The 72,089-nt window shown below is 36.1% G+C and overlaps 1 protein-coding gene across 2 annotated transcripts; it reads left to right on the forward strand.

Annotated features, from left to right (window-relative positions):
• The first annotated feature begins 13,568 nt into the window (after window positions 1-13,568).
• Window positions 13,569-45,191, forward strand: BET1 (Bet1 golgi vesicular membrane trafficking protein). 2 transcript variants are annotated; one of them, XM_077994765.1, is made up of 5 exons: window positions 13,580-13,740; window positions 18,258-18,382; window positions 21,084-21,140; window positions 22,987-23,020; window positions 45,028-45,191. In XM_077994765.1, the coding sequence occupies exons 1-5, from the start codon at window positions 13,722-13,724 to the stop codon at window positions 45,174-45,176; spliced, it is 384 nt and encodes a 127-aa protein (XP_077850891.1). In that variant the 5' UTR covers window positions 13,580-13,721; the 3' UTR covers window positions 45,177-45,191. The 2 variants fall into 2 exon arrangements, with proteins under 2 accessions (NP_001247657.1, XP_077850891.1); NM_001260728.1 differs by lacking the exon at window positions 45,028-45,191 and having other exon boundaries at window positions 13,569-13,740; window positions 22,987-23,377.
• Window positions 45,192-72,089: the final 26,898 nt, after the last annotated feature.

A 72,089-nucleotide genomic window follows, 5' to 3' on the forward strand; every position in this document is an offset into this window, starting at 1 on the left:
TCAGAATATAATAACATCGGGAAATTTTACATTCATTTTTAGGAAAATAATCATACAATAGGTTGTAGGTTGTAGTGCAAAGCAAACTGGTTTACAATCACTTTTAATCCATTTTTGCAAAGACTGTTGTTTCAGAAAATCATGCAATCTTAAATATGTACGATTAAAAACTAAATAGTCTTAGATATATTAACTGGATTGCTCAACCTAACTGCCATTTGCTGTAATATAGACGTAAGCTGGATTTCATAAAGGGCCATAATAATCTTGCTCTAAAAATAAATACAGACTTCTGGTTTAGGATGACACATAAACCACAAAGACCTATAAGCTGTGAGATTTTGTTGACCAAATTCCACTAGAAGTCCCCTGGCCTACACGTTGTTTAGGTCAGTTATTCTCCAAGTCAAGTCCCAGGAACAGCAACATCAGAATCACTTAGAATTTTTAGAAATGCAAATTCTTAGGCCCTACTCCACACTTAAGTCAGAAATGCTGTGTGTGGGGCCCAACAATCTGGACTAAAGCAATAATTCTCAAACTTCAGCGTGCATCATCAGATCACAGAAACAGCTTATTAAAATACAAATCCTAGGATCCACCCCTAATTTAGTAGTTCCCAGGTAATACTAATGCTTTGGTCAGGGGATTACACTCTGAGAATTAATGACCTAGGAAAGTTAAGCACTATGAGAATTAAATGGGTTACTATATGGAATCTGATGATCTTTGCCCTGTGAGGATTTTGTTTGGGCGATTTTCTCTGATTTCCTTTGGAAGCATATGTATGTAAGGAAGAGAAAGGGGAGAGCCAATCCCTGAATAAACATTTATTGACACTGTGGAAAGCACATTCAGACAAGAACTATACTCTTGGGGTTTACAGACTAGCAGGGAAAAACAGCCATAAACACCTAAGGTAAATTTTAGTTATGGCTATTTTACATACTTCAAAGTTTTTTTAAAATAAGTACTGTGCTAATAAAAGGTCTAACAGAGAAACATGGATATCTGGAGAAATTAATAAGTGATTTTTAACTTCCAATCTGAAGGATGATGTAATCGTTTTCTATTGTGACTGTGTGAAGAGCACAAACTTAGTGGTCGTGACAACACAAATGTTTTAGTTTACAATTCCATACTATCAAATTCTGAGGTCAAGATCACGCATTGAATTCCAACATTGGGGTCCCTGGACTAAAATCAAGGTGTCAGCAGGACTGCATTCCTTCCTGGAGGTTCTAGGTGAGAATCTGTTTCCCTGTCTTTTCCAGCTTCCAGGAGCTGCCCTCATTCCTTGGCTCATGGTCCCCTTCCTCCGTCTTCAACACCAGCAACATTATCTCTCTCTGTGCCTTGTTCCCATAGTCACACTATCCTGTGACTCTCGTCTTCTACCTCCCTCTTCTATTTGTAAGGACCCTTCTGATTAAATTGGGCCCAGCTGTATAATCCAGGCTACTTTCCCTATTTTAATGTGTTGATTGACAACTGTAATACTATCTGCAATTGTAATTATCCTTTACCATGTACACATTCACAGGCTCTGGAGACTAAGATGCGAACATCATTGGAGTATTCTGCCTACTACAGAGGTTATGAATTTAACAGAGTATAAAGAAGGGAAAGAATATTCCAAGCATGTGCTGTTCCATGAACAACATATGTAGAGACCCAGGGAATGACAAGAGCAAGGCAATTAAGAAGACTTACAGAGGCCAGTATTCCCTGAGGTCTGAGAAAAGATGAGGGTGGTGATTTGGAGATGGGGTCTCCAGAAGAAATGGGAGGGAGAGCATTAGGACAAATATGTAATGCATGCGGGCCCAAAACCCAGATGATGGGTTGATAGGTGCAGCAAACCACCATGGCATATGTATACCTATGTAACAAACCTGCATATTCAGCACATGTATCCCAGAACTTAAAATAAAAAATTCTGGAATCATCAAAGCAAATATACTCAAAACTTTTCATCCAAGTAATATGCAGACATATTCAACCCTCAATTTTAAAGTGACTATTTTGCTTTGTAATAACAATTCATGTATTTCTGGGGATGCTTAAAGTTATATTCAGGTTTCCTAGCTTTCTACCAGAACTGTCAATAGAAGGAAGGTCAGTGCTCCTGAAGGCTACAATAATAGATGGAAAGCTCTTAGTAGGAAACATAAAGGATTCCACATTATTTTTCTTACCCAGGCAAACTAGTTTTATCTATTTGATGTGATAATTCTTAAAGGATAACTTATCATTATCAGCAAATGTTACATGGAAATATTTTTTTCTTTCTGACATCTAAATGTCCTGAGAGACACCCATGAGCATCATTAGTACATAAGATAATCTATTTTGCCCTTGGAAAGTGTCTATGAGGGAGTACTGTTCTGAGTCTAAACACAATTCTCTGTGCTAGAGAAGGTGTTCCTAGGTAGCCTGAAACTCCTGATTCCATACTCACTTTTTTGGGGGAGGAAGGGGGACAATTGCTTTAATCAAAGAATTATCTGCCTCTAAAAAGCATACAAATGACCACCTTAGGGAAACCATCTCCATTTTCTCTCTCAACTCTTCCAATGGGGACTGATTGAACAAATATTCAATACAGCCATGAAAGTGAATTCAAAAATCTTTAAAGTTAAAATGACTAGAAGATGAAATATGCATTAAGTCCTATTTAACATTTTAAAATAGCTATAGAGACTAAAATGATTTGATAAAACTATCAATAGTAGTGGATGCTACAGAGAAGAGAAAACCACAGGTGAAAGTTCGGGATACTACACTGCTGATAGAAGTGGATTGAGGAGCACACATTTAGATTCCTTGCCACATATGACACTTTTTGAAGAATCCCCTAATTGTTCAAGAATATCCTCTGGGCACGCAAAAGCCCAGAAAGGCACTTCTAGCTGGAGAATATTATTGTAATCAATGAGCACATTGAATAAAAATATTAGGAAATATATTATTCCGTGTAGTTAATCCAAAAATAAATACATCTCTTTCCCAAGTTATACTGATTGTTTGCATTATGTATTTGACTAGGTTTGGGGCATGTGACATTTTTCTGTATGTATAATTCCTTTTGAAATGGAAATAATAATTTCTTTTGAAATAAAGAACCACAGTAAATAATTTTCTGTAAGAAGGAAAATGGTGGATTGTACACACAAAAAATTATTTTTTCTAGCATATTTTATCTTTCATCCTTTGTTCTAAAGAAATATTTCAAATGATGACTGCAAAAATGTTCTTCAAATTAATGAGTAGTGCATTGCATTACTTAAGCGTTTTTGTTTTAAATGTCAGAATTGATGCATTAGATATGGGAGCAGCCTTTTACTTCTCAAGAACCACTTTAAATTTCAGCCTATTACATCATTATTTTATATTAAACTATCCATGACCATTTATCCATCCATGTCATGGTTATTTATTCATGAACTACAAAAAAAAAGTGAATTTTTTTTTTTTTTTTTGCCAACAATCAGGAAATTACACTTAACTTAGGGTGGATAAACTCCTAGAAACAAGTACTATCAGCAAAATTTCCTCAGCCTGATTGAATATTGAGCACTCTTTTGGTTTTAAATGTTAAAAATCCAATTTAATGGCAATTGAAGCCAAAACAAAACTATAGGAGTTTACTGACACATAACTTAGTATAAATCTGAGGTTAGGCATGGCTGGATTCAGAGTCCAAACAATATCATTATAATCCTCTATCTCATTCCTCTATTTCCATCTCCATCTCCACCTCTGTTTTTATCTCCATCATAATCAGTTCTATGTGTCAAGGCTTCTCTGTGTTGGCTTCATCCTATCCTACTATGGAGACCTTTTCTTCTTGAGTTAGGAAAAATGTCTTCCAGCAGTCCTCAGATTTTACCTTAACAGCTTCTGAGATAAAAGGAAGAGATCAACTCTTTCAAAGTGTCCATACGGCACTCTTATGGAAGATGTCCGGACTTGCTTGTGTTATGTGCTCATGCTTTAGAGCAATCACTGTGCTAAGTGTATGGGTATCTCCTATAGATAGGACACAAATGGAGTGACTTGATCGACAATCCAATCAGGGGCACATGAAATAAGGAGAACAGTTCTGAAATTAAAGAGAGTGCTGAAGAAATTCAGATATCTAGTCCTTGGTTCCTTGAAAGTGTGACAAGTAAAGGTCATACTCATGTTTCCAAAATCGAAGGGAAAATTCCCAATGATCTCTCTGGCATAATAAAATAAGAATGGCATTAGATCTCCATTATCAGCAGGTTTACAATGTATGGAAATACCACATTTTATTTACCTATTCATCGGTTAATAGAAATTTGGTTTCGGGCCAGGTGCAGTGGCTCATGCCTGTAATCCCAGCGCTTTGGGAGGCAGAGGCGGGTGGATAACCTGATGTTAGGAGTTCAAGACCACCCTGGACAACATGGTGAAACTGCATCTCTACTAAAAACGCAAAATTAGCTGGGTGTGGTGGTGGGTGCCCGTAATCCCAGCTACTGGGGAGGCTGAGACAGTAGAATCGCTTGAACCCGGCAGGCAGAGGTTGCAGTGAGCCGAGATCGCACCATTGCACTCCAGCCTGGGTGACAAGAGCAAAACTCCATCTTAAAAAAGAAAGAAAGAAAGAAAGAAAACAAAAAAAGAAGGAAAGAAATTTGGTTTTGAAGTCACACACACAAAAAAGGAAGAATAATTTCGAAATTAGCTGATGAATAAAAGTTGTAGAACAAAGACAACTTAGAGCATGGTCCTTCTAGAACATTTCAGAATGGAGCACTTTGCTCCAATGTGAGAAGGTATGAAAAACAGGAATGGTGGAATGGCTGTTTAGGCTGTTCACTTAAGGTCTAGAGACTAGCAGTATCAATACTGAAAGAGTGGAGGAGGCAAGACCATTACAAGGGTCCAAATCAAGGTCTACAGTAACTCTGCTGTTTCAAATTTACTTTTCCCACAACTTAGCCTCACAGACATTCTCAAATTCTGGCAGAAACAAAGGATACTAAACAACTATAATGCACCATAAACCTTTAGAAGACCGAACACAATGGTCCTGTGACAGGAAACAAAATATTTTGATTTATTTAACAACTCTTATACCGCCAACCGTTCTTCCACACTTTCTTTCACTTTCTCCTAGATAAAGCCTTTCTATGTTTGTTTCCCTTCTTTTATTTCTTTTATCTGTACGCTTGTATTCATTATCTTTTGTTTTAATCCTTAAACTACTCAACTCTCTTTCCATTCCTATAGTTGCCTTTTTGTTACAAATCTACCTCCCTCTCTCTAAGAAAGCTCAATGATCCCAGATTTGCCTCTCTAAGCCCTAAGTAAATTCCATGTACTTACCTCATTAAAAATATATTAAAAGACAACCATGTGTTTACTCAAGGAGGAGTGACAATATCAACAACTCACAATGAGGAGACTTGATTTGTGAACAGTCAATCAGTAGATATTTATTGCATACTTTATCTGTTCTGTAGAAGTCAAAGAAGAAGAGAGGCCTTCAATGACTATAATTGGAAGAGCAAGATAAACTTCTTACTTAAAACAGTCAAATAAGGATATGTGAATTAAGAAATATTGAGAATGAAGAAAGGAGAAGTCATTCATAACATATTAGTATTTTTCAGGTCATTGCTATGGACAACATCTATGGAAAAGTCTAAAGAAATTTAAGACCACTGTGCAACGGTTTTATACTTTTTAATTGAAATGATCACATAGTAAAGACTTAAGGGTTTTTGTAGATTATGAGACATGGAGGGATGTGAGAAGAAGAGTGAGAAGAAAAAAGGAAGAAGTGAAGTATATAATTGCAGCAAGGGAAAGAATCATGATCGCTGAAAAAAAATAGAGGAAAGAAACTTTTGTGTCCTTCTGCACTGCTAACCTACTGGTACCCTCTCTGAAATGTGGGAGAAACAAGATGCAGATTAATGTGTCTAAATTGAAGAGTGTAGGATCCTAATAAGATAGAAACTGGAGAAAGCTTGTGGAAAAGAGTGGTTGACTGCACCCTATAGAACCGTGATCCTATCCAGAGGATCCTGATCAAAGGGAAAGTGATAGGCATGGGCTTCCAAGCCAATTGCTGTTGCCTTCTGTGCGTCCTTTGGCCTCTTAGGGGTCCCTAACAGGGAATCTGCAGGATGCCCTATAGGAGGCACTCCCTGGCCAACTTCAAGTCTACAGTCTGTACCCAACACAACCACCATTTCTGTGGTATCTTCAGGGAAACTGAAACATACCTCTTCACGCTTCCTCACACAGGTCATGGAGAATTCATTAAATGCCTTTAAATAGTAATCAGATGAGATTAGAGTTCCTGAAATTTTAATCTGGTGTGTTTGGGGAAAATGGACCTGAGAACAAGGAAGTCAAGAAGCTCTGGTAAGATTTAAGGTATTTGAAATTTGTATTAATATTGTTAGTTTTGGAATGGAAAGAAAGGACAAAAATGATATTTCAAATGAAGTGTCAATAGGGCTTTGCAGATGGGTTGTTGTAATAGGCAAAGTAGAAAAAAAAATCCAAAAAAACCCAGAGGCTTTGGGCCTTAATGGTATTTTTAACATGGATAAAAAGAAACCCATGAAGGCAAGCTGGTTTAGGAGTAAAAATTATTGAGTTTGAGATTATGGTGACATATCTAAACAGGAATGTCCAAAGAAAGGTAGAAATAAGTTATTGGAAGTGAAGAAAGGAGGCAGGCCTAGAGTGATAAACAGGATGTCAGTAGCATCTGCAGATAAATGACATGTGGCTACTCACTGTCTGTCTCATTTCTCCCACATCCATTCATTGCATTACAATCGTGGTGCCATCTTCTTAACAGGTCACTAAGCTGGCTTTGGAATGAAGAAGAAGGAACAAGTGTTGATATTAATAGAGACTGACAACTTCTGCTGAGGCATGGGTGTGAGTAACTCTTAAGTCAAACAGAATATTGAGCAAAATTGAACTAACCTTGTCTTAAGGACTTCTAGATAAAGAGATGTCTCAATATACTCTGACAAGCTACTCCGTTATTTCACTAGCATTAGAGTCTGTCAGGCTGTTTCTTTCATCAGTAAAGTTAACCCTCACCCATTAGAATACTAGAGTACTATGATGACATACTTGATGACCCATCTACTTAACTCTTTCACTTGGGATAAGGGAGGACATTCATGATCTGGTAGGGAAGAAAAGCCTCTTTGCAACTCGTTTTTTTGTTTTGTTTTGCTTTGTTTTTTTAAATTCTTTATAATACAGTGTTAAGGCACTAGATAAATATTCTGTGGGTGGCACTTGGAAGAAAAAAGAAAGGAAGGAAGGAAGGAAGGAAGGAAAGAAGGAAGGAAGGAAGGAAGGAAGGAAAGAAAGAAGGAAGGCAGGCCGGCAAGCAAGCAAGCCCAGATTTCATAAGATTGTATAAGCATGAATATTAATGTCACATATTATTATTTAAAAACATTTTTTTCTCTTTGCAAAGTTTTCTAACTGAGCCATAAAATTCGCACTGGCCTAGAATGAGGCATCCAAGCTAAGTGTCCAAAAGTGCCATATTAATACTTTAATAAAGTTTGAGCAGCCAGAGCAGTGGTGGCAAATTCTCTCCCCTCTGCTCCTATAAAACCAGTTTTCTAATTCTCCCTGTAACAATTCTTATTTCCACATAACTCCTTGCTAACAGTGATCAAACTGCCTTTTTGATCTTGGAGGAGGGGGCCTATTAATAGAGATTTTTAGTGAGGAAAGCACTTCAGCAAGAGAATAAATTAGATCCATAGTGTCTTCTATTTGGCAATAAACAGCTTTTACAGGTGAGTAAACCATAAAACAAAGATAGCATTTATTTTATAACTGCAAAGATTATACATTATGACTCAAGTTTTGTGCCATCAGAAACGGTTTCCCTGTGGAAAAGAAAAAAGCAAAACCTTGCTAGAGAAGAATTTTAAATTAATAAAATGCTCTAGTACATTAAAATCTGAAGCACATATCTGATTTCAGAATTCCTGCCCATGAGTGAGCAAAGTAATGCAATCTATATATCCTGATATAGATGTCCCATAAAGTAAATCAAGAAGAGGAAGTCAGTATAAATTAGTTACAGGAAGACTTTACTCAAGCACAAATGTATTTTAAAGGATATACCAGATTCTATCCTCCTGGAATGTGGATGTAAAATAATAACGATTCTTGATACAATAATTAAATCATTTTAATGCTGTCTGATATTCCGAAGCAGTTAAATTCAACCTATAAGAAAAAAAACAAAAATACTAAAGATATAAAAATTGGATCTTTTCAGCTGAGTGTGGGATTATGGTTAACACACAAGGTGAGAAAACTGGATCATTTGGGCTCCAAGGAGTGCTTGTGTGTCAACAGCCAAGGCAAATCGAAATGAGATGACTTGCATACATCTGTGACAGTGTCTTGGCCTGATTCTAGAAATCAAAAGTCATGAGACCACTACCTTTAGTAAAACAGGAAAATTAGGTGAAGCGAATGTCTACTACATAAAAATGGATAGCATATTTTAATATCTGAATAACATATTGAAGTGTTTTGTCTATGATATAAACTCAACTAATCACCAGTGGGAAAAAAAAAACAAGTCAGTAGTGGAGAAATAACATGTTTGTCTGTCAAAGTGTCTAACAGTGCTGTAGGAATAAAACTAAGTTGTATACTTCATTTTTCATTTTGTAGTTTAAATGTATCACTATAATTCGATATACTTACTGAATAATAAATGCTATTGAAATAAAATGACTATCAACTTGACTAAATTAGTCTTGAATGATAGATAATGCAGAGAATTTTAAAACATACAACACCGACATATTCTAGGCAATCAAAATTAAACCTATCTTCTTTAATCTAAAATAATGTTTTAGAAATGTCAAAGATGTCTTCAAAATTGGAATATTAAAAGGGCAACCTATGCAAAGTACTCATTTTAAAATTTAGCTTTACAGTACTGTTCTGCTGTGGGGCCGGATATTCAGACAAAAAAAAAAAATCACAGCTACTGATTAACTGATATTGAGGAAGGAATCATTTCCCAGAATGAGAACTTAGTAATACATTAGAATTGCTGGAAGAGTGAAACATCTTGCCATGAAACACAGAAAAAGCCTCATCCCTGAAGTCATGCCCCATCACTCAGTTTTGCTGGCATCATGCCCACCTTGAGGACAGTTTTTCTTACTGCATATACACACTAGAGTTTTACTCATCTATGGCTCATCAATCACAATAATAACTTACTTTAGACGGAAAGTGGCTTGGTCTGTGGTTTGAGAGAAGTGTGCAACTTACCACCTCTTCCCTTTCTTCTTTCCTTTCTCTTAGGGCAGTACCTGTATACTCTACTCTCTTGCTTCCCTGTGAATTTCACTGCCCAATTTAAATGTTTTACTTTAATTCTATCTGTGGATATATATGTCCTCTGTATTCACTCATTCACTCCTTTTTCTCTACCAGTTATGGCCCTATTTCCTTTGAAAATTTCTTTCTGAAGACCAGGGCAAGGTTCAGGGGCATGCAACTTTTGCAGTTGCATAAGGTTCCTTGATCAGAAGGCCCCCAAGCTTGGTTTAATGCTCTGTGGTCACTGTCTTGAAATTCTTAATAATTTTACCTTTGGCCTTAAGTTTTGTACATAAAGTCTTACGGAACAAGAGAGAATGCCCATGATTGCAGCAGATATGTACAATAGGCATTTTCATTGTTCTTTGCCACTTCATTTGAATATTACATTTGCAGTGACCCAGGAACACAGAATGCCAGTGGACCAATGATGCATGGCAGTTCAGAAACACTCGAAGAGAGTACAAGGTGTGTTAAGTTTATGTCAGAATAAGTATGGACACTGACAGTCCCAAAAGGCCACGTGTTCTACTTGAACCAGAACTTCTTCCACAGAAAGAAGAAAATGACCAAGGAACCCTATCACATGCTTTTTTATCTTATATTGTTGTATTAGCCAATTGTATTAAAAATGATGGCATAGAAGGAAAAGAATAGATAAGGCAACCCCTTGCTCTCTTTCTTTTAAGTCCCTCCTAACTCATCAGCAGGCTGAAGGTAGAATGTTTGTAGAATATGTGCCTATCAAGACATGAAATAAAAACAGTTGACTTAGTTTTGATGCAGTGTTTTGACTGCTCTGTCATGGTTAAGAATGAAATACGGATTCAGGTGTGAGGTATCTATTTAGGCCATTCTTGCATTTTTATAAAGACATACCTGAGACTGGGTAATTTATAAGGAAAAGAGGTTTAATTGACACATGGTTCTGCAGACGGTACAGGAAGCATAGTGCCAGCATCTGCTTAGCTTCTGGTAATGCCTCAGGGAGCTCTTACTCATAGCAGAAGGTGAAGTGGGAGAGGGCAGGTTATATGGTGAGAGTGGGACCAAGAGAGACAGGAGGTGGTGCCACATACTTTTAGACATCAGATCTCGTGTGAATTCACTCAAGGGGATGGTGCTAAGCTATTCATGTGGGATCTGCCTCCGTGATGCAAACATTTCCCATCAGGACTTACTTCCAACACTGGGGATTACATTTCAACATGAAGTTTAGTTGGGACAAATATCCAAACCATATCAAAGTACAAAATACAAAATGTGTAATTTTAGTGATTTCACGAGTAGCGTGCTCTTATGTTTGCATTTAAAACTGTCATTGCAAAATATAAAGATCAAGGGTAAAATTAATGCTAATAATTTATGTTTTTCTTTACTCAGAAGAATATTAAATAGCAAATAAAAACACCATGACAAGTTGGTGTGGGGAGGAGAGGAAGGATGGTAGGGAGATTACAGAAGAAAGAAAAGTTTTCTATCTTAATACCTTTAACTGAACTTTTCCTGTTTTCTGAACTAGAGGCACAACATTTTCATTTGCCCTGAGCCCCACAAATTATGTGTCTGGCTCTGCTGAAGACTTTAAGGTTGGAATTGTGTGCCTAATTTTTACTTACTATGACTGAGAAGCCTGCCATCAGTGCCAGTAATAATCCCAAATTATGGAAAAGAAAGATCAAATTGGTGACTTTTTGGAAACTCCTTGAAAATATTCTTTGCATTCTTAAAACTTTTAAGTAAAACTCATTCTTTCTCAAACATGAATAACCAAAATAATTTTTTAACACTCTATTTCTTCTTCAATGGCATGGCTTTATTTTATCACAAGTATTACAACATTATTTTTCTTCTATTGGTCTTGAAAATACGCAGTATTTCTGCTGTCCTATGGGTTACACAGATTTTGATTGGCCAGCATAGTAACTCTAATAGCCATGTGTTTTCTGGGCTGAGTTAGGAACCTGACCATCATTTCAGTCTTCAGGGAAAATGTGCTTTAAATACCAAGCAACCAACTTAGAAATCAACTTTATTCCATAGCTTGTTTGTAAATCAAGAGCTTTTTGTTTCTAGTTTACATTTTGTGACAGTTCAAATATGATGCCCAAGATACTGAATTTGCTTCATGATTGGAAATTTTGTTCATGTTTATTGAACCAGTTTTGAGAGCTTGGTATGCTCTTTTCCCCTTGGATTGGACTTGTCCTACAGGGAAAAGGTAGGACAAATGGGCAGGCAGGAAGCAGACAGATAGGAGAAAGAAAAGTTCCAATTTTGCACCTCAATTCAGACATTTCCTGCTTATATTCTTGCTTTTGTAGTTACTAGAAGGAATACTTAATATTATTTTAGGTAATTTTTAGTCCTTTGTCTCCTAGAGACCTACAAACATTAGATATTTTCTGTGAGACTATCCTACAAGAATAGAGAAGAGGTTCTAAATGCTATTCATCTCTATGAACTTTATTTGCCTTCAATCAGTAAGAAAAGTTAAGTATTTTAATTTAAAAAGGAAAAAGCACACGAGAAAAGTGAAAATTATTCCCCTGATCACTAATATCAACTATGGTCACATTGAATAATTCTTTTTCTGCACATTAAATTCATTTTTCCTGCCTCATCTTTTGAGTGCAAATTTTTTTTTCAGATGAGATTATCCAAATTCGATACTGGCAATGGTAACTGAAAACAATAATTTGGATTTTTTAGGTAACAACTTCAATATGAACTAGCTTTGCCTTACTTCAGTTATATTCTTAGCACATTATATGTTTTCCTTGTAACTACATTTCATTCTTATGTCTTCCTATCATTTAAAGGAAAGAGTATATTTTATGTATCTAAATGGTTAGTTCTGGTAAATATTAACATATTTTCAAAAATAACGGTTTCTACATTTCTATCAGCAAACTTTCAGTAAGACAATTTTTAAACATGTTTTAATTATATAATATGCAATTTTTTTAACCAGAGGACGTCACAGATTTTAACTCATAAAGGGATACCTAGCTATCATTTCTTTTATTGAATCTTCATCTTTTATTTGTAATAATTGTCCCTGATATTATGCTCAGTTAATTCCATTGCTTTTAGAAAATGGCGATTTTTTTCTATCAAAACACTATTGGATAAAGCTTCCTTCCCAGGTTAATAACTCTTATCAAAAATTGTTTTCGTGTGTTTTTTACCAAAGCAACTTAACGCAGAGACTTATGCCACTGTTATAGTCAATGTTAATAATGTCCTGGGAAACTATGAGGAAACGCTAAGTGATCAGAGATCACATATTCGGAAACTCTAGTGTGGAGACGATTCCACTGCCATATATACAGCAGCAACAACAAAACCGCAGACACCCAGTGGATTTTGATGGCCTCCTGTGTATCAGGTTTTTTTTTTTCCTTCAAAAACCATGATTTCATCGTATTCTCACGATAAATAATCCTGTGAGATAAAATGAAATTCTAGGATTAACCCCGATACCAGTAACACCTCCAACTCGCCAGCAAGCTTTTAAACCCCTAAACTGGCACACTGCCTTGTGTAAAAAGTTAAGTGGGAGGGAGTTTAGGGGTCCTTTGGTCCCTATAACAACTAAAAGTCTTGGTTCCTTCTAGAAGTACAACAGATGCAGTAACAGGGAACTAACTATTCACAAATTATTCAGTGCCTCCGACGAGACCCCGCGCCTTTCCTAGTTGGCTCTTATCCGAGCAGGAGTCCTACTCAAAGGCACCTGGTTTTCTCTCCTTTACCGGATACTACGAGGCACAAATCGGTTACTTTTGTGGGTGTCGGATTACTTGTTTGTAAACTGAGAAACCTGAACAAAGTTTTGTCTAACTTTCCCTCAACTGCCTCTGGAGGTGAGAGGGAGTACGAGGCTGAATCAGGAAAGATACCCCAACCACCCTCTTGTGGGTCGGGAGGAGCAGATCTGCTGGGTTAATCTTGGTGGTTAACAAACTGAAAGCAGCTACCTGGAGCTGCGAGCGGAGCAGCTAGAACGTTGTCGGAGCAGCAGTAGAAGCCGGCCCCTTTACCGGAAGCCCCGGCCGCCCCTAGAACCTGGCTCACACCACGCCCTCAACAACACTTTATGCGTCGGTGAACTACATTTCCCAGAATGCCATTCAACCTTCTTCCCAGGGCTCCAATGAGCGCCCTGGTGACGCCATCAGCAGGCGCGGTGTTTAGACTACACTGATGTCGTGGCGCTTTAGGGGAAGAAGTTGGTGTTTCGCCCGGCCCTGGTACTGAAGACGCGGTCGGGGTCACAGCTCTTTCCTACTCACCCAACCCCCCGCGCCCGCCTTTTCTCTCTCTCCTCTGGCAGGATGAGGCGTGCAGGCCTGGGTAAGAAGAGGGCTGAGGTTCGAAGTTCGGGGCCCTAGAACCGGCCATGCTGGGCGCTGAAAGAAATCGAACCTGTCTTCTGTTCCTGGCATTTGGTCCAAAAAACAGGCTGTCTAGAGGGGATCTTTGTGGGCCAAGTCGAATGGAAACACACCATTTGTCCCAGTTCCTTGGCGTTTCCTTAAGTCTGAGTCAGATTCAAGTTTGGATGGTAGGCTAGAGAAAGTAGTGGACTGGGGGTGGGTGTGTACAGGTGGCATCTCAGTGGTCGAGTGTCTTAGTGTTATTGCCTGAGCGTGGTTATGGACACTGCTATGTTTTCCAAAGCCCGACTCCGGTTTCTCTTCCTCTACTGGCCCTGGATCTTAGTTTCTTCAGAAGTGGAATTTGAAGAGTGGGTGGTTGCACGCAAAACACACTAGTAGTAGTGGTCGTTAGTCTGGTAACAGTGAGTTACAAAGGTAAATAAATGTACGTGTCATTATTGTTAAAGGTCCTGGAACTGTAACTTCTGGGTCAAAGGCGATTTCTTAATCTGAACCTTGTGCCACGGTTAAGGCAGTAGAACGTGATAAGGTTTGGCGACTTAACATTTGATCTTTACCTTTGGGGTTAGTAAAGTGGCTCATCAGCAAGAATAAGTTAGACCCAAGGAATTTTAATGGGCCCTTATAGTAACGCACAGCTACTAAAACAGCATTTTCTGATTCTGAAGCTTTCTCTTAGGACACGATTTATTTTTTATTTTTGTTTTTTTTAAAGAAGACCCTGCTAAATTAAGAGTGCAGTATACTTCAGAAAATAAATGAAACTTTTGAAAAAAGATAGTGTTACCTTTCTCAGTCATTATAAGATTGAAGAAAGAAAAACAAATTCCCCAATGTGTCAGATATAATGAAAGTTGCCAATAACTATAGACTTGTTTATTTATTAATAAATTGTAGTATGAAAAAGTTTTTTGTTTTTTTAATGAAGTTTTTATGAATACTTGGATCATAGAAAGTGGGGCCAGGTAAATTGATGAGAAAAAAAAAAGAAAGAATTTTGAGTAAGTTTGGTTTTATATGTCTAAATGTTTTTCTTGTTCATCATCATTAATGACAAAAAAAGATTTATTGTGTGCTTGAGTAAACTCTAGGTATACAGTTGTTTGTTGCCTGGTTTGCGATCCCCAAAGCTTCCAGTCTAGTTGGAGAGTAGAAATATGTGCAAAGATAAGTTATAGTACAAAGTAGTCGCTATACATCCAAATACCAGATAGGTTCTACATACAAGGGATGGTCTCAGAGATTTCAGAGACAGATTACTGTGTACTTTGTGGAGAAGATCCTTGTGTATTTTGTGGAGACATAGGAATTTGAAGTAGACCTTGAATAATGGAGAGTAGGGGAAGTGGGTTCCAGATAGGAGGAACTAAAAAGAAATAAGGGATTATGATTAAACCAGTTTGGGTGAAGTAAGTGATGCGGGATCACACTGTGGAGATCTTCGCATGCGAGGCCAAAGAGTTTGGATTTCATCAGTAGGCCCCTAGGCCCTTTTGAGCATTTTTCTGCTGCAGTGTGCCATGTTAAATTACAGGAAAGTGACTTGAGTAATGATTCTCAGCCCTGACTGTACATTAGAATCCCCTGGGAAATTTTTAAAGTATTGTTTCCTGGACCTCAGCTCAGCCAGTTAAATTAGAATTTCACTAATTTAGAACCCACTACCTACTCTTTTAAAAAAAAAAAAAACAAAAACATTTTTTCTTTTCTTATTTTTAAAGTATGAATGTATATTGACCTGAAATTTTAAATTTGGGATCATAGTGAATCTGATAGATATCTGTAGGCAGAAGTTGCCACACTTCACATGAATCTCTAACTGGTTTTGTTAGCTTACTGATAGAACCCATCCAAAAGAAGTAGCGTTTATCTAAATAAACAAAGGCTGAGGATGATCTTCAGTAATCACTAGCTTTTTTACAACTTTTCATAGCAGTACACCACCAGAAGGGAAGTGGCTCTGTTTGGAATAGCAATTCTAGCATTTTATTTGTTTTTTACTTTTTTCATTGTATTTGGGATGGGTCATAGTTTGAGGGAAGATCAACTCTTCAATAGAAATGTGCATTGATATATTTTTGGCAATAAATACAACAAGAATATCACTTTGAATAAATGGAACAGCATGGAAGAACTCTAAAATTAAAATTAAGATAGGCAAAAGCAACTAAACAAAGGAAAGAAAATAGGAAAGAAAAAATTTAGAATGAATTCCTTGGTGAAGTTGTCAAATGTTTCCATTCAACCAGTCAGTAATTACTTACTGGGTAAATGTTGTATACTCAGAACCCCAGCCACACAAAATAAGAAGACATTATTCTTTTCTTTAAGTATCTTGGCCCTTATTAAACTACAGTTTGCACAGAGTATCATTGATTAATAGAGTAGGAATGCATTTTTAAATGGTAACTTTAATTGTTGACTGGGGGAAAAAATATGCCCACTCCTTGAGTTCTTTTATAATAACACATGTGGAGAGCTTCATGGATAGTGTGTCAGCAGGAAAATTCAGATAGTACAACTCTCTTCTGTTTGGAAAATACTTCTCCAATATTTTGTTGTGGTTTTTGTGGTGGTGGAGATTGCATAGGTATCTGCTGCATATAAAGTACTCATTAGGTACAGGGAGGATATAGAAGCATGAGATACTGTCCTTGCCTTCAGAGAAGCATATGACTCCATTCTGGACAAAGGTGTAAACATTCAAAGTTCAATAACAGTGAACTCAGATTCTTTGCATTAATTAGTTCACATCGTGTATTCATTGAGTGTACCTTACAGTGTGTATGTGTTTGTAGGTTTATGGGGGGACGTACAGTCTTGAGTCAAACAAACTTAGTCTCTGCCCTTATAGTACTGTACAGAGTGCAATATTAATGTTACATACAATCAGAGCTGTAAGAAATCAGTGAGAGTTTTGCTTTATAGGGAAAATGAAATTTGTGTTGTGCCTTGAAAGAACTTCCTATTCTCACCTTGACTGTCCTTCAGTGATCAGTGCTGTTACCTCCTGTCATTGCTGCTGCATCGCTCATTGAGCATATGGAGTCCTCTAGTTTTGTTTGTTTTTAATAGATGCAGCCTTGCTGTGTTGCCCAGGCTGGTGTCAAGTTCCTGGCCTCAAGTGATCCTGCCTCCCTCAGCTTCCGGAGTAGCTGGGATTATAGGCGTGAGCTGCTGTGCCCAGCAGGCTCTGAGACCTTTAGTTTCGATATCATCCTTTTCCCCACATTCTCGAGCCACTGTTGAATCTACTTCAATATCTGTCCAGTCTAATCCCCATAATCCAGATCTTCTACCACTCTTTTGGCAGGCAGTCCCAACCTCTTGGGGCTCTGTTTTTCTGCAACCCCGATACTATAAACTTCCAACTACAGAGTAGTCCAACCATCCATCTTCTCCTGGACTAACTCAGGCCGATGACTCTTCTGTAGGAAAAAAACCACACACCTGGGAGGATTGAAGCCACCATAGTATATTGCCTCAAGCAAGTTTGTTTTATCTTTAGTAATCCTGTGCAGTCCCGGTCCCTTTCTTCCATTCATTCTCCTTACTGTATATTCTGAATGATCATCCATTCTTCAGCAGTTAGCCCGTTTTCTCCCTTTACTGAGAAAATTGATGGCAACAATTATATTAAAAAAAAAAGTGTAGTTAACTAACACCCTGAACTATGCCGTTCCCTCTCAATCGCCCAACATATTTATGTACGTATTCGCTGTCTAAGGCCCACTCCATCTGTTGTTTGATAGCCTGATGACTGTGAAGTACTACATTAGGCAGGGTGGTGGACATTCTTATCCCTTAGAGTTCCATAAAAGTAGCACCTAGAAAGAACAATGGATCTGATACATGGTACTTCTTCAAATATATGTTGAAGAATAAATGAATCTCCCTCTTGACTCTCAGCTAACATTCTGCATGAGTTATTCCATCTCTTTCCTAGAGCTTCAATTTGCCCCCTCCCTGCTTTGGCTCTTTCCTGTCCAACTGTCTGTTTAAGAGAAAGAGATGCCAGTAAAGGACCCTCACTGCTATGAGCTCCCCTCCTGCTGTATTAACCACTTTTCCCTTCCTCTTCATAGCCATGCTTCTTCAATGTTAGCAGTAGATGATGTTACTGCTTTTAGAACTTTTATTAAACTATATGTTTCTCTTGAGCAGGGAATGTATCCTGAATATCCTTGTGTATTAGTACCTATTTTTGTATCTTCTGGGCAATCAATAAGCAGTCCAGAAATGTGTATTAAAATGAACTGAACTGAATCTTCTTTGGTTAACAGAGGGTAATGGAAAGAATTGATCTGATCTCTGTTTGGTTATTTATTTTTTAAATTCATTTGGAGTATGAATATTAGAGACATATGTGGTTTGCAACGCCCACCAGGGGTCTTTTTCAGTTCTTTCCTAACTATCTATGTTTCGAAAGTGGCTTCTCTACAATCCCCTTTGTGACTCTGATCCTTGCAGGTGAAGGAGTACCTCCTGGCAGCTATGGGAACTATGGCTATGCTAATAGTGGGTATAGTGCCTGTGAAGAAGAAAATGAGAGGCTCACTGAAAGTCTGAGAAGCAAAGTAACTGCTATAAAATCTGTAAGTGTATAACAAATTTTATATGTGTTTTAATTCATCTATTTCTATACATATATAATTATAAACTATATTCTTATTGACGTCATCCTAAGGAATTCATTTACTCAGATACTGTGGTTTTGTGAGGTCAAAGTACACTCAAAATTTAGACTGTGCTTTGAGTAAGTTAGAAAATGTGACACATCAAAAGATAGGTTTTTTTTTTTAATACTTAAGAAAAATCTCCAGCTGTTTTTTATATACTGTGTGCTGTCTGCTGTAATGTCTCAAACAGAGCTGTCCATCTTCCACCCCCAAGTAGCTCTTCTGCTTTTTTTAATCCAGTCTTCTAAGCTATAAATCTTGGTCTTTCTTATTTCTACCTTTGTACTCCATTTCGGTCACTGAGTATTACAATGTCTTTCTGATGTTTCTATCTTTGCCTTTCTATTTCTAATACTATCCCCTGGTTTTCTTTTCTTTTTTTTTTTTTTTGAGATGGAGTTTTGCTCTTGTTGCCCAGGCTGGAGTGCAATGGCGTGGTTTTAGCTCCCTGAAACCTCTGCCTCTCCTGGGTTAAAGCAATCCCCCTGTCTCAGCCTCCCAAGTAGCTGCGATTACAGGCACCCGCCACCACACCTGGCTAATTTTTGTATTTTTAGTAGGGACAGGGTTTTACCATGTTGGCCAGCTGGTCTTGAACTCCTTAACTCAGGTGATCCGCCCACCTTGGCCTCCCAAAGTGCTGGAATTACAGGTGTGAGCCACTGTGCCCGGACTATCCCCTGGTTTTCTTAGTTGAACTATTGGAAGAACCTCTTAACCTATCTGTTCCTGGTTTTTTGCACATTATGATCTGAGTTATATAATCATTGCCACAGTCCTCTTTTAGAATATTTTAAAGCTTGCATCCTGCACTCCCAGAAGTCTTCAGTGTCCTTCCACGATTTAATAAAGTTCATGCTTCATAGCTTGATTAAATCAGATAGATCTTTCAAAAATTGGCCTTAGCTTATCTCTCAACACTTCCAGAATCTGTGTGTGCTTTCTACTAGACAAAAAAGTAACTTTTCTTCTTATGAACATAAGACCATTTGTGCCATTTCTGCAGCACTTACTCATATTGATTTGCATTGGCCTTATTTGTATGTAAAAGGAATTTACCAGAATGCAGATTTTCTATTGTACTTACTTTATATTCTATATAGCACCTAGTATAATTCCTTATCAGTGGTGTTAATTAAGTAAATTTGTATTGATCAAAGGAATTACACAAAGATGATTTTAATAATATATGTGATTGATACTGCATTATAATGAACATGACGTTCACTTGTAAAGCATTCAGTAGAAGTCCATGTTGATAAAACTTAATTGGCATTTCATTATAATCTTTGGAAAATCGAATTACATTCAGCTGGAGACCTTTAGATTTTGAAACAGGATTGTTTTCGAAGTCATATTAAACTAAAATAAGTTGATTTAGGAACTGAGTAATATTGTATAATGCCAATTTTAAAAATACAACACTTGGAAGGACTTAAGAATTAAATGCCTTAAAAAAAAAACCCTAATGTAGATAATTTAGATTACTTGTTAGAAAAAAGTTGTGATGTCCTGGAAATATTTTTCTTTGGCATAAATGACAGTGATAGAAGTTGAGTAATGTGGACAATCTAACTTTATAGTTACTTTATTATCTCTGAGTTGTTAAATCTGGCAGGAAAGCTCATGTTCTGATCTACAGAATTCTAGTATGGTTTTGTGTCAGTATTATCCCATGTGCTTTCACACACATGAAGAACAGTATTTGCAGTGTTTTACCAAGATTTTCAGTAGATGATTCTGTTTATTTAAATATCTTGGAAGTAAAGCCTTTGATGAATCTGTCCTATAAAGTATTAGATAGATTTTAGTTTGAATAGCTGTCGTAATTACCTATAGTATTGTGTTTTGTAAGCTATGGCTCTTTTCTGTGGAGCTTCAGAAAGTAACACTAATATATATATTTTTTCAATTTATTATCATATTTTAAAGCAAAAACCTTTAACATCTAAGGAAATAATCAATTTAGACATATTTAAAGTAATGTAACATTTCATTAGGAAAATATTAAATAATTTTGTCTAGATTTGAATTGGTTGTATGGGTATTTGTCAGTCTTTTGAAATGTAAGAAGGTTGGGTACTGGGCTTAATTCTTGGGTGATGAAATAATCTGTACAACAAATCCATGTGACATGAGTTTACCTGTATAACAAACCTTCACCTGTACCCCAAACCTAAAATAAAAGTTAAAAAAAATAAAAAATGTGTAATTTATAAAATATAATAAATAATAAATAAAATGTAAGAAGGAAATATACAGATATTTGTAGGAATTTGTAGCTTTTGTAGGAATATAATAAAGATATAAAAGCATGCAAGTGTAAGAGAATCAGAGAGAAGTAGTACATACCAAATTAAAAGATGGAATTGAATATTAAGATGAAATTAAAATAAAGAAGAAAGAGGAAATGTCCATAATTTGGGAGGAGTAGAAATTCCAAATTCCAAATTTATTTTTTATTGAGCTTGATGGAAAGAGTATCAGAAGAAGAGAGTTTGTGTCTAGAAGACCATTTCATTTCAGAAAATGTGTGTGCTTAGAATGACATTATTTTTAGTTTATAATCTTGAATACGTTTATGTGAGTAATCATGTGTATACCTTCTTCTTTACAGCTTTCCATTGAAATAGGCCATGAAGTTAAAACCCAGAATAAATTATTATCTGAAATGGTGAGTGGTTATGTTTTTAAGAAATTTGATCTAATATTTGCGAATAATAAAATTTCAACTTTTATTCATTTTGAAATAGATACAGAGATCCTAAGTCCTTGATTCCCATCCATTTGTATATAATGTGTTTGGAATAACTATAAGGTTTATTTTTTGCCATGCTTTTGCATTTTTCATCTCGTCTCACACATGTAAGTGGGAGGAACAAGTGGAAGCCAATATATCTTTAATCCTGTTTTTAGAAAGATTGTTAAAAACTCAAGACAAATGACTATTTTGAGTAGTCTTAGAAATCTCAATAGTAGAGACTGCTAGTAATTTATTAACCAAGCAATCAAAAAGCACTTTATATCCAACCAACCAAATGTCGTTCACTTAATGGAAACTTACTCTTTTGCTTGATTTCCTAAGGATCACGTCTGAAAAAAGTGCTCATAAATTTGAACAGCCCGGAACCTTTTCTCTCTAACAACATATACCTTTTCTTGTTAGAGTCCTCTTCCATTTGTTAATGTTTATCTTGAATGTCACGCTTCTCTGAACCTTCTCTGGTTCCATGTGCTTTTAAAATTGTGCTATTCAAAAATGAATTTGGCATCAAAAGCAATGTTCTTGCTAAGCTTGTGCGCTGTAATCAGCTAGGGACCTCTTTAAAAATGTATTGAAGAGACAATGTATTCTGTCTTTAAATACACTGATTTAGAATTTTGTGGGGAGGGATCTAGACATAAATATTTTGAAAGAAGCATCTCTGGTGATTCTGATGCATAACTGTGGTGAAGAACCATAGATCTAAAGTGTATGAGCCACATAGACACTGAGCTGTACAAAGGATATTATTATGCCAGGGCCTTTACATCTCAGGATATTAAAATTTCTGTGAAAGTATGTGTAATATTTCTAGTCCATACCTAGGCCTGTCTCATCTTTAGGATTTTCCAGCTATGTTTTAATATGGTAGTTTTCCCCCATCCATATTTATAGTCCTTATCACATTTTACTACCTCTATATGATGTTCTCTTAACTTTTAATAGACTACTTCAAAGTCAGCTGTCTAAACAAAAGGATATTAAAAGTAAAGGTCCAAGGCCGGGCGCGGTAGCTCATGCCTGTAATCCCAACATTTTGGGAGGATGAGGTGGGCGGATTACCCAAGGTCAGTAGTTTAAGACCAGCCTGGCCAACATGGTGAAACCACATCTCTACTAAAAATACAAAAAAATTAACTGGGCGTGGTGGCCTACGCCTGTAGTCCCAGTTACTTGGAAGGCTGAGGCAGGAGAATCACTTGAACCTGGGAGGCAGAGGTTGCAGTGAGCTGAGATTGCACCACTGCACTCCAGGTTGGGCAACAGAGCGAGACTGCATCTCTAAATAAATAAATAAATAAATAAAGGTACATTTAACTGCTAACCATATTACATTTTGGATGAATTCCTCTACTTGGGTAGCAATCAACCATTTGACCTTGGGGAGCAATGACACAACAAAAAATGGGAAGAAAAATCTGTATGATAATGCACAAAGTACTTACATTTATTGTTAATTCTTTTTTATCCACATAATTGGAATAACACCTAAATAGTTTTGAGTTGTTGAATTACTCTGTGGGGCTGAAGGAAGTGTTTATTGGACAGTGAAAGAGCTTTTTATTCACTGAGTATTACTGTATTTTGCATGGAGAAATCAGGCTGATTATCCAAGGTTATCAACAGGCTCCTGAATTAATTAAACACAAAACTGTCATTACAAATGTACTATGGTAACAGTTATTCAGTTACTTGGATGTGCATATGTAGACTTAAAATCTAACTATTATATTTTATTTGCCTTTATCTCTGATAGGATTCACAATTTGATTCCACAACTGGATTTCTAGGTAAAACTATGGGCAAACTGAAGATTTTATCCAGAGGGAGCCAAACAAAGCTGCTGTGCTATATGATGCTGTTTTCTTTATTTGTCTTTTTTATCATTTATTGGATTATTAAACTGAGGTGATGCATGTAATTGTGCATTTGGAATTTGTTCCAACTTAATGGCTTGGAGTACCACTTTGATAAAAATCAGCATCAAAACATTCCTTGTGTTCAAATACTGTGGCATTTTCCATTGAAAATTGCTGAATTTTGCTTATTTTATAAATCACATTAGTTAATACAGGGCTCTTTGAATACTGTTTCTTAATGACTCATTTTAGCCCCTATTTTCAGGGGTAGTGAGATGGTATGGCTCCACTGATTTCCAGTTTGTTTTTCTATTATTTGCCAACTGTCAGATTAAATAGCATTATAATATTTTGTTGTAAGCATAAATGCAGGTTTATGTTCCATGTAAGGAAACTTAGTGGGAGAGTAACAGAATACCTGGAGAGCCTAACTCTGAGCTCATGAAGTAGTCAACCAGTTTGTGGTAGAATGGTAATTGAATTTTCCTAACTGCATCAACTCTAATGATATACTCCCTCTCCTCCTTTATTTAGTTAAAATCGTAGGCTGATTTCTTTTTACTTACAATCTTCCTAATAATTTTTGATGATAATGACCCCTCATTTCTTTCTGCCCGAAGACCTCATTCTTTAAATAAAGCTTGTTATTTTGGCATATTTCTGGTAGGGCCTATTGCACATGTGTATCAATATAGTTATTGTTTCATATTAACTTTATAAATTCTCTTGGCTTATAATAGTTTTATGATTTTTACTATGTAGGTAGGATATTTGATTATCATTTGTGACAGAATAATGTGAAGTTAAGTAATTACTGAACTCTAAATGGAAATAGTATGCAAGAAACTCAGACGTTGAACTTGAAGATAAGAATATTGTTGCTTTAATCCAGTGTATTTGTTAATGGAAAGAAAAACATAAAGGCAGACTGTTGAGTAAAAAAAAAAAATTAAAATATTGTTAATATTCTGTATTACTATTTTGGAATTTGTCCATTTATAGGCTCTGAAAATAAATTTTTAAATAAAATGTATTAGTTGACTGTGTTGCTTCCTTGTTTAAGCCTCTTTTACATTCTTAATAGGATCTGAGAAATGGTCCTGAAAACTCAGATTCCAACCCAAATCAAGCAAAGCTAATATGTGTATTGTTGGAATTTGCTTCAAACAAATAAGCAAATCTTGACTGTATTTCAAAAATCTCTTTAATTCTTTATATTTTTGGTTATGAATGTATTTTCTTTGATTTTGTTGAGTTTTCATTTCTTTTTGTTCATCCCCAATAACCTGTCAATTTGGGTCCTGTTTTTACTGGCTGCATTTGTCATTATTTGGGCCTCTACCTGACAGGTTAAAACCAACGGAATTGAGTGTGGTTAAGTGACTTAAACAGACAAGCCTGAGGTGTGATGGGAGAGGCACTGGTTTGAGTTACATGACCTGGGTTCACATCTCTGTTCCTTCACTTGCTCAGTGCTTTTGTCCTTGATTTCTTCATTACACCATCTATTTCATAGGATAATTGTGAGAAGTAGATAATGTATTGTAAAGTGTCTGGCATGTGATAATCACAATAAATGTTGGTTCTCACTAACAGAAATTCTCAGAAAAGGTAGTTATTTTAAGGACAAGACAATAGGTTGTTTTCAGGCTTTGAGGTGATGAAATTCCTCCAAGTAGGTATTTTCATCAGACAATTGGAGAGTGACTCATTCATTCAAGAAGTTTTTAACTGTACTTTGTGCCAAGTATGTGACACCAGAGCTCAGGGGAGACTCAGAAATCACTGTCAATAATTAAAGTTGTGAAAAACGGAAAGAGCAGAAGGCCAAAGAAAATGACTTAAAGATGAAAACAGGATAATCAACAATGGAAGCAGAGGATATCAAAGCTTTAGGAAAACCAATGATGGCAAGAGAAGGATGGATTTCAGGATTGTTTGGCTATCTTATGGAAGTACTTTGTAAAATATTTAAAAACTTTAAATGTGGATAGTATCATCAAACAGAGATTTCAGGAAAAGGGATTTGGGGTGGTATAAAAGTGATTCTCATCACCGCATGGTTCAACATTTCTTATGATTTTTATTTCTAAGTACTATGTAAAGTAGGTCTCTACCTGGCATTTTGTCTTGCTCGTTCACATCACTGTGTCTGCTGAGATTCCTGGCAAACTGGCATGTCCCTGCCCACCAGGCATCCTTCTGCCAACACCCTCCTTTCCCATCTAAAACAAATATGCAACATTTTAAGCATCAGAATTCTGGAGCAGAGAACACTAGCACCTGTCCCCATGAAAAGCTCTGGTTCTATAAAATAGCTTTCCTGATTTTTTAATGCTCCTAAATTTCAAGTTAGATATATTGAATTTACTTCTTTGAGACAATGTTGAAAAAGTGCTTGATAATTTGGGTTTATGCAGTCAGTAAATAATGTCATCATTCTATACTGATGAATAAACTTTGACTAAATATTTACTGGGAAGCAGAGTAGCATCGTGGCTAAGTCCGAAGGCTGTACAGTTACACTGCCTGAGCATAAATCCTAGCTCCACCATTCACAGTATGACTTTGGGCTGATGACCTCTCCGTCTCAGTTACTCTATTTGTGAAACAGGAATAAAAAGTGTATAAAAATATAAAAATACACACATAGGCTGATAGGAATAATTAAATTAAATATTAAAAAATAGTAATTTTTTATTTCTGTGGTATAAAATCTCCCACCACACTTTATTCCAAGCACTATTGTGACAGCACTGAAACACAAGAGTTGTGAAAATACATGCACAATTGGCTCTCATGAGTTGGTAAAAGCTAAATTCAGTACACTGTGGTTATGTTGATAAATGTTCTTCAGAAATATTTAGAAGTTATTTGTTTCCTAAATGAGAACCTCTTACTTAAATTTTAATAGAGAAACTTCAGATGACATGAAATTAAGTGGTGAATTAACTTGAGAATGATACCTTTCAAAGGCAATAGACACTTAGAAGATCATTTACACATTTTGCATATGTTAACTTTTTCTCAACTTGTATGGATAAAATCTTCCTACATTTATTGACCTTCCATCTTCTGGTGTTTGAAATCTTGTCTAAGAATCATATATGAAAAAGGCACGTGGTTATTGTTACTCTGGCTCTCTCCGTGCTTTTCCCTTCGGCTAAATGTTCAAGCAGGAGAGCAGGATCCTTCTGTGCATTTCATATAGCTTTGTTCTCTTTGTACATATATTGGCATCTATATCTTAGCCAAGTAATTCACCTTGTCCTTTTAGAAGAATTTTTCACAAAACTTGGAAAGACTCTTACATAAACCAGAGAGATATGCAAAGTGCCAAGTTCGACTCTTAAAGTAATCTTTCCTTAATCTTCAAAATGAAGAGAAAGAAATAAACATAAAATGTTTCTGACCAGAAAAACAAGCATATACTAGATGTGAGACTCCAAAATTCATTCAAGCTTGATCATTTATAACTTTAGTAGCTAAAGTATAATGCAAAATGTAACCATATTATCCATTATAAATATAAGTATTCTACAAAGTCTTTGTGACACTTAGAAAAGAAAACCTGTTTAACGTTTCTTTTGACTAACTTTGCTAATTTCAACATGGGTTATAATTATACAATTATGTAAAGAATTGTTCCTACTATGCTTTCTCAAAGATCTATGATTGTGGTGTGATACACTTGAAAGCAGACAGCTGAATCTGACTTTTAGTATTTATGGCTTCTCTAATGCCTGTAATTAATTTAGAAATGAGCAGGAAAAAAATGAAATACATAGCATAAAAATGTACCACAGATATTAATATATAATGGAAAACCTTGTTAGGTCATCAATTTACATTTTAAAAGAATATTTATAATTATTGCTTTCTCCTCAAGTTTATCTCAATTAATAAATAGTCCAACCAGCTGGTAATTTAGTAAGCTTTTACATTATTTAATAATCCATTTGCCATGCAAATATTAATAATATTTGCATGCATATATATATATATATGCATGCATATTTACTCATGACTGTTAAATTTTTGTTCTAGGACTTCCCTAGAGAGGTTATACACATACATCCATCCTAAAATGTAACATCTGCTATGTAAAACTCATGTTTTTCTTCACCAGTGAGGAATTTTAAACTGTTAACGTCTTCAAAAGATACCTCTTTTGAAGATACGGTGTTTGATGGCATATGCACATAAACAATTTTTCAATTCTTTTAGAGATATGAATTCCTAATAAAGAACATAACAATTATGTAGAAAAGAACATTTTTATTATAAAAAATAAAATGTTTGTGTTTAATTCATTTAGGAAAGACATATTTGGTGTGTACCAACATAAAGGACCTTATGTTAAACACCCATGTTTTCCATTAAGCACTTGGCACAGTAGTAGATCCCAACAAGTGTTTGTTGAATAAATTGATGCTTTGGTTTTCATCTTTTCTACTAGAGAACATATCTTTTTAATCACCTCTCATTAAAATTCCAGTGCTGAGACCATAAAAAGCCCTGAATAAAAATGTATGGCTTGATTAATAACATACCAAGTTTACTTACTAGCTGAGCTTCTTTGAGTATTAGAGGTACAATATTTTAGCCATTCGATTAATTGGGGGCCAAAAATTATTGCTAAATTAAAATTCTTCTTATGATTTTCCCTACTGTAAAGCTGAGGGAAGATGGGTTAAAATTGAATGCCATGTCTATAGGGTCAAGTATGGATGCCACTTACTCAGGCACAAGTGGAAGAACAATTGAGGAAAGCTGTTTAATATTCTTCCTCTTCCATCAAAATTCACATTTTGTAATCAAGTATCTTAGTTTTAAAATGCACTTAAAAACCTTTTTTTCTCTAAACTCAGAACATAGCCTTGAAATGACTTTAAAACTCTGTTTCTCTCCCTTTCCCACCAGATGCTCCCTAGCACCATCACACTTATTTAATGATATGCTTGTTTAGAAACTTCCGGGGCTACTCTAGAAGCAAACTAGATATGGAAACCCAGCTGTAGAACTCTCCCCCATCTAGAAATTAACTCAGAGGGGATAATCTATGACCCAGCCACAGTGAAGATGATACCAGCTTGGATTCTGTTCAGGTAGACAATAATTCAAGATAGTCATTGGAACAAGACGTGCAGACCTGCACCTTGCACAACTCCTGCAAGTTTCTTTTTTAAACCCCCACAGTCAGCCCAAAAATTTGAAATGGTTTTGTAGAGGCATAAACCCAGTCATTTCCTCAACTGCCGGCATTTGATTAATACAGCTGCTTTCCTTCCACTATACCTCACCTCTTGTGTATTCGGCTTCTCAAGTGGCAAATGGCTGAACTTGCGTTCCATTACAATTTCAAGGCATAAGAGGTTTATCAGTATCTCTGACCCAAGCTGATCCAGTGAGTCAGGCATTTCATTCCCGAAAGCCTAGATTAAAAAAAAAAAAAAAAAAAAAAAACAACAACAACAACAAAAAAACTATTTTTTAAAAATTTTTATTTTTTGCTATACTTTAAGTTCTAGGGTACATGCGCACAACGTGCAGGTTTGTTATATACGTATACATGTGCCATGTTGGTGTGTTGCACTAATTAACTCATCATTTACATTAGGTTTATCTCCTAAGGCTATCTCTCCCCCCTCCCCCCACCCCACAACAGGCCCCGGTGTGAGATGTTACCCTTCCAGTGTCTAAGTGTTCTCATTGTTCAGTTCCCACCTATGAGTGAGAACATGTGGTGTTTGGTTTTCTGTTCTTGTGATAGTTTGCTGAGAATGATGGTTTCCAGCTGCATCCATATCCCTAAAAAGGACATGAACTCATCCTTTTTTATGGCTGCATAGTATTCCATGGTGTATATGTGCCACATTTTCTTAATCCAGTCTGTCACTGATGGACATTTGGGTTGGTTCCAAGTCTTTGCTATTGTGAATAGGGCTGCAATAAACATACGTGTGCATGAGTCTTTATAGCAGCATGATTTATAATCCTTTGGATATATACCCAGTAATGGGATGGCTGGGTCAAATGGTATTTCTAGTTCTATATCCTTGAGGAATTTCCACACTGTCTTCCACAATGGTTGAACTAGTTTACAGTCCCACCAACAGTGTAAAAGTGTTCCTATTTCTCCACATCCTCTCCAGCACCTGTTGTTTCTTGACTTTTTAATGATTGTCATTCTAACTGGTGTGAGATGGTATCTCATTGTGGTTTTGATTTGCATTTCTCTGATGGCGAGTGATGATGAGCATTTTTTCATGTGTCTGTTGGCTGCATAAATGTCTTCTTTTGAGAAGTGTCTGTTCATATCCTTTGCGCACTTTTTGATGGGGTTGTTTTTTTCTTGTAAATTTGATTGAGTTCTTTCTAGGTTCTGGATATTAGCCCTTTGTCAGGTGAGTAGATTGCAAAAATTTTCTCCCATTCTTTAGGTTGCCTGTTCACTCTGATGTGCAGAAGCTCTTCTTTTGCTGTGCAGAAGCTCTTTAGTTTAATTAGATCCCATTTCTCAATTTTGACTTTTGTTGCCATTGCTTTTGGTGTTTTAGACATGAAGTCCTTGCCCATGCCTATGTCCTGAATGGTATTGCCTAGGTTTTCTTCTAGGGTTTTTATGGTTTTAGGTCTAATATTTAAGTCTCTAATCCATCTTGAATTAATTTTTGTATAAAGTGTAAGGAAGGGATGCAGTTTCAGCTTTCTACTTATGGCTAGCCAGTTTTCCCACCACCATTTATTAAATAGGGAATCCTTTCCCCATTACTTGTTTTTGTCAGGTTTGTCAAAGATCAGATGACTGTAAATGTGTGGTATTATTTCTGAGGGCTCTGCTCTGTTTCATTGGTCTATATCTCTGTTTTGGTATCAGTTCCATGCTGTTTTGGTTACTGTAGCCTTGTAGTATAGTTTGAAGTCAGGTAGCATGATGCCTCCAGCCTTGTTCTTTTGGTTTAGGACTGTCTTGGCAATGCAGGCTCTTTTTTGGTTCCATATGGACGTTAAAGCAGCTTTTTCCAATTCTGTGAAGAAAGTAATTGGTAGCTTAATGGGGATGGCATTGAATTTATAAATTACCTTGGGCAATATGGCCATTTTCACGATTCTTCCTATCCATGAGCATGGAATGTTCTTCCATTTGTTTGTGTCCTCTTTTATTTCATTGAGCAGTGGTTTGTAGTTCTCCTTGAAGAGGTCCTTCACATTCCTTGTAAGTTGGATTCCTAGGTATTTTATTCTCTTTGAAGCTATTGTGAATGGGAATTCACTCATGATTTGGCTCTCTGTTTGTCTGTTATTGGTGTTTAAGAATGATAGTGACTTTTGCACATTGATTTTGAGGCAATAATTAATAGCCTACCAACCAAAAAAACTCCAGAACCAGAAGAATTCACTGCCGAATTCTACCAGAGGTACAAAGAGGAGCTGGTACCATTCCTTCTGAAATTATTCCAATCAATATAAAAAGAGGGAATCCCCCCTAACTCATTTTATGAGGCCAACATCATCCTAATACCAAAGCCTGGCAGAGACAAAACAAAAAAAGAATTTTAGACCATTATCCCTGATGAACATTGATGCAAAAATCCTCAATAAAATACTGGCAAACCGAATCCAGCAGCACATCAAAAAGCTTATCCACCATGATCAAGTGGGCTTCATCCCTGGGATGCAAGGCTGGTTCAACATATGCAAATCAATAAACGTAATCCAGCATATAAACAGAACCAAAGACAAAAACCACATGATTCTCTCAATAGATGCAGAAAAGGCCTTTGACAAAATTCAGCAGCCCTTCATGATAAAAACTCTCAATAAATTTGGTATTGATGGAACGTATCTCAAAATAATAAGAGCTATTTATGACAAACCCACAGCCAGTATCATACTGAATGGCCAAAAACTGGAAGCTTTCCCTTTGAAAACTGGCATAAGACAGGGTTGCCCTCTCTCACCACTCCTATTCAACATAGTGTTGGAAGTTCTGGCCAGGGCAATCAGGCAAGAGAAAGAAATAAAGTGTATTCAATTAGGAAAAGAGGAAGTCAAATTGTCCCTGTTTGCAGATGACATGATTGTATATTTAGAAAACCCCATCGTCTCAGCCCAAAATCTCCTTAAGCTGATAAGCAACTTCAGCAAAGTCTCAGGATACAAAACTATTTTTTTTTCTATTTTGTTTCAGAAACACATTCTGAGAAATGCATTGTTAGGTGATTGGTTTCATCCTTATGAGAACATCCTAGAGTGTGCATACACAAACCTACATGGTATGTTCTACTGTACACCTAGGCTATGAGGTGTACCCCATTGCTTCCAGGCTACAAACCTGTACAGCATATACTATACCGAATAGTGTAGACAACTGTAACACAGTGGGAAGTATTTGTGTATCTGAACACATCTAATCATAGAAAAGGTAATGCATTGCACTGTGATGTTACAATGGCTACATCACTAGATTATAGGAATTTTTGCAATGTTACAATGAGTACAACATTACTAGATTATAGGAATTTTTGCAATGTTACAATGGCTACAACATTACTAGGGGAAAGGAATTTTTCAGCTCCAATTAATCTTATGGGACCACCATCATATATGTTGTCCATTGTGGACCTTAGCCAAGAAGTCTGCATTTTACTCAAAGCCCTACAGCAAGATGTGTAATCCACTTAGCCCACAATGTAAGTGGTGACATCTTACCTGGGAATTTCAGTGGCACATAAATTAAGAATGTATTCAAGCAACAGGCGGGGCATATCCCTGGTGTTGGCAATTAGGCATACCCAGTTAGCTTAGCATCCGTGAGTAGTTCACATTTTGCTGCCATTGATGATGCAGTCATCACCTTTCTTCACATTTCTTATGCTGATAAAAGGGAATCAGAGAAAAGAGTTTCAGTTTTCAACTTTCAGAACAGGCAATCCATTCTCGTTTGTGAAAGGCAAGTAACAAATATTAACAACTTAGAAACTCAGCTCTTTAGGTCTACCATGGATTTTCAGAGCTAAAACTTTCCAGTCTATTCAATGGATTATAGAATTTTGAATTGAAAATGAGACACTATTTAATTCAAACATTATTTTATAAATTCAAGTTTCTGGCCTTCACATGTTCACAGGTATAATTGAGAGATAATTGAGGACAAACTGAATCAAGAGGATGCACATAGGTAGAATAACAAAATCGAACAGATTTGTTTTTCTTGTCTGGCTACCATCAACTCTCATTATTTCTAACCATTAACTTTAGCTGAGAAGATAACAACAGAAATGGTAAGGACAGAATAATAGGGTGAGGGGAGCAAGAAAAAAGATAAAACATTTAAATCTCAATATCACAGGAGGACCACTGTGGTCCATTGCTAACTTTACAACCACCAACTCTTAAGATGCTCTAGGTCCTTGGCTGTGTGTTTCTGCCTTGATCCCTTAGTTGCTTATCAGTTTGGAGGGTGTTGTTTGAATGACTGTGTCTTTTATTTAGTTGGCATGTCCATATTCATTGAGTCCTATTCCATTGAGCTCAACCTAACATTCATAAGAGCTGGATCATTGCTCTGTTAAAAACACATTTATATTAAGTATATGAGGTGATGTTTTGTACTTAAAACTCTCCATTTTTTGGTTTGAATACAATTTAGTTTGAATACATTATAAAACAGTTTGAATACATTACAATATAGTTTGAATACATTATAATATAGTTTAGTTTGAATATAAACTCTCCATTATTTAGCTTGAATACAGTTTAGTTTGAATACATTATTTAGTTTGAACTATTCTGTTATAAACCAGCATCACACAGGTTAATAATAATAATAACAATTTATTAGGTGAGAGACAGTTCTGAACACTTTATGTAATCTAGTTCATTTAACCTGCATAATATCCTTAAGGTGAATATTAGTAATAGCCTTATTTTGCGCATAAAATTCTGGCCCAGAGCCATTAAACAACTCAAAGTCACATAATGTTTGGAATTCGGGCAGTCTATCTCCAAAGCCTGCATTCTTAATCACACACAGTTTTTGTAACTCAGCATGAAACTTTATAGAAAGTCTTCCCACACTCAAGGTAGATTATAAAGTTGAAAGAGGACCAGCAACAGTAGCCATATTTCTAACTTTCTGGAGTTGGGAGCATGGTTGGGGAAGGTGGCAGAGATAGTGTGGGGAAGGGCAGAGTTATAGAGGTGAGAGGATGGGATAGTAAGACTATTTTGCTAGGAATTGAGCCTGATTAAAAATTTTGAATTTTCAAAATATACAGTGGGAATATCTATTCTTTATAGCTTCTGAAAAAAGCAAACTATTTTAATCTCCTATCTTCTGAATTTGATGTGTAAATCAGTAGTTGAATTTGGCTAGAGACTGTACTAGGCACAAAAAAATCTGTATAACTCCATGATACCTGGTATTTTCTTTTGTCCTGTGAGGCAATATAGTACTAATACATGACTAAGTTTTCTAGGTAGAAAAATTTGTTCATTTAGCCATATTTATATCTGGATTTTCTTTGAAAACTTTTTTTTTTTAATCGTGCAATGCTTTATAGTGCTTTGATTTAAATTTCCATCAAGCATTTACAAACACAATCTGGAAGCTATTTTGTAGTTCATTATACAAATAGGCATATTGAAGCACAAAAGGAAAGAATGACAAGCTAATCAGTGCTATGTTTTGCTACTCTAATTACAACATTTTTCTTTAACCCACGACATTTATCTTTGTTTCTGATTCATCCAATTTCCAGGAAAGGAAGTGGCCTTTTTCAGTAGAAGGAATTTCATCTCAAATAAGTTACAATTAATGTTCACCTATTTGGCAGAATGACATTTTAACAGTACTGAGAGGTTTGACATAGTTGTCCACCAACTCTTCTCAGATGTACTGAGTTGAATAATGGTTCCTAAAGATTCATGTGCACCCAGAACCTCAAAATATGACCTTATTTGGAAATAGCATCATTGCAGATATAATCTAGGTAAGATCAAGCCACACTGGGTTAGGGTGAGCCGTAATACAATGACTAATGTACTTACAAGAAGAAGGACATTTGATGGGCACAGAGGCACAGAGAATGCCATGTGGAGACAGAGGCAGAGACTGAGCAACATGCTTGCAAGCAAAGCAACACCAAGGATTGCCAGCAACCACCTGAAGCTAGGAGAAGGCAAGAAAGGGTCCTACCCATGAGCCCTCAGCAAGAGCATGGCCTTGTCAACACCTTGATTTTGAAGTTCTAACCTCCTGAACTGTGGGATAATAAATTTCTGTGGTTTTCAGCCACCAATTTGTCAGAGTCCCTAGGAAACTAAGACATCAGTCATTGCAGCATCATGGGTTGGCTAGGAGTGCCTGGGATGAAAATCCAGATGCACAAGAGTGAGATTCTGGACAGCAAAATACACGGCTCTGGCTACCACATTCTCCTGAGTGCCAACTAAAGCCAATGCAGTCAGCTCTGTGGATATTCTAGGGAATATTTTCTCAAAAGACTTTATTTCTTTTCCTTTTTTTTTTCATTTTTGCAATGCGTGACTGAAGAATTGAATTGGGTAAATAATGCACCCAGATTAGTAGAAGCAAGAACCTGAAATCAGGCTAAAATCAAGGAAAATATTCTGAAATGAGGGCCCACTAATAAGAAGACACTAACCCTTTCCAAATGATATAGTGTAATTCTGTAAGCATTTTTCTTCTACTATAATTTTGTACAGAGTCATGGCTCATCTTAATTTCATCTTAAATTTTTTTAGGTCCATGAATGTATATCAAACTTAGCCACTGATTCAGAAAACATATTATATATCCCTAAATGTAGAGGAACTATTATAAATTTTAGTCCCCTACAATATTGCAAGTTTTGGCGATTTTTTTTCCCATGAATCAGAGACCAGTTCACGTCTTTTTAGGGAATTCAATATATTGAGGTGAACTACCAATGCAATAATGTTTTAAAGACAAGAGTTAATCTTGCCATGCATGAATAAATAATTAATAGAGATGTACTCCATGAAGAAGTGAAAGGGAGGATGTGTTCCAACTAGAATTGGGAAGAATAACGTGACACCAAATAACTTTTTCTATTAGTGATAGGAAAACAGAAAATCACAGGTCAAAAATAATCATCAAGCCATGGGTCATGCCTTAATCATTGAGTGAATGCTAAATGGGGAATCCCCCATGACTCTCTTAATTCCTGGCCTGGGCCACCTCTGGCCTTCTGGTACTGATTTTTTGGCATCAGGACCAACTTTCGATCTAGAAGAGGGAATTGTCTGAAGAATGCCTTATCTGCCCTGTTCTTTCCCTAATCTAGGCTCTATTACGTCAGTGCTAAAGAACATCAGAACCTTCATATTATGAGAAATGTATATACTCTTTTCTCGAGCAGAAGTAATAAAAATATTCTTACTGAAATATGTAGAGGTGTTTATAGTATTAAGCACAATTTAAATAAACAAGCAAAACTATCCCCTCTCTTGGAGACAAGGGACAAAATTCTGTATTATTTATTCATTTCTTATGTCCTCAGAACCTCAAAATATGACCTTATTTGGAAATAGTGTCTTTGCAGATATAATCTAGTTAAGATGAAGCCACACTGGATTAGGGTGAGCCCTAATCCAACGACTAATATCTTTACAAGAAGAAGGACATTTGATGGGCACAAAAACACGGAGCATTCCATGTGGAGAATAAATTCCCAACTATACTTTCAGTCTCTTGAGGGCAAGGACAGGATGTATACACATTTAATCTTTATTATCCAAGCCCAATATAGTATCTGGCACATAGTAGAAACCCAGTGGACTGAATGAACAAATAAATTCATAAAGTAAGGGGCAGCTGAACCAGAATCACCAAATTACAGAGTTCTAGACACCCAGGTAAGTAAATTTGTTTATGACTGAGAGTTGTCAATTATAATGGGATGCCAGAGTGAGAGAGAATTCCTGGCTTCCAAGACCATTGGAACTATCATCTTATACTATGTTTCTATTTGCTAGAAAGTCACATATTACAATGAGCTTCATAATTATAGACTGATCTATATAGAGTCATATTTCAAGCAGTGTGCCATGATTTCATAAAATATTTATTAAGCTTCTGTCAATAGTCTACTAGATATCATAGAAAAATATATATAAAATCCTGCCTTTAGCAGGTTGTGACATAGCTGAAGATGTTTACATTCATCACTACAATTAAGCAATACAGCAGATGCGAATAGATGTGTGGTGGGATAAAGAGGGAGTAGTTTTTATTTAATATCTGTATCAGATCCAGACTCTGAGTCATACCACAGCCACTCAGCTTCGCCTATCCACTCTCCCCACAATCCCCCACTTCCTTTGTTTCCCAGCTGGAAGGACCCTGGCACTGACCACTGGTCTTACAGTTTAATGCTGTGACTTCTGCCACTGCCATGCACACCCTTGGATCAGTTCCCATTGTCACTACTGATGGCAACACCTGCTCTATCACCAGACTGGGAAAAGAGAAGGTGTTACTTCTCCAGTGGCTGCCTGGGAATGCTACCTGGAAGTACGATGGATTTAATGACTTCTAGGAGGACTTCAACCAATGAAAGACAAAGAGACAGGCAGCAGCCAGTTGATACATTACTTGAATTCCAGGAATTGCCCTTCTGGAGAATTTATATGAGAACCAGAAACCTACTGTGTTTCCTTTGAGGCTATGGACAGCTTAGTAGTATGCTCTCTTTGCATTTTGGTCCCCTTTCTTCTCTGCCTTGCTGCTGTTTTCCGAGATTTACTTCCCAATAAGCTTTTGAATCAGGCTTTGTTTTTCAGGAAATGTGGGCCAAAGCAGTACTTGGAAAATATTTTACTTGAGAGAACATGATAGCTTTTTGCTATTTATAAGAATTCATAGACAATCCACTACTGAAGTAATGCAAACAATTAATGACCTTTTGCTTCTCTCACAATGTGGAATGATAGAAGCAATTCAATGACCAATCATCCCAGTTTGCAGAGGACTGAGAGATTTCCCAGGGCATGTGACTTCTAGTGCTGAAACTGAGAAAATCCTGAACAGACCAGGAAGAGTTGGTCACTATGAAAAGCAGTTAGGAGAAATTTACAAAGGTAGGCTGATTTGTGTCTACACCCCCAACAGCAAACACACAGAAATGACAGATAAAATACTACAAATATTAACAAAACATTCATATAGGAATAAATGAAAGAAGGGGACATCTCCAGGTGGCAGAATTGAAGAAACTATCTAAAATGAAACCCAGAGACAAAGAACAGAAAACTAAAAGTGATACTAAGATAGGTAAATGGCGACTTTCTCAATTACACTTGAACTCTTGAGTGTGTACTTTCGCATTGCAGTAAAAACTTCTTTGCCTTTCACTTCAAAGAAAAAAAAATGGTAAAACGAGAACTCCAACATATATAAGATCACATTATCAGCAAACACAGACAGTTTTACTTCTTCCTTTCTGATACGGATGCGTTTAAAAAGTTTTCCTTGACTGATTGCTCTCACTAGGACTTCCAGTATCATGTTGAGTAGAAGTGGCAATGGTGGGTATTCTGGCCTTGTTCTGGATCCTAAAGGAAAATATTTCAACTTTTCCCATTGAATATAATGCTGGCTGTGGGCTTTCCGTGTATGGCCTTTATTAGTTGAAGTAATTTATTTCTACTGCTAGTTCTTTGAGAGTTATTATGGAAGTGTGTTAATTGTTATCAAATGCTTTTCTCATGTGATTTTTATCCTTCATCTTGGTAATATTGTGTATCATGTTAATTGATTTTTGTGTGTTGAACCATCCTTGTATCCCAAGGATAAATTTCACTTGATCCTGGTGTATGATTCATTCTTTTAATATGCTGTTCAATTTAATTTGCTAGTTTTTTGGTGAGAAATTTTGCATCTGTGATCATCAAGATTGTTGGCCTATAGTTGTTTTTCCTTGCTGTTGTTAAAAAGTAGTGTCTTTGGCTTTGGTGTCAGGATAATGCTGGTCCTGCAAAACGGATTTGGAAGTCTTCCCTTCTATTCAATTTTCTGAGGGAGCTTGAGAAGGATTGACATTAATTCTTTATATATTGGTAGAGTTCACCAGTGAAGTCATCTGATTCTGGGCTTTTCTTTGTTGGGAGGTTTCTGATTCTTGATTCAATCTCCATACAAGTTATAGATCTGTTTAGGTTTTCCATTTCTTCATGATTCAGTATTGGTAGGTTGTAGGTTTCTAGGAATTTACCTATTTCTTATAGGTAGGAAAATTTGGAATATTGCTCACATGGTCCAACTCTTTCCCTCCTCAGGCAGAAGGTGGAATCTGGGTTTGTTTGTTTTTTTTTTTTTAATTTGTTTTATTATTATCACTTGCTTTGCACTGAACCAGGTGGAGGGGCTATGGCAAGTGCATGTGGGCTGCACTGAATCACAGTCTTTGTTCTTTCTCAGTGGTTCCCAGGCATCTAGAGTACATTGGGTCTGGTCAGAACCTTAAGACCAATGATACAGAAGCCAGTTCCTTGAGCAACCCTCAGAAGAATTAGAACATTGAATATATGATCCAGTCCTTTCCTTAACTCCCCAGGGAGAAGCTGGGAGATGGAAACTTCCTCCCAATCATATGGCAGTGTGCTGGGTGTAGGGATTATGGTGAGAAGGAGAGTCAAATTTTCTTACTGGCTTCAATGTGCTGGTCTCATCCTTGCCTGGAGTGCAGGAGCCCTTCAATTAGTTTCTGAAGTTCTCACAAAAAGAATTAGTTCATATGTGGTTGCTGATGTGCCATGGGGAGAAGGAAGGTTCTTGCTGACATTACCATTCCCATCTATCAGTCATGTTTAAAGGCAGACAAGGTTATGAAGATTAGGATAGAATGTTAAAGTTCACTAATTTATTATATGACACTTATGGGAAAATGTCACTGCTTTCAGTAAATAAAAATATACTTTTATAGAAAAGTATGTATAAAACATTTTAAAGTTGGTGGTAAGTCCCTGTCATTGCACTGAACAGTGGCACAGCTAGGCCTGTGTGTTAGACATTGGCTATTTTTAGGTACCCAGCATCCAGACAATCCTTCCTATTATGAGACATTTCCTGGTTGTGTGTGTGTCCCTTCCCACTCCAGAAGCCAAAGGGATTGAAGATCCTCTCTTCCTGTCTTCTTGAAAGCCAGATGTAGGCTCAGAATGCAGACCTGACCAGTTGGATACCACCAACTGTACTTCCAAAGATTCAGGAATCTGAAAAACTATCAATGGCAGAAGGAGCAGCATCAATTATTTTGCAGGGATAGGTGTGGCATCCAGTGTCAGAGGCCTTGAGCATTTAGTGCTGAACAGTCTGGCAGACATGAGAAGACAGTATCCTAAGTTTCCACTAGTGGAAGCTCCAGTGATTGGGTGGCCTTGAGCCATGGCCATCTATGCTTCTTATTCTCTGGCCAACCTTCATTTGTCCTTATCCATTTTTTATTCTTGATCTGCAAGCTTCCAGAATGAATATGTGGACTCCCTTCAGACAGATTCATTTTGTGTAAAAGTTTGTCAAAGCCATTTTTTCTAACATCAAACTCTGACTGATATCCCTTAATTTTCATGATGTAAGTTCGCATATTAAAGTAATCTTTAAACTACTAAAACTCAAGAAATGGGCACATGGTTTTTTACTTTAAATAAGTTATAAACTGAAAATTTAAACAAGATATTAAATAGAAAAAGGAAGCATATGAATACAGTCAAACAAGCCAGCAGACTAGTAAAGGCAAATTCTTAGAGAGTTCAGAAACTCTAACAATGTATGATAATGTAACGAGAAATGCATCAAGAGGGAAATGAAACGTGGGCAGTATTGTATAGGAAATGCAGGAATGAGATAGATGAAGAGAACCAGAGAGATCTTTCCAAGTGGAAGTGCTGGTCTGAGCAAAGATTTAGAAATGAGATTGCAGGCCAGGCACAGTGGCTCACGCCTGTAATCCCAACACTTTGGGAGGCCAAGGTGGGCAGATTACTTGAGCCCAGGAGCTCCAGACCAGCCTGGGCCACATTGCAAAACCTCTCTCAACAAAAAAATACAAAATTAGCAAGGCATCATGGTACACGCCTTTAGCCCCAGCTATGGAGAGGCTGAGAGATGGGAGGATCATTTAGCCTCAGAGGTCACAGCTGCAGTAAGCCAATCATGCCACTGCACTCCACCCTGGGCAACAGAGTGACACCCTGTCCTGGGGGCGGGGAAGAAAGAAAGAGACAAAGTTGCAGATGCTACATTTTGAGACAATAACAAAGAGTCTAGGACAGAGAGTTTGAGTAAAAGAAACATTCGATTATGGCCTCCCATACTAGTAAGCAGCTGGAATTTGAGCCTGTACACATGGGGAATTGAAGGTTCCTAAGTGGGCAAGTGGCATATAATCATGTAAAGGAGTCAATGAAACCATCACAAAGAAAGACTCCACAGGTCCTGGTCAATAAATTTGATGGGGTGGTCAGTAAAGAAAGTTTCAGAGATGTTTTCCAGCTGGAAGAATGGAAGACTGACACAAGCATCTGGCCTCTGGGACAACATGCAGAATTCAGTTTTATTTCTGTTTACAAAGGAGAGTGGTCAAAGTGGGAGTTCCAATTTAGGAAGGAAGCTTCTGCATCCTTCCTAAATTGTGGAAGGACCTGTGAGGATTGGTCTCATGGCCAAGAATAAGAGCTAGAGAGAGAGGAATGGAGAGCTGAGGTCTGAATCTTGTGCCAGACAGAAGTGAGTAAATGACCAAAACATAGGGTTTTTATTCTAACCCTTAAATCCTATTAAGTAAGTAATTTAAAATATGAGGATTCATTTATTAACCAATTTTTAATTCTTTCTCAAATTAGTTACACTTATACAGAGCTATTACTCGTGATCTGTAACATCTGTTTGGGGTTTATCTAATTAGAATGCATTCTGTAACAAAGTCAATGAAGGCTAAACAATGACTTAGACTGGCAGGCAAAAAACTCAGCAAATATATGCTTTCAAATTCAGTATGAAAAGAAAGAGATGAGAGAGAAGAGAGAGAAGAAGCATGCACCCTAGAGTTTACCATTTAGGCAACATTTAGGCAGCAGAGTTGCCCAGCACAATTCTACTATGCACCACCAGCATTGTGGGCTTTGTGAAGAGAGATTCTATCCTGGTTCAAGGCATGGGGCCTTTCCTTTTTTGATTTATCTATTTTATTTATTTATTTATTTTTATTATACTTTAAGTTCCAGGGTACATGTGCACAACGTGCAGGTTTGTTATATATGTATACATGTGCCATGTTGGTGTGCTGCACTAATTAACTTGTCATTTACATTAGGTATATCTCCTATTGTTATCACCCCCCCAAAATAGGCCCCGGTGTGTGATGTTCCCCTTCCTGTGTCCAAGTGTTCTCATTGTTCAATTCCCACCTACGAGTGAGAACATGCAGTGTTTGGTTTTCTGTTCTTGCGATAGTTTGCTGAGAATGATGGTTTCCAGCTGCATCCATGTCCCTACAAAGGACACGAACTCATCCTTTCTTATGGCTGCATAGTATTCCATGGTGTATATATGCCACATTTTCTTAACCAGTCTGTCACTGATGGACATTTGGGTTGATTCCAAGTCTTTGCTATTGTGAATAGTGCTGCAATAAACATACGTGTGCATGTGTCTTTATAGCAGCATGATTTATAATCCTTTGGATATACACCCAGTAATGGGATGGCTGGGTCATCTAGTTCTAGATCCTTGAGGAATTGCTACACTGTTTTCCACAATGCTTGAACTAGTTTAGAGTTCCACCAACAGTGTAAAAGTGTTCCTATTTCTCCACATCTTCTCCTAGGTATTTTATTCTCTTTGAAGCACCTGTTGTTTCCTGACTTTTTAATGATTGCCATTCTAACTGGTATGAGATGGTATCTCATTGTGGTTTTGATTTGCATTTCTCTGAGGGCTAGTGATGATGAGCATTTTTTCAAGTGTCTGTTGGCTGTATGAATATCTTCTTTTGAGAAGTGTCTGTTCATATCCTTTGCCCACTTTTTGATGGGGTTGTTTGTTTTTTTCTTGTAAATTTGTTTGAGTTCTTTGTAGGTTCTGGATATTAGCCCTTTGTCAGATGAGTAGATTGCAAAAATTTTCTCCCATTCTGTAGGCTGCCTGTTCACTCTGATGGTAGTTTCTTTTGCTGTGCACAAGCTCTTCAGTTTAATTAGATCCCATTTGTCAATTTTGGCTTTTGTTGCTGTTGCTTTTGGTGTTTTAGTCATGAAGTCCTTGCCCATGCCTATGTCCTGAATGGTATTACCTAGGTTTTCTTCTAGGGTTTTTATGGTTTTAGGTCTAACATTTAAGTCTCTAATCCATCTTGAATTAATTTTCGTATAAGGAGTAAGGAAAGGATCCAGTTTCAGCTTTCTACTTATGGCTAGCCAATTTTTCCACCATCATTTATTGAATAGGGAATCCTTTTCCCATTTCTTGTGTTTGTCAGGTTTGTCAAAGATCAAATGGTTGTAGATGTGTGGTATTATTTCTGAGGGCTCTGTTCTGTTCCATTGTTCTATATCTCTGTTTTGGTACCAGTACCATGCTGTTTTGATTACTGTAACCTTGTAGTATAGTTTGAAGTCAGGTAGTGTGATGCCTCTAGCTTTGTTGTTTTGACTTAGGATTGTATTGGTTGTGCAGGGTCTTTTTTGGTTCCATATGAACTTTAGAACAGTTTTTTCCAATTCCGTGAAGAAAGTAATTGGTAGCTTAATGGGGATGGCATTGAATCTATAAATTACCTTGGGCAGTATGGCCATTTTCACGATATTGATTCTTCCTATCCATGAGCATGGTATGTTCTTCCACTTGTTTGTGTCCTCTTTTATTTCACTGAGCAGTGGTTTGTACTTCTCCTTGAAGAGGTCCTTGACATCCCTTGTAAGTTGGATTCCTAGGTATTTTATTCTCTTTGAAGCAATTATGAATGGGAGTTCATTCATGATTTGGCTCTCTGTCTGTTACTGGTGTGTAAGAATGCTTGTGATTTTTGCACATTGATTTTGTATCCTGAGACTTTGTTGAAGTTGCTTATCAGCTTAAGGAGATTTTGGGCTGAGACGATGGGGTTTTCTAAATATACAATCATGTCATCTGCAAACAGGGCCAATTTGACTTCTTCTTTTCCTAACTGAATACCCTTTATTTCTTTCTCTTGCCTGATTGCCCTGGCCAGAACTTCCAACACTATGTTGAATAGGAGTGGTGAGAGAGGGCATCCCTGTCTTGTGCCAGTTTTCAAAGGGAATGCAATCATGTGATTTTGGTCTTTGGTTCTGTTTATATGCTGGATTACATTTATTGATTTGCATATGTTGAACCAGCCTTGCATCCCAGGGATGAAGCCCACTTGATCATGGTGGATAAGCTTTTTGATGTGCTGCTGGATTCGGTTTGCCAGTATTTTGTTGAGGATTTTTGCATCGATGTTCATCAGGGATATTGGTCTAAAATTCTGTTTTTTTGTTGTGTCTCTGCCAGTCTTTGGTATCAGGATGATGTTGGCCTCATGGGGCCTTTCCTTAGGGGTCACAGCTCTAAACAGATTCCGAGAAGCTCTCCTTTGAGCCCTCCTGTAGTCATAGGGTGGGAAACGGGTTCCTCCAGCAATAATAGGAGGTTTCCAACATTCCCTTAACATCCTACTAGGAACATAAGCTCATAGGTTTTACAGTTATAAGGATGGAGCCCAGATAGGAATTTAACCTTATACAAGTTATGGAAGCTTTCCAAATATCAGAAGCCAATTTTTAAATTTGGCACTTGGTATTTCTCCAGTTTTATTTAAAGTGTTATGCAAACATAGTTTCAGGTTCTCACTCAATCCCTCTTTCCAGTCAGATGGGTTCCCCTTAGTTCCTTCCATACAGAAATTTCTGGAGCCATAATTGGACGCAAATAGTAAAATCTTATCACCTCTTTTACCTAAAAATTTAAAAACAGTAGAAAATACCACAGTTCCTTAGAAAATATATTTATGTGAATAATTGTTAAAGTCAGGTTTTTCTAACCACTGTAAAATGCAGAAGAAATATATAGTCCTATGACATGAAAAATTAAATATTCGATGAGATGATTGAATAAATTTGTGTCAATATACAATAATGAAATATTATCTACTCATTACTACAGAAGATGTAATTCATTTAACTATAATATTGAACTCCTAACATGATGAAACCCAAAAAACAAACAAACAAAGCAACAACCAAAAATCTCACAGCAAGAGTTAGGGTCACACTTAACATTTTTGTTTAGCTGTCCTCATTAGAAATAATAAAACTATGATTCTGATGTGGCAATGTTTTGTTAAACACATGTGGTCGAGGTGAGATGAAATATGAGGCAAAAAAGCAGCACTGTAATGCTATGTTCATTGCTATTTTTAAAGAACGATAAAATTACATTTTTTATTTACCTGAAAACTATTGTTCGGAGAACCTGCCAGCTTTCAAGCTTTACTAGTTTAAATAAAAATGACAGTATCAAACATGCTTATGTTGAAAAGGTCACTGTGCCACTTTAAGTGAGTACATGTATACTTCATTTTATTATGTTTTGCTTTATTGTGCTTTGCAGATGCTGAATGTATGTTTACACACACACACACACACAGACACACACTTTAAATAGATATCTTTAAAATGTATCCTGTGAAAAGTAGTTCTGGATGTGAAGGGGTTGGAGGGAAGCAAGGATAAAATAATGACTTAGAAAGTTTTCTATCACATAAACCTTCCATTAATTCTCTGAATACCTGCTCAGTTTTTCTGTAACTCTTCTGAGAGTACATTTACTTCAAGTTTAATTTTTTTTCAAATTATTTAGAAACTAAGATCTCCATCTGTTTTTACAGTGAATGCTTCAGGTTCCAGGGATTTCACCAATAGCAATGAAAGTCTTCTTCTGTTAATTTTGACTGTTGCTCAGCATTTGTCCAGAAGCTTTAAAAAAAAAAGCAGGCTTACTTTCAGTGCCATCTATCACAGCTGCAGAATTATATAATGACATGTCAAAATAATGACTCTGAAGCCTTCCAAATCTTCCAAGAAAGAAGTAAGTTTTTAACAAGTACATTTCATAGTCTCATAATATTTTGAAAATTAAAAATCATATCTGGTAGGTGTGATTGAGCATGATATTAAAAGAGAACATCATGACATTCTTCAATTACTCAACAGAAAGTAGCATTTTCCATTTATACCCATTATATCTGGGATCATCTTGGTTTTCAAAAATGGTAAGCAGTATGCTTGTAAAAATTAAAACATAAAGGAAGACTTAATGACAATTTAAGTATCTATGCAAAAAATAGCATTAACTGGAGTGGAATCTCCTTTGTTGTTAAAGCTTAAGACACTTTCTAATATGTCATATAAACATTTTTGCATTATTTTTTAAAATTAAAACACAATTTGTTAATTTTTTTACAACTAAAGCCATATATAAGGGATTTCCTGGCCTAAAATAAAAATAGTAATGCATTTTCTAAATATTACATGCTTATTGTAGAGATTTTGGAAAACAAAATTAAGGAAAAAATAAGAATCATCTGCACTTTCACTTTCCAAAGATACCTATTCTCAATATTCTGGTACATTTTATTTCAATTTTTAAAAGCGTTTTGTTTTGTAAGAACATTACTTACAGAAAAGTTATAAAAATAGAAAAATACAGTTGCTTTAATGGTCAAAACCAAAAAGTTAACATTGTTACACTGCTATTAATTAAATTACAGACATTATTCAAATTTCATCAATTTTTCTTTTAATGTTATGTTTATGTTCCAGGGTCCTAATCAGGATATCACGTCTCATTTATTTGTGATGTCTTTATGGTTTCCTCTGATCTGTGACATCAGATACAACAGACACTTCTGAAGAGTCCAAGTCAGCTATTTTGTAGAATTTCTATCAATTTGGTTCTATTTGATGTTTCTCATGATTAGATTGAGATTATGCATTTTTGGCAAGAATACTACAGAAGTGATGTGCCCCTCTCTGTGTAGTATCAGGTCAATATATGTATAGCATGTATGATGTCAATATATCTAATTATTGGTTGTGTTGACCTGGATCACTTTCTAAAAGTGGCATCTCCCAGTTTTCTCTACTCTAAAGTTACTATATTTCTTTTTTAATTAATAAATATTTTGTAAGAGTTCCTTTCAAATGCAAATATTATTTCTCCTCATACTTTTAGCCAACAATTTCAGTATTCATTAATGGTGTTCTAATGGTGATTTTCTATTTCCCTCATTCCTTCTTTACTTATTAATTGGAATCTTTTTCTAAAGAAGAGCTGCCTCTTCTCCTGTATTTATGTATCTACTCAAATACTTATCTTTATCACTATGACACCACAGATATTTATTTTATTCTATGGATTATAATCCAATTATATTTTTTCCTTTTGTAAATTTTTCTAGCTTTGGGCATTGGGATCTTTTCCATTTGGCTCCGTGCCCTTTCAACGTGCCCTATTCTTTTTTGAGTACTGTCTTACTTCCTGCTGCTGCATGAGGCTAAAGTCTTATCTTGTATATTTTCTGTACCAGTCCTGGAATCAACTATATCTCCAAGGAGTTATGGTTCCTTTTATTATATAATGGCATTAGAAACAAAAATCTGGGTGTAGGTATGCTTACTACTAACAGAGTGTCACTACTTTTAGTACCTGTCAGTGAACATGATTTCAGAATACGTATATTACACTGGTTCACGTATACACATATGTTTGTTTATGTCTGCATTTATTTTTAACAACTATGAATTCATATTGATATCTACAACTCCAATCCAATACTACAGGGTTTATTCTAGCTATCCCTTTTCTTATATATAACTTCTATCATAGACTAAGAGAAAACTGGCTCTCATGGTCTTCAGTACATGCATGTATTTTTTCAACCCTAGCATACAAAGAAAATAGCTTCTGAAATATGAATCTGTACCCATTTAGGAACAAATTTACTAAGGAAAGTACATTATTTGTATGCAGTTCTTTTTGTCTTTAGCCTCATACTATTCAATCAAAATATTGCTTTCCAAAATAACTTAGGTTAGTTCTTTTACACCTCCTATAGTGTTCTGTTACTCATTTTTAATACAGTTAGATACATTTGCTACAGTTTCTATTCATTTGGGGTTCTTCCCAGGCCTGGTGCATTTAAAAACCTTTATGTAGCATATAATTCAGTATTTGTATGTAGTGTCCCTGTTCAGATTCATTTGTGTTTCAGCGTTCTCATCACAGGGCCCAGAGGCCAGGTGTTGAGGTATATGTGGGAAGCCTATAGAACTGTCTTCTCTCTTTCTGTGTTCTTGCTCCATGATCAGTAGTCACTAGGTTTTTAAAATGTATGCTTTGTATGCATACACATTTTTTTTTTTCTGAGTTCTTTATACAACAGTTCAAGTAATTAACCTGGAAAATCGATTTCATGAAAACTCCTTCTCCCATGTTTGTTTCCCCAGAGCTAAATTCTGGTGAATGGGAATAATATGCACTTTGTAGTTCAAAAAGTTCAAGGAACCGAGGATCCCAAAACCTTCCTAGATACAGCTGAAGTTTTGAGCCTTTGCTTTAGTCATCAGGTAGTACTGTAGCAAATATGATTCAAGAATGACGGTTCAATTCTTCTCAACAGCTATAAGAGATCTAAAATGCCAGACTTTTGCTTAATAGTAAGACCGCAGAATCCTTAAAGAACTCCAAACTCTCTTGTTCCCTACTGTGGACAATCTTTAATCCCACATGTGAAGTTTTGACATCTGTGGCAGCCATGACTGAATGCAACCCAGGACTTCTTTTTGATATCTGTTAACTATATTTCAAATATCTGTATAACCAAATAATTCATTGATCTTAAATGAAAAGAATCTCAGATTTTCCTGTTCTCCTTTGTATTCCTGATATTCTTTAATTTGGGAGCAAAATTTCTAGTTTTAACATTGAAAAGACTAAATAATTCAGCCAGTTTACAGCTTCAAAAATGAATGATATGCAGAAGATAAGGCTGTCTTGTAGTAGTAGAAAAATAGAATCTTCCCACTGAAATGTACAGTTTCCTTCATTGAATTGTGAAGGGCAGATGGTAGAAGAAAAAAAAAGATAAGAATGATGCTGTCTACCCACATTTTTCCCTTAGGAAAGTGTCGAAGATGTTTCAAAAATAATAGGAAAAAATATTAAATTTTATCTCCATGCAGGGATTCTTATTTTAGATTAGTAGGAAATGACTTTCTATCAAAAATAATACGAAAAAATAATATTCAATTTTATCTCCATGCAGGAATCCTTATTTTAGATTAGTAGAAAATGGCTTTCTACCACTCTGAAAAAGTCTCTTATTGGCCAAACATCAAAGTCTGGAGCCAGAGATGTAAGCAGAAATGGGGCAGAAAGAGCTCACATGTTGAATCAATCAGCCTTGATTTGAATCAACCTTCCATCAATTACCAGCTAAGTGACTTTTAAAAAGTCACTTAATCTCTCTGGCTTTCTATTTCCCCATCTGGAAAGTAACACATACCTCACAAGTTGTTATTAAGAACAAATAAAAAAATTGTGTCAAGATGTGTGGCACATAATAGGTTTTCCATAAATGTTAATTGAATCAGAAAATAGCCGTGGTTCAACATATTTTGCCTTTAAGCCAATGACAATGATAGCATTTCGTGCATATTGGTTTCGTTGCCTAACTACTTAGGCAATGTTACTGAACTTACAGTGTTGTGACATTGTTACACAGGAGAAGCAAACGTTGTCTCTGATGGATGGCTGCTCACACTGTAGAGCTAATACTTCATATACAATCACAAATGAAAGGAATGACTTGCTAATGTCTATAGCAAAATTCTGGCCAAATATTTGATGTTGAATGTTATTCTCCAGGTGGGAAGGAGCACAATCTTAGCTTGACACCTCAAATAAAGCTCCTTTTTAAGAAAAAAACAAATTCTCCTTAGGGAATTTTCTCAAGAATGCTTCTTTTTTCATATCCAATGGCTTTTTTTTTTTTTTTTAACTTGCAGTTTCTGGAAAGAACTGCACAGTATCAAAAAGCATTCCATTTAATAAAGCATTTATCTGCTCCTTTAAAAGTCAGATTACTTCATGGAAAGTTACCGTATAATTTAAACTTTCTTAGTTAAATCTCATTAGTAATGAATCCATATCATAATACAATTTCATATGTATTACCTTAACCTATAATATAATAACTATGTTATTTATTATGTAGACTGAGACACTTTGGAGAGTGAAAGTGGGCTTTATTAATTATTATCCTGAGGTCATAATGGAACATAAGTGGGGCCACATAGGGACAGCCTTGGACAGAAAATGTTTACTAGGCCTACTACTGATACCTAAGAAGAATGATCACAAGGTTCTGTGAAAGGAAGTAGAGCTGTTTAGATTCAGCAGAAGCATAGTATGATTATTTTTCTTCCTGAATTCGGAGATTTGCATGCCACTTTCATTTCAGCATTAACTGTTATTCCAAGAAAAACTCTGTACACTTAAATTGTCCTCAAATTTTAAGGCAGGAACAGAATTCCTGCGTTGATTGCATGGACTTGGATTTATCAGTTGCTATTGCATTAACAACAGTAAGTCAACTTATGACTATTAGATTTGAGCTTCATTGTATGGTACCTGTTTCACCAAAAAGGGCATATTGCTTTTAGCAAGATATGTTGTTAAAAGGTATGTCTGGGCTTTTCAATGAAGTATGAAGGGAAACAAAGGTGCCTATTTATATATTATATTCTATAGGTATTTCTGCTTAAGTATTTACAGTATATATTTTAATCTATTGAATTTATGTTAGGTGCAGTAGAAGTTGTTTTAATATACTGCAGTATTTTCTGTCCGGCAATTTGCTTAATAACATAATAACATAAATTACAATCTTCAGTACTTGCTATTATAAGTAATTCACAGCTACTTAAAACTTTTGATAATAGCATGTCCCCCTATTCAGGAACCAGGCAAGATATATTTATTTCATCTGTGTCTGTCTTTTCCAAGATGTCTACGTTCATTCTGACAATTCACCATCTAGCTACATCTTCCAGCTAGTATATTACTAAGACTCTGAAATATTTAAAGAAAAAACTAAATGGTTGAATTAAAATACAAATCGAATAAGTTTGAGTTGTTTTTGGATTAAAACCAGATTCTATGTAATATTTAACACATTTATTCCCAATTACATTTGTAAACACATTTTCTCTTTATATAATTAATTCATTTTATAATCCAAATAATATTTTTAAACTATTTACTATTGTACACTATTCCCACTTTTGGGATGTCAATGTAAGATGTGCCTGGTCTCAAAGAGTTGACTTTAATACTTTCATGATTTAGAACAAGGTAACAGAGTAAGAATTACAACTATATATTTACATTATACGTGCTCAGGGTTCAGGAAAAAAATGTGTAAAATATGCAAATTCTTAAATTATTTTGAAGTCTAGCTACTTAAAAGGTCAAAAAAAGTGTTTTCTTCTCAAGAGCTAATAGAGATGGAGAAAAATCCACCAAACAGAGAGGTGCAATTTGGCCCTGCATTCATTAGCTTCTCCACACACTGTCACCTACCCAGACAAGAGGAGATACTTACCTAATGTTCCAGGGGCTACCTGAATGGGTACATTTCCCAAAGATGCAACCCTGTTTTCTGCTAGCATTTAATTATTTCTTTTTCTCCCCTCTATTAAACAAAGGTCTTGGTGAATATTCTTTGCAAAATCCACTTATTTCCCTCTTTCATGAATGTTAGATTGTACAAAATTTTATTTCAGAGTAAAATATCTTTAATGCAAATACTCTAATGTAATACATTTTGTATGAGGTATTGTGAATTTAGGTATTTCATTTACAAAGAGCCACTGACTGAAAACATTTAGCAATTGATACTCTCTCTGTGAAGACCAAAAAAGGCATATAGAAATTCATCAAATTAATACATATTTGGGTAATTATGACTTATCCAATATTGATTTCAAATAATACACATTGTTTTCTGCAATTCAATTTTGAAATTTATAACTAAGTTCAATGAGACCAAGTAGGGCATTTGAAATCATCATAAGCCAGGTGAGAATAGAACAAATTGTCATTTCCAGAATCTTGAAGAATCAAGGATGAAGAGACTAAAAATTAAACATATGAACAATTTAAATAGCCACTAATAAAGAATATAGAAATATATGCCATGTGAGATTGCACTAACTGTTGTAAACTGAAATAAGTACAAAAACACTTACATGAAGTCCACATGTGCTCAGGTGAATGCCTTATGGATAATAATTTGGGTTTCTTCTGCTTTTCTAAAAAATAAAGCAGGTCATAAATGAACCTTCCTCTCCTAGGGGAAAAGTCCAGCATCTATGTCTCCTTCTCGATCATTCATATCCACCAGCATACAGTAGAAAAATGTGAGTTTACTGGTTAAATTGATAGTTTGAGAGTGACTACCAAGTTACAATTACTCACTAGACAGGGAGCGTTCTTTAAGGAAGCAACACTTTCCCCGGGGAAGCCAGATCCTTCCCAAAGCTGTTCATTGTTGGACTACCCTGTTACAAATAAATCACATATTTCTCCTGTCTGTGTTATTAACAAATTGATAAATGAACTCAAAAGTCAGATGGTGATAAAAACAGAAATTTCATTAAAACTGGATTAGAGCATTTCCTTGGACCTAAGAACAAAAATGTGTCTCTCATTCTTCCCCCTCTACTCCTCACTTTTCACCCAGTCAAGGGCAAAGTCGTTGGGCAACCAGTGACACAAGCATTCCACATCTTAATCTGCCTATTGCAGGCCAATAGTTTTCATTCTTTTGCTATCACGCCAATTAGATAAATCATGCTCTTAGAGAAAAGTAGCTGTTTCTCATCCTTCACAGAAGGGTGAAGTCACTGGTGAAAGGATGGGGAAGAATGTGAGAAGAAAAGACGGTCAAATTCATAGATATTGTAAAACACAGATCCCCTAAAACATGTATAATACTCATAAGAATCAAAAACTTCTTCAATTACATTTGTCTATGTTGTACTCATCTCCACCTTATTTGAACTTTATATATATGTATATATGTGTGTGTGTGTGTGTGTGTGTATGAGTATGAGTGTATGTAGCTTCTCTGAACTTTATATGTATATAAGTTCTCCCTCCTTGATAATAGATTATAAATTTCAAAAGAAAGATAGTGTAGTGTGACAAAAGCATGTGGGCTTTAGATTCTTAGATAAGTGGGTGCACATACTAGTTCTGCAACTTACTAGATATATAAGTCCTCGGCTAAGTTACATTTGAGGCTCGGTCTTTTTATCTATAAAATGGGCCTAATGCTGAGGATTATCATAAAACATACAAATAATGGTGCACACAAAACATGTATTGAACAGCCCTTTAGACACATTGATGCTCATGTTTTTCCCACAGAAGAAGGCATTTGTTATCTATTTTGAACTCTGCACAAAGCATGACCTTCTGCACATTGTTAAGAATGTCAAATGACTTAATGAATATTAAGTTCCTACTTCCCTGCCTTGATAAGTCACTACAAATTAGATACTACTTTTGTATGTGTGATTTTGAAATATTTATACATTTCGGTGTTTGGATATTCCTGTCTGGTAAATTAGAAAAAAAATCTACTTTTAAAATTAGGTGTATTTCTGTAAGACAATGCCAACGCTTTTGCAATTCCTTCTAAAAATAATTGAAGACTTATTAATAAATTATATTTTCTTAGTTATGTTTGCTAATGTTTAGAAATTGCATAAATCATCAAGAGAGTGATTATGCTAAATTTGAAGTAGAGGTGGTAGGAGTAGTATGGAGGAAGTGAGCTCATAACCAAATTGAAATGTTTGTGAATTGAATGTGCTCATTATTATGTTAAGAAAATGGAAGAATAAAATGTGATGTCATTTTAACATCCCACATGAAACAAATAATTGATTTAATATATTCTGGTTAGAATGTGTCAAATGAGTTTCTGCCAGAAGTAAATTTGGTTGTTTCCTTTATGGGCAAAGAAACACACTCAATGGAAATGCCCATTGTTACTTTGGGTTTTCAAAATACACTGTGATAACTGCAGAGATGTCACAAATAGAACTGGATTCTATTATTCTGATGGTTTATGTAATAAATTATATGGAATTACTTTACTGAAGTGAGAAATGCAGTACTTAATCATCTATGAATAACAGAGCCATTTTTGTCCTCTAGTACAAGATATTTTTTAAGAAATTGTTAAAGATTTTAAAATAGACACTTTGAATTGTTAATAGACTTCATAATATAAAACTCATTTCAGCCTTTCAAAATAGATATAAAATCTAGTTTTAGTTTCTTAACAATTATAAAGACAAAAAAACCTGTCATTTACATATTCTAAGAGTTTCCTTTCAGTCTTATTAATTCTTAGATCTCTTCCTAAGAGAATTGATCCCGGTAATATCATATGATGCCAGAATTTCACAGCTAAAGTTGATGGCCCTATATTAAGAGTTTCTCAATAGTGAGGTATTTAAATACAATATGGTATACTCTTGTAGTATGAAGACTACCACTATAATAAATAACTGTGACCACCAAACCACATTGGGTCAATTAGAAGAAAGTGTTACCAGTCTATGAATATCTACTGTAATGTTGAGTAAGGCACAAGAGACTCTTTAAGAGATTATGAAGATGGGATAGAAATCTAAAGCATTCCAGAAGTTGCCATATGGTTTGAGAATACAGATATGTATTCGTTAAAAGTACCTTACACAATTGTACGAATGGTTCTTCCTATTACTAAGAAGTAACAAACAGAATTACCATAGGAGGAATTGCTACCATAGTGGAATGGCAGTGAATGAAAAATAGTTTCCATTGCTTAAAGCTTCCTAATTCATAGGAACATTCTTTGTAAGTCTGTATATATTACCCTTACAATGCCCACCCAAAATGGAACATGGTTAAAAAGAGTATATTTAGAAGCATAAGAAACATCTCATTTGGGATGCTTTAGACTAAAACAGAAGAACCAATTCCAGATGGTCCAGCTATAACCCAAAGTCCAGAGGTAGAAAAGTCCCAGGAAAGGTTGATTCAGTGGTCCAAGGATGCTACCAAAAATTCTTTTTTTCCCTCTGTATTGCGAAACTGCCAATCCTTTGGGTAGATATCCAGATAATTCTGTCATATTAATGTGCCCTCGAGAAGTCTGCACAAACTAATTATGACATTCTTAAAAGGAACTAAAGGACTAAAAGATAGTTTATTCCCCTAGCTCCCCCCAAAAAAAGAGGAATTTTTCCCGGTACCTCCATTAGATTTTTGAGTGGCATTGGCTAGAATTGCATTTTGTGCTTATTTCTAAAACAAGCACTAGAAAAGGAAATGGCATGACCTTCATTTGTTGAAAAGAATTAAGATTTGCCCCCTGCAAGTAAAGAGAGGCTCTATGATAGAAGCAATATATACATACCAGGTTTTAATTCTATTTAAATATTGTTCAAATTCATTAGATGTATTTCATGTATGAACCAAAATTTGCATTTTCAGAACAAAAACATGCATCTCTCAGTTTATATTCTTTTATTGTTTTAAATTTTAAACATAAATAAAAACTCAAAGCAAGCACTTCTTGGAAGAGAAGAGGGATGATATGAAGAGTTGAGAAGCATTCCCTTCTCTCTGCTTCTTTTACTTGGGACCAATCAATCAATTCTCCATAGGAGAGATGTGGATTCTTTGTAAGTATCAGAATCATATCAGTGATTTTAGTGATTCCAGGTAGCTTAAGTGACTTCTTAAGCTCAGTGACCACCATTAATATTCCCCTGTTGGCTATTTTGACCCTGTTCACTTTTGAAAAATGACTTCATTTTTGCTAATCATAAGATGAGTACTTAGTCAGTGGTGGCTTAGGAAGTCAGAGTAGTGGTAGCAGGCTACTCCAGGTGCAGACTTAAGAGTACACACCATCTGTAAAAAATTTAAAAGCAATAAGAAAACTAAGTAAAGGTCTATGATGTTTTCTCATCACTATCCACCAGAAATATTTTAGATGTTGGTAATAAAGTACTTCTCTTAGAAAAAGTTATTTATTGATTTCATTTCTAAATTGCTTTGGTTACTGCTGAATTTCAATAATATATTTTAAGCTTCAAATTAGTATATTTTTATTATACTTTCATAAACACTGTATTTTACACAGAAATTAATGCAGAGAACTCCCAGTTGGACAATCAGTTCCAGACTCCACAGACCCCAGGACACACACTCTATTCAAGAATCTGTTGGTGATGGCTCAGAAGTTTTCAAGCTCGCTTTGGGTACAAATTGTATTTCCAACACTTCTAGCACTATATATTCCTGTCAATGATATTGTACTTATAAATACAAACATGTCCTTATTATGGATGAAGTTATAGATTAATTAAAATTGTATAGGTTATATATTAACATATGATATTATACATCATTATAAAAATGAAGAAATAGGACTTGAGCTTTTTTCAATTTTGTCACTGTTAAAGTCACTTGAATCTTTATCTTTGGGAACTAGCATTCACAAAATGGTGAATACTAACTCTTATCCTGATTTGCTGCAAGAAACTAGTCTGGAATGAGCAGTATAATTATTAGCACTACACTCTTTCTATGCTTCACACACTACAGAAGTTTCCAGAATCTTCATCTTCAAATCTGTAATTCCTCAAAGTACATGGATCAACATTTAGGCTTCTGGAGGCCAGAAATGAACGAGGCAGAGCAAAAATGACCGTAATTCGTAGTCAACCAGCCAACATGTGTTGCTTCGGGCATGTGTTATTGTATTCACTGGATGTTAACAGGATTTCCAGTTAGATTGAGAGATGAGAAACTTTTTTTTTTTTTTTTTTTTTGAGACGGAGTCTTGCTCTGTCGCCCAGGCTGGGGTGCAGTGGCCGGATCTCAGCTCACTGCAAGCTCCACCTCCCGGGTTTACGCCATTCTCCTGCCTCAGCCTCCTGAGTAGCTGGGACTACAGGCGCCCGCCACCTCGCCCGGCTAGTTTTTTGTGTTTTTTAGTAGAGATGGGGTTTCACCGTGTTAGCCAGGATGGTCTCGATCTCCTGACCTTGTGATCCACCCGTCTCGGCCTCCCAAAGTGCTGGGATTACAGGCTTGAGCCACCGCGCCCGGCCGAGAAACTCTTTAAAAAGCTCATTCTCTTTGGTAGAATGATGTATTTTGGATAGATACTCAGTAATGAGATTGCTGGGCTGAGTGTTAGTTCTGTTTTAAATTAGTTGAGAAATCTCCAAACTGATTTCCATAGTGGCAGAACTAATTTACATCCCTACCAACAGTATATAAGTGTTCTCTTTTCTCTACAGCCTCGCCAGCATCTGTTATTTTTTTGACTTTTTAATAATAGCCATTTTGACTGGTGTGCAATCTCATGGTGTCTCATTGTGGTTTTGCTTTGCATTTGTCTAGTAATTAGTGATGATGAGCATTTTTTTGATATGTTTGTTGGCTGCTTGAATGACTTCTTTGGAGAAGTGTCTGTTTACATCCTTTACCCACCTTTTAATGGGGTTATTTGTTTTTTGTGTATCGATTTAAGTTCCTTAAAGATTCTGGAAGTTACATGCACTCATATGTTCATCGCAGTGCTATTCACAATAACAAGGATATGGAATCAACTGAGGTGCCCTTCAACGGTGGACTGGATAAAGAAAATGTGGTACATATATGCCATGGAATATTACACACCATAAAAAAGAATGAAGTCATATCCTTTGCAGCAACATGCATGCAGCTGGAGGTCATACTCCTAATCGAATTAATGCAGGAACAGAAAACCAAATACTGCATGTTCTTACTTTTAAGTGGGACCTAACATTGAGTGCCCATAGCCAAAAAATTGGAACAACAGGCACTGTAGAAGGGGGAAGGGAGGAAGGAAGGTATGGGTCGAAAAACTAGCTGTTGAGTACTATGCTCACTACTTGGGTGAGAAATTCATATCCCAAACCTCAGCATCACGCAACATAACCACGTAACAAATCTGTGCATGTAACCCCTGAGTCCAAAATAAAAGTTGAAATTGTTTGTATTTTTGTATTATTTATTTATTTTTATTTTTATTTACTTATGTTTTGAGATAGAGTCTCGCTCTGTCGCCCAGACTGGAGTGCAGTGGCGCGATCTCGGCTCACTGCAACCTCCACCTCCTGAGTTTAAGCGATTCTCCTGGCTCAGATTCCTGAGTAGCTGTGACTACAGGCACACACCATCATGCCCAGCTAATTTTTGTATTTTTAGTAGAGACGGGGTTTCACCATGTTGGTTGGAGGCTGAGGCTGGCGGATTACCTGCGGTCAGGAGTTTGAAGTTGTTTTCAAAAAGTATGTTTTGATATAAAGCCTTTTTTCAAATTTTTTAAAGTCTAATTCTCGACAGAGCAACAGAAACAAATAAAATAGAAACCCAAAAGGAAATTTGTCATTACTAAAACCAACCAGGCTCAGGTGCCTTTTCTTGTGCATTCACACGGGAGCTTAAGTTAACAAAAATACCTTTAACAAATTGAAGGCAACTTAAAGATCAGTTTATTTATTCATTCAACAAATGTTTATTAACTGGCTGCCACATAGCTATCATTGTTCTAAATTCTACAGATATAGTAGTCAATTAAGTTCCTTCCCTCAGTGAGGACTTGACTTTGAGTGGAGAGAACAAAAATTAGACAAATAAAATACATAGTATGTCAAATGATAAGTGCTATGAAAGAAAAAATGACTACTAGATTAGGCATGCATGATCCTGACCTGCTCTTTAAATTTTAGGAGTTTTAGGAAATGTCTACTGTATTAGTTTTCTTCTCATACTGCTATAAAGACATACCTGAGACTGGGTAATTTATAAAGAAAAGAGGTTTAACCAGCTCATGGTTCTTGGGGCTATACAGGTTTAGGCCTCTAGGGAGGCCTCAGAAAACTTACAACCATGGTGGAATGCGAAATGAAAGTAGACAAGACAGAGTTTCAGTTTTAGTCTTAAAAGAAAAAAAAAATACATCTATAACCGCCTCTAGTCCTTTTGTTGGCAATAACTATGCCTTTTGACTTGTTAGGGAATGAGCATTTTTGACATGGACTTGAGGAAGTCATGGCCAATGTTAACTTTAAATAAGTTTGAAACTATTGTTTATACTAGATCAAATAAATTGCAGAGGATTTTTTTCCAAACATTCCATAAATGCACAGAATTGAAAGTAAGTTTCGTTTCCAATAGTTAAAGAGTCTAACCTGTCCACTTTTAATTGTAGCCAAGATGTTTATAATCTTATTAGACGTTCTGTACTGTGAACTGTTGGGAATCTATTAGCTCAGTATTTTGAACTTCAGATAATGTATCCTGTGTGGTTTTTTTTTTAAATAAAGGTTTATCTTACCATTAAATTATGAAAGCTTTGAACCCTGTGTGTAAATAAATAAGCTCAAGTCTTAGGAATTTATCTTAGTAACTGGTGATTTTCAATTTGTATTATTAAACATTACTTGAGAGTTTTCTATTAGCTTTCAAGAGATTCAACTTAGTTTCATTTTTGTTTATTGTGAAACTGGACTTCCAGGCTCATCAGAGTTGGTTTGCATGGTTCAGATATAGTTTCAGACTATGGGTAAATGTAGAAAAACACTAAAACAAAGACTTTTTTTTGTAACATGGTTGAATTTTCATATATTCCATTTGACATCATTTATCTTCCCTCTGATTTCTTTTCAATGACAATCTTTTGACAAGACTAGAAATCTACTGTTGAGGTAAAGATAAATCCAGAATATAGATGATGAGTCATATTTTGTACATAGGTCAAGCTTATTATAAAAACTTGTATTTAAACTCAGTAGCATGTAACTGATCTATAAAAAGACTAGGAGATTGATCATTGAAAAATTACATTTGTATGGAACAATTTCTGAATAGGATTAGAAATACTGAGGTAATTCTTAGTACCCTCACTAGAACTAGAATCATTCCCATAGAACACCATACTAACTTTAAAGAGTGATATTTGGTGTGAAAAAAGACGTTCACCACAACTAACGAACTATGGTATTGTTAACAAATTTCTAAAAACAAATACATGCCAATGAAAAGCATACAACTTCTCAGAAATCTTTGAAATTTTATAGAACTTTATCAAACACTTTCATAACACTGGTCCATCATTTGATACCTATTGAGTTGAAATTTTATAAACATATAGATGCACATGTAACACACATATATGTATGTATGGATATATAAAAATAGTGTTTTCTCAGTGAAGAGGAGTATTATCCTCTTGTATTATTAGTGTGGTAGACAGCCTCCAAGATGGTCCCCCAATCTCTCCATATGGTAGTAAACCCATATAGCTATTGCGTATTTGAAAATGAAATCTCACAAGTTTACAAGCTTAAGGAGAGGTGCTAACATCAGAGCAATGCAAATTAGAACATCACTTAGAATGTCTTAAACCCTATTTTTCTGGCAAAATTAGACAGCTACTAAATGAAAGACATTGGTGGAAGAAGTGGAAATACAGATACCCTCATGCACCTGTAGTACCTACATTGTCAGAACATAGGTACGTGTGTATGTGTGTGTGTGTGTGAGTGTATATATATACATAATATATAAACACACACATGCATATATACATATATAAATTATACATACAAACACAAATACTATACTTGTGTTTGCAAATGTACTTTATATTATACATACACATACTTTTCTATTTTGTTCTGTCCTACTATTTTCTTCATTTGTTTTAGGCATAGTCATACAGCCAAATATATTCAATGTTTATTACTCTTTGGTGCAAAAGAGATCAAATTACAAGATTAAAAAAGATCATATTAATAATATTGTACTCTCCTCTTGTATGTTGAAAACATATACCTGTAGTCTTCAGACTTGAATAGCTTAACTGCATGTAAAAGCCCTGACTCACACATTTTTTCCCCTATCTGGTCACGCAAATCTTCCAGCTTCTTATTCTTCTTTAAGATTACCCTAGGCCAGGTGCTGTGGCTCATGCCTGTATTCCCTTGGGAGGTTGAGGCGGTGGGATCACCTAAGTTCAGGAGTTTGAGACCAGACTGGCCAATATAGTGAAACCCCGTCTGTACTAAAAATACAAAACTTAACCAGGCGTGGTGGCAGGCGCCTGTAATCCCAGCTACTCAGGAGGCTGAATTATGAGAATCGCTTGAACCCAGGAGGCAGAGGTTGCAGTGAGCTGAGATCACACCACTGCACTCCAGCCTGGGCAATAGAGGGAGACTCAACTGAAAAAAAATAAAAAATAAAAAATAAAAAATAAATTATCCTAGCTATTCGTGGCCTTTTGCTTCTCCACGTAGACTTTAGAGTCGGTATGTCTATGTCCATAAAATAATCTGCAAAAGGCTTTCATTGAAATAACATTAAATCTATGAATTATTTTGAGGGGACTTGACCCCTTTACAATATTGAATCTTAAAATCCATAAAGATAGAATACCTCCCATTTTATTATATTATCTTTAATAACTTGCTATACTATTTCATAGTTTTTGGTGTGGAGTTATTAATTGCATTTCAGTAGCAAGTATTCCTAGCTATTTGATGTCTTAAGATACCTTTTTTAAAATTTAAAGTTTTATTTTTAAGCTAATGGTATATAGAAATACAATTGAATTTACCTATTGGCTGTTTATCCAGCAACTTTGTTAAATTTAATTGTTAGTTCTAAGAGTCTGTAGATTGTTTTAATCCTGTTAAACTATATTTTTATTTTGTGTTTATTTTTATTTCCTTATCCACATGCCTTATGTTTACATCAAGTGTCTAGTGTTCCTTGTACTCATTCTAGTTTTCTTTCATTATATTTTTTACTTTTATTTTAATTCTATAACTTACTCTTCATCTATTTCAGTTTTTTTTTCTATGTCTTCCCTGATTTCTTGTATTTCTACTTTGTGATCTTCCTTCATACAGGTGATTGTGTCAATGAGGTTTTCAATTCATTATAAACTTTTGGTCACAATTTTCATTCATTCTATGGCAACAATTTTCTAGTGAGTACTCAATCTCTTATAAAATTTTATTGTTATTTTTCTTCCTTTTTCTATAGACTTTTAAAATATTTGTATATGCTATGTATTCTCTTAAAAAAAATAATAACTATAGATGGCAGGCTTAAAGGTGGCCCTCCCAGTGATCCTGGCCTCCTGGTATTCATGCTCTTATATGATTTCTTCCCTTGGGTGTAGGTGGGAACTTGACTTGTTTCTAACCAAGAGACTATGGCAAAAGTATTGGAATATATGTGATTACATGATTATGTTTCATAAGACTGTAACCTTTCTTAAGATTGTAACCCATCTCCTTTGCTGGCTTTGTAGAAACATGATGTGAGGCATCATATGGGGAGGGCCATGTGACCATAAGCTGAGGGCAGCCTCCCACTGACAGCCAGCAAGAAACAAGCCCTCAATCTCACTGGCACAAGGAACTAAATTCTACTAACAACCACGTGAGTTTAGAAGTAGATCGTTTGCCAGTCAAGCCTGCAGCCCTAGAAACACCTTGACTGAGTCTTTGTGAGACCCAGTGGCAAAAGACCCAGATAAGCTGTGCCTGGACTCCTCATCCATAGAAACTGTGAGATAATAAACATGTGTTGTTTTAAGTCACTAAGTTTGTGGTAAGACTGTTACACATCAGCAGAAAACAAATGCAATCACTCATTATTGCAGTTTGCTGAAAAATATTACAGTCTTACTTTATAAGATATACTTTACTATAAACATACTTTATATATTTATATATAATATAAAAATATTTTGCTATATAAAATATACTATTTACTTTATAAATATAATGGCCCCTCTTGTTGCTGCTTCCAGAAGGAAATTGCTGCTTGCACATGTCAATCTTTGTGCAGCCTCACTTCCTCCATTTCTCTGAGTCAAACCAGTCCCTGCAGCTATAACTCCATTCCTGTACTCTCCGCAGCAAACAGGGCTATAGCTTACGCATATTTGCCTTTACGCATATTTCGGCATTGATGGATCATATCTGTTTTTTTAGATTCACTGAAAATGAAGTTTAATTATTTTTTTGATTAGTTTTAAATCTCTCTTTGTTGCTTTTGGATGATTCCAGGAAGAGAGGCGAAAAACACTGACGTAAATAGCCATATTCATCCTCGAGGTCCAGACCTGCATTATGAGATGACTGCTCTGGCAACCCTGCAGAGAGTAAATGAAAGAGAACCCAGTAGCCATGGCTAAACCAATTAGGAAGATGCTGCAGTGGTTCAGGTGGTAGACTACAGTAGTTTAGACCAGCATAGAATCAGTAAAATCAGAATTGGAGTCAAAGGGGAAATGAGTAAGATAATTTGGCTTAGGTGTCTGATCTGCATCATACTCCAATCTGCGTCTCATATTATCAGTGTCATGTGCTTAAAACAATTCCTGGAATTTTCCATCAACTCTAGCTGTTATTGTATGCAAATTGCTATTTTCTCATTGCCAATAAGTACTTACCATCAGTTATATTAGTACTAGACTAAAATATGAAATGAAATAGTAAATAAAATGCTTGCAAGCTATGATTCTCAGACTTTTCAACCAATGACACAAAAAACAAATTTTGAAATACACAAACAGGAAAATCTGCTCTTGCTGTCACTACTGCTGTTATTACTATTAATAATACTTATGCATGTATTTTTCAAATGCCAGTGAAGCCACATGGTTTATAGTTAAGAGTAGATGGAATGGAAAGAAATAGGGTTGAGAGTAAATGCTCACTCCTGTCTTCAAGCACATGATTGTCTGCTTAATAGATCTCCATTTCACTTTTGTGTGAGGTGAAGGGTGCGGCACACTTATGGAGGCCCTGCCCCATCTTCTGTTTCACATTCAAAACATACATGCAATTAGGCACCTGTCTAAATTTATCACATTTGTAATTTTTCAGAGTTTCCTTTACATTTAAGTATACTTACTGAATTCTTCTAGGGTGAATCTTGACTTGATTTATGAAATACATTATTCCTTTTGTTTCAAAAAAGAGAAATTTTATGTATTGAACTACCAAAGGGATGTTAAGATATATTTACTGTATTAGTCTGTTCTCACGTTGCTAATAAAGATATACCAAAGACTAGTTAATTTATAAAGGAAAGAGGTTTAATTGACTCACAGTTCCACATAGCTGGGGAGGCCTCACAATCATCGCAGAAGGCAAAGGAGAAACAAAGGCATGGCTTACATGGTGGCAGGCAAGAGAGAACTTGTGCAGGGAAACTGCCATTTATAAAACCATCAGATCTCCAGGGACTAATTAACTACCACGAGAACAGTATGAGGGAAAGTGCCCCCATGATTCAATTACCTCCCAGTGGGTCCCTTCCACAACATGTGGGAAGTATGGGAGGTACAATTTAAGTTGAGATTTGGGTGGGGATACAGTCAAACCATATCATTTATTCCTAATTATTTATCTTTGAAAAACTTTGGAGGAATTAACACAAGTTACCAAACAAGACTTAGAGACAGTCTCTGAAGCAATGATCTTTTGGTGGCTCAGATTCTTCAAGTTCTTCTTCCTTAACTTAGAGGGGTGCAAATGTGGCAGCCATGTTGCTATCAAAGAGCTGAAAACTGACTGTCCAGGGTTAAAGTCAACAGGTGATTCCAATTCAACCCAGTGGATGATTTCTTCTGTGTGCTAAAATTAGGACAATCTAACTCTCTCTTCCTCTCTCTCTTTCACATTTTGTTTGACTAAAACTATTATCCATGCAACAATTTCCACCACAGTAGTAGAAGACACTGGCATGCAAGTGGAGAGGAGAAAATCAGGCAGAAGATAGGACTAAAATATGAAAGAGACAGTCTGCAGAGCATTTTAGTTTCTGGTTTTCATTTTTACTCGCCTTTGGTATCCGACGGTGTATCTGTTTTAGTGATTTTCTGTTTAGCTTAAGCTATTTCAAATTGCTTTCTCTCAGTTGTAACTGAAACAATCCTAACTAGCATAATCTCCAAGTCATACCCACTGACACAAGAAAGTGTGGACCTATTGCCAGTATTTTGTTCATACCCTGACACTGGTATAACTGTGGTTTCCCCAGAGCACCTGAGATCATACCTCTGGGGAGAAATGGTCATAATGCAGGGCTCTGCCTTTTGCCTTCTTCTGATTTAACTTTCTTAGTAGTTGCTGTGCCAGTCCAGGATCCCCTAGGCCTACCATATTCTGCAGTTGGCTAAGGCTTGGCTCATTTATTAAAACTGTCTGGCTTTCTGTCCTTGCCTGGCCAAAGTTATTTTTGCTACTTTGCCTAGAGGAAGGGGGAAAGGAACTAATGGGCAGAAAAATTAGGAAAAGTTAAAAAGTGTGGAGAATGGAAGATGTAAGAAGAGTAAATGATAAGGAGGGAAGGAATGCCAAAGCAACCAGAACGGGTGGGGTTAGAAATAAAGAAGGAAAATAGGAGGAAGTTGATAAGAAAAGTGAATAAAGTAAATAAAATGAAAGAATATGCAAAAATCACATCTACTTGAATGATATTAAACTGCATTTTCATTACACCTTCCTCTTCGAGCTTCCCTTTTTCTCCAACATATCAGTGAAAAGGTGTTGTTCCTTACTCACCCTTTTATCTTTGTAGGTGTTTGCACCTTCTTTACCTTTTTTACTGCTTCTGAATATGGTCACCCCACTCCTTCTCTCTAGCCCACAGTCCTCAACCCTGACTGAATATTAGAGTCTCCTGGGAAATATTGAAAAATATGACATCTGGGCTCCCCATCAGACCACTTATATCAAAATCTTTAGGAGTATGACCCAGCATTAATACTTTTTAAAAGCTACCCAGCTGAGTTTCAACACACTTCTTGCTTCCAGTGATCAGAACTATATAGTAAAAGTTCTCTCAATATTACATTTATTTTCCTTCAAATCTCTCTAGGTGTTGCTATCTTTTTTTTCCTCTGTGATCTTGGGGGAAAATTATCCTATCTTTTTTGGAAGATAGTACCTCTACATCTACTCCTGATTCTCTGACCCATGCCACCATCCTCAAACTTGCTTTATTATTACTATTCTTTCTCATTTTATTTTCTCCCACCATTGGCTGAAAAACTGCTTTTCATTAAGGAAAACTTTCCTTTACTTCCTCTGCGGGAATCAGTTCTGTTTCTTCTTCATCTTGACCATTAAATTTCTTCTTCCTACATTCTCATATATTGTTTTCATAATTCATGTTTCAATTGAGGCTTCATGTCCAACTGCAGTGACACTGTTCACTCAAGACCACTCGTGACTCCCAAGGGTTCAGATGCTGTGACTCATTTCAGTCCTGGTTCACCCTATTTCTTCTGCGCTATTTGGCAGTGCTGCCCTTCTCGACTTCCTGATACTGTGTCCTAGTTCTCTCATCCTGGGTGAAAATGTTCCCTCTGCCTCCCTGTACCAGTCTTCCAAAGGTTCACTCATATTTCAAATCTCACTTCAGACTTGTCATGCACAAAACTCTTATATTATAGAATTAACCTCTACTTATATTAACAGTAATCCCTCCCTTTATAATTAATCATTTTAGGTATTCTAAATATTGCCTTAGAAAAACTTACATCTCGTTTGGTAACAAAACTTTGGGGAAAAAAATGCCATAAAGCCAACAGGTCTGGGAGAAGCATTTAGATGTGAAGAGTAAGGAAGGAGTAGGGGTCAATTGTGGTTCCTAGGTGTCTAACTTGAACAGATGACCTTTGACAAGAAGCAAGTTAGGGGAGCGAGAGATGAAAATAATTACATTTTATAGCATGCTGTATGAGATATAGCTGTGTACCGTTGGCATGGACTCATAAGAGTGACAAAGACATAAGTTTATGTTGTAGTTGGGGCTTTGCAAGTAGGTCTATTTCTCTATTGAAAGCATTCAAAGTGAGAAAAGGTCAAGGATAAAAGTCTGCAACATCAGTATTTGAGAATCAGACAAAAGCAGAGATTCCCACTTCCTATTTAGATAAAACTCATATAATGGATAACATCAACTGCTTTGAAATATTTGATACCATGTTGATAGATTACAACTTTGATTATATGTATCTTGTGTACAAAGCAGGGCACTGCATCATAAAATGAAATTAAATTCATCTAGCAGGAGCTGCATTCCTCATGGATTCACTCTGGTGTCCCTATGACCACCCTACCACCAAGAACCTTTGCTCTGTGGCTCTGCCTGTGAAATTTGAAGTTTTCTATTTCATCCAATGGAAGCTAGAATTTTTAAATATTTGGTTCTGTCTCTTAGACCCTTAAGCTCAAGGATAGCAAGTACTAGGAACATGAAGTACCTATTGAAAATATTACATGTTTGCTGGAGAATTCTTGCAAGGTAACAACAATAACAACTGTTATAGAGAAACTTTAAGAAGAGATAGTGCGTTTCTGTAAATACCTGCAACACTTCTTGCTACAATGTGTTACATAAAATAAGTAGAAACTCCTAAAAATACTTATGTCATTTTTCATTATTACCTTACGTCATGCCAGGAACCCCGTCTACTCCTCTGTGTTCCATTGAGTGCACTCAATTTTGTTTTCAGCAGAAGTTGTGTCATGCACTCACTGTGCAAAGCTGACGGTCCCTAACATCATTTGTTTTGATGAGGGTTAAAGAAAGGGTATTGTTGTTTCATAAAAACAAAGTTGAATAAATTTATAAATAACTTTGTAATGATGAATTGTTTATACACTGCTGTTGAATTACATATGGGCAAAACATTAATAAAATTTCTAAAAATTCATTTGGCACAATTACTTTTCAAGTCTCTCAACTCTTTTGCTTAAAATAAAAAGCTAGACTGGACCCCAGACATTGCATAGCCCATCCTTTGGCATCTTTCCAGTTATCTTAATCCTTGATGTAAGTCTGTTGAATTATTGTGAAAACAACCAATGGAAGGTTCCATGTTATATATTTGTATGTGTGTAAAATGTGTGTGTACATTTGTATGTGTGTAAAAGGGAGAGAACACTCAGGCATAGAGTCAATTCTGCTCTTTACCATGTTTTTCAAACTAACAGCAGGTGTGGCCCACTAAACCTTCATTGTTTTAAATTTAACAAAAGGAGGGGGATTTCTTTCTTTCTTTTTTTTTTATACTTTAAATTCTAGGGTACATGTGCACAACGTGCAGGTTTGTTATATATGTATACATGTGCCATGTTGGTGTGCTGCACCCATCAACTCGTCAGCACCCATCAACTTGTCATTTACATCAGGTATAACTCCCAATGCCATCCCTCCTCCCTCCCCCCTCCCCATAATAGGCCCTGCTGTGTGATGTTCCCCTTCCCATGTCCAGGAGATCTCATGTTCAATTCCCACCTATGAGTGAGAACATGCGGTGTTTGCTGAGAATGATGGTTTCCAGCTGCATCCATGTCCATACAAAGGACACGGATGCATCTTTTTTTATGGCTGCATAGTATTCCATGGTGTATATGTGCCACATTTTCTTTTTTTTTTTTTATTATACTTTAAGTTCTAGGGTACATGTGTACAACGTGCAGGTTTGTTACATATGTATACTTGTGCCATGTTGGTGTGCTGCACCCATCAACTCGTCAGCACCCATCAACTCATCATTTACATCAGGTATAACTCCCAATGCCATCCCTCCCCTCTCCTCCCTCCCCCCTCCCCATGATAGGCCGCTGTGTGTGATGTTCCCCTTCCAGAATCCAAGTGATCTCATTGTTCAGTTCCCACCTATGAGTAGAACATGCGGTGTTTGGTTTTCTGTTCTTGCGATAGTTTGCTGAGAATGATGGTTTCCAGCTGCATCCATATCCCTACAAAGGACACAAACTCATCCTTTTATGGCTGCATAGTATTCCATGGTGTATATGTGCCACATTTTCTTAATCCAGTCTGTCACTGATGGACATTTGGGTTGATTCCAAGTCTTTGCTATTGTGAATAGTGCCGCAATAAACATACGTGTGCGTGTATCTTTATAGCAGCATGATTTATAATCCTTTGGGTATATACCCAGTAATGGGATGGCTGGGTCATATGGTATTTCTAGTTCTAGATCCTTGAGGAATCGCCATACTGTTTTCCACAATGGTTGAACCAGTTTACAATCCCACCAACAGTGTAAAAGTGTTCCTATTTCTCCACATCCTCTCCAGCACCTGTTGTTTCTTGACTTTTTAATGATTGTCATTCTAACTGGTGTGAGATGATATCTCATTGTGCTTTTGATTTGCATTTCTCTGATGGCCAGTGATGACAAGCATTTTTTTCATGTGCCTGTTGGCTGTATGCATGTCTTCTTTTGAGAAATGTCTGTACTACCAGGCACTTAACTAAAGCAGCTCTGGCAGGGACAATTATATTATAATTTATCACCAGAGAGCACACAAAGATGCAGAATACGTAATTATCTTATCAATAAGTAGAGAGCAGTGGCAAAACTCATTTGAATTAAGAACCAAAAGTGTAAGTCTCAAGGAAATTATAAGGTGTCAAGCAATCAGTAATATTGAGATGAATTTTACTGGGATGCAGGAAGGTTTACCTAAGACTGAGGGAAAAGCAGAATTGAGATGAACTTCTTGAAGTATGGACCTTGCACCACGTACAAGGCAGTGATGATCTGTCTACCCTAGAGGGAAAGATGCAATTCTTAAAAGGATTCAATGTAAGGTGTAGGAAAATAAGGCCCATTGAAGTCTGAGAGTAGAGGAACAGAAGTGACAAAAATTCTGTAGCACTCCAGACCTTACACTAAGTGTATCTTTCGTACACAATGACAAGCAGTTAATAAAAAATTACAAAATACATGAAAAAGTAAGAAAATATACCATTAAGAAAAAACAATCAAAAGAAAACTAGGCATGTGTATTAGTCCATTTTCACACTGCTGATAAAGACATACCTGACCAAGACTGGGCAATTTACAGAAGAAAGAGGTTATTGAACTCACAGTTCAACATAGCTGGGGAGGCCTCACAATCATGCAGAAAGGTGAAAAGTACTTCTTACACGGTGGTGGCAAGAAAAGAGAGAGTTTGTGTAAGGAAACTCACCTTTTTAAAACTATCAGATCTTGTGAGACTCATTTGCTATCAAGAGAGCAGTATGGGAAAGACCTGGCCTCATGATTCAATTATCTCTTACTGGGTCCCTCCCACAACATGTGGCAATTATGGGAGTTACAAGATGAGATTTGGGTGAGCACACAAATCATATCAACATGGAACGTATATTAAAATAAGAAATCATAATTGTTTATTGTTATTATTTACCAAGAGCATCATCACCTCGAAGGCCCTCTATGCAAGCAGTGGTTCTCAAAGTATGATTGGAAGACCAACAGCAACAGCATCTTTGGGAACTTATTTGAAATGCAAATTTTTTGGCCCCACTCTAGACCTACAGAAGCTTTGAGGAAGACTCAACAATTTGTGTTTTGACAACCTGCCCAATGGTAGTGATGCATACTAAAACTTAAGAATCACTAAAACCCCTATATTAAATAATTTGAATTCATCATCATAAACAAAGATAACACTAGGCCCAAACACCTCCACTCATGAATATTATTAAGTTTGCAGAATGAAATAATAGAAATGATACAAAAACATTTTGCAAAATTAAGGAAAGGGAAATGGTTTTGAACTAATTTCAGGAGGCCTGCATAACCTTACTACTCACCTGATAAAACTACTGTAAGAAAAGGAAGCCATAGAACAATATTCTGCATAAAATTATATATGAAAATTTTAAGCAAAATACTAGATAATTTAATATAACAACAGAGAAAAAAATAATACATCATGACCAAGTGAAGTTTATTCCAGAAATGCCAAGTTAGATTGACAACACGGAATCAATCAACCCTGCAATTCGTAATGTTAATGAAATAAATAGAAATATTATATGATCCATTTTATAGGTGCAGACAAGGCATTTGACAAAATTCAATACCTGTTAATGTTGAAAATCTCCCATCAAAGTAGGATTGGAAGAGGAATTCTAAATCTGATCAAAGAAGTGTATTAAAAAAACCAACAATTAACTTCCTACGTAATTGTGGAATGTTATACTTAGAACTCTTAGAATAGTTCTTGGCACAAAACAAGTACTACGAAAAATATTGCATAAAAAGTAATTACTCAAATTTTTCATTTGTCTTGTCATAAATGCTACAAGTAACTACATGCTGTAAAACTTTATGACATGATACAAAGTAACTAAATTTATCCTGGCAAAATTAAATGTTCAATAAATATTTTTCTTAATTTAAGGGCATTCTGTATACTTTAAGACAGGAAAAGAGAGGTTTTGAGTCATAAAAAGTTTTAAACATTTGTATTATTTTCCTTCTCTCTAAAGGATGGATAATGTTTTGCTATTTTCATAGACCGAAAATGTTTGCAGCAGCAATACAAGTTCCCGACTGTGTGATCATGTGTTTGCATGTATCTGATCTGTTTTTCACATCAGGATTCCTTTTTATCTTGTCCTACTTCATGTGTATGTCTGAATGAAGCCTGGTCTTTCCATGCAGCATCAGAGGTCAGTAAAACACATACATTTAGGTGGTGGCTCAGTGGTTCCAGTTGAACCTTTGTGTCCCAGTCATGTTTCCAATACAGACCTTCAAATTCAAAAGCTTATTTAAAGAACTGCAGTATTTCCCCACTTCTGTTCAGGTTTTTGAAGGACGAAGGTATTTTTTCCTTAAAATGCCAGCTTGAGTTACAAGCTGTCCCTAACTCTTTATTTCAAGCTTTCTGAACGTGGATCCTCTCATCAGAAGAAAAGGAAAACCCACCTTTATCCATAAAAGGAGGAGGAGACTGAGTCAAGATTAGGCAATTTAAATTGCTGCAGCCAGTTAAGTGCCAGAGTTGAGTTTTGAAACCATGAAAACTGGGGCCAGACTTTCAGTTCTTAAACATTGGATACACTGCCACTCAAATTAAAATCATGTGCTTGATGTCTTCCATAAGTTGTAGGTTTCACAAAGTCATCAACCATTTACCTTGTTCACAGGACCTACCTAGTACATAGATTTACAAGAAACGGATGTTGAATAGATGAATCATGTCAGGTAGCAATTATCCCTAATCTACAGACAAGGAAACTGACATTTACAAAGCCAAAATAATCTGTTCAGAATCAAACAACTAGTACGTATAAAATTTGAACCTGGACTACTCTGAGTTCAAATCTTTTCCTCATTCTTTTTCATACCACACCACAATAACTATTCTCTAGAAATCTGAAAATCTTCAAAAAATGGATAAACAGGAGGAATGCAGTTGGGGAAAATTTGTCCCCTTGAAGGATGTATATTAAATCACATATATCATGAGGCCTTTAAGAGTACTTTATGTAAAGAGGTACTCAGTGTCACCTCCTGGTGATGGCAAGGGCCTTGAGGTCCCTGATATGATAATGACTATGGTGGTGATGATGATGATGATGATGATGATGATGATAATGATGGAAATAATAATAATAATAATAATAATTCCTAAAATAAAGAATTAGTTTTAGTACCAGAAACAAAAGAGACTGAAGTTCCACTCATGGAATGTAATGTTGCTTACCTCAATTAGGCCATTAGGCATCATGCATGTAAACTTTGATGTATCCAGTAAAAGAGATCTACTCTTTTCACATCCAGAAAATTAACTGGGCAAGTGAAAAAATCACTCAATTCAGCCATACCACAGCAAATATTGATTTAGTATTGTCACTAAAATAGCACTTCACAATCTAATGGACAGTTTTCAAAAAATTTTTAAGCTTTTTACTTTT

The sequence above is a fragment of the Macaca mulatta genome, chromosome 3 (assembly GCF_049350105.2).
Source record: "Macaca mulatta isolate MMU2019108-1 chromosome 3, T2T-MMU8v2.0, whole genome shotgun sequence".
Classification (NCBI taxonomy): domain Eukaryota; kingdom Metazoa; phylum Chordata; class Mammalia; order Primates; family Cercopithecidae; genus Macaca; species Macaca mulatta.

What these genes read in the sequence shown, in the direction of transcription:
- BET1 (XM_077994765.1), top strand. An exon ending in AAGTAACTGCTATAAAATCT is followed by an intron (nt 18,383 to 21,083) that starts GTAAGTGTATAA and finishes TCTTCTTTACAG; the next exon opens with CTTTCCATTGAAATAGGCCA. An exon ending in TTCCACAACTGGATTTCTAG is followed by an intron (nt 23,021 to 45,027) that starts GTAAAACTATGG and finishes CTGTTTTTACAG; the next exon opens with TGAATGCTTCAGGTTCCAGG.